We start from the raw sequence: 72,089 nt of genomic DNA on the forward strand, positions 1-72,089 counted from the left end.
CAGTGACTCAGTGTTGAAATCTATGATAGAAAAAGAGCAAAAACGGTCCATCTGTTTGTGTCCATGATGAGATCTCTACATATATTGTACAGCGAAAGCTACCCAATACAGCATTAAGGATGGCGATCTCCTATTGTCCAAGTTGGTCTTCAGACTGCTGATTTTTGCTTAGTGCAACTATGAAGTATTGTCAGGTTACTAATCACGACATATATTAACCAGAGTACACACTTATTAGTGAAGCAAAGTAGCATGGTAAGTTAAATTCTGCTCTTCATCCCTATGATTCACAGTAATGGAGTGATAATTACAGTTTTGTGCTTCTATCTTTTGACTTGTTCAAATCTCTCTTTTGTTGGTGTTGAAAAATTGCAGGTTTTGTTAATCATCTTGGGTATGTTGTGGCCAGTACTATGAAGATCACCATGTCCATGATTGTCTTATGCATAGTGTGGGGCTCATGAAAATCAATAATAACTTATCAACTCAAATGTTGGGAAAATTAAAAACCATCTACACTTCTCTGTGTCTCTCTGCACGAACATCACAAAATGTTATTTATAATTTTGTTGTGTGTTTTAGAAACTATAAATGGTGATAAATTTTAGCCCCTCATTAACGAAGCAAATTAATACCAAACAAAAGCATGTTTACCTACCTTGTTAAGAATTTTGACAGCTGTCTTTTAGCTCAAAATAATAATAATAATAATTTGACAGTAAACTCTTAAGAATAACTACTAAACTTTATCACCGCACACTCATGGTGTGATAGTTACTCTACAAGTATAAGTGCTTGTGAGGTGTGGGGGGTAAGGGCCGGGATTCAAGTCTCTAGGAGGGAGACTCACACACATATATATTTAGATTAGGTTAGAGTAGAAATTCTATATTGTATATAAATAAAATAAATAAAAAAAAAATAAATAAAAAATTACTAAAATTTGATGAGAATAAATTAGTAAAGAAAAAAGAAAAAAGTGGTTCATCAAAAAAACTACTAAAAAAAGTGGTTGACAAATTTTTTTTCATAGCCTTAACCAAACTGTCAAAGCAAAATCTGATATGAACAAACAATTAAAAACAAAAGCTGATAAGAACAAAGAATTAAAATAAAATTTGATGAGAATAAATTAGTTTTTTTTTTCTTTTTTTTTGAGAAACTAGACAGAGAGTCTAGGAATATATTAAAAAATAGAAACTAATGAACATCGAATTCGGCCAGAGGAGCAATGTATTCAGACAGTTCATCCAACCAGACCTGACATCCTACAATGTCCTTAGCTTTTTTAGCTAAAGCATCAACCACAAAATTACCAGTACACCTGGCAATCAAGTAGGATATCCAATTGGTATTACAGCTTCTAAAAGCTAACTTTTATTTATATAAATTAGTTATAGGCCCGTGCGTTGCACGGTTTTATGAAAAAACTTATAAAATAAATATATAAATAATTATATATTTTAATAGATTCAATAAAGATAAAAGAAAAAGTTATCTAGTTTAAATAATTATCTCACTAAAATAAGGGGTAAGATTTCTTCCTAAAACTAAATTAAATTGATAATTCCAAATTGAATTTTAAATTGATAATTATTAAAAAAAAAAAGGTACTAAACAATTGATAAATCTAAAATTAATATAATCTTGATAATATTATAAATTAAAATTAAAGTTGATAATTCAAGAATACACGTATAGAACATCTTGATAATTTGATGTAACATAAAAATCAAATAAGAAAATTGTTAAAATTAATCTATTAATTCTAACCATATTTAATCATTAATTCTAAAAATATAAAAGAAGGATGAAGGATTCAAATGCATTCCTACACATGCTATAAAATGGGAAAATCGAAGTTTAAACTCTCAGGAAAGTAATGAAAAATAAAATCAGAAGTTTAAGTCACATCTTTCCATTCATAAAGATCGAAGTAGACCTTATTTTCTTAGCCCATGTATTGTCTATTTATACCTTGGAAATTATACAAACAATATCTATGTTGCTACTCTAGTTGTTGCCAAAGCTATTGATCATTTGGCCAAACAATATTGTCATAAGGGGCATGCCTAACCCACTTGCAATGGCTCCAAGGTGCCAACAATCATCAATGCAACATCAGTGGAATCTGCAAATGAGAAAAGCTTGAGAAGTAGAACTGCTTGGGTTTTCTCCTCCCCATCAACGTTAGAGCTTTTCTTTGCTCCTGTGTTTTTTTTTTTTTTTTTTTTTTTTTAAAGAAAAAGAGAGAAAGAGAACGTGGTTGATAGCTATAAGGAATTTTGATATAAATATATATATATATATATATATTTAAATGTCATCAACATAGAAATTATCAAATTAATGGAGATATATACTGTTTTTTAGAATAGATAGAGATTATCAAATTATTGGAGATATATACTATTTCTTGGGATAAATTTTTATTAATCACCTCTTGAAGAATTTGGATTGTGCTTATCCCTTAATAATCAAGCTTTGTAGCTTGATATTATGATAAAATAATATTAATTTAATAATATTAAAATTTTGAAAATTTAGATGATATATTATCTAAATTAAATTTTTGTATGTTAAATATTATCCCCTAATTTAAGAAATATATCCTAACAAAAAAAGAAAAAGAAAATAATGTTAATTAGATGATAAATATTATCTAAATTAAATTTTTGTATGTTAAATATTATCCCTTAATTTAAGAAATATATCCTAACAAAAAAAAATGATGTTAATCTAATTTTATTTAATGATAAGAATGAATTAGAGTCCTGGTAGTATATTATTCATTTTCGGTTCTTTAAAAATCTAAAAATTTAATAAAATTTCTACAATTTGGTGAAGTTACGTGGCACAACCACGGCGTCTAAGCCCAACTTTTATTATATATATATAATATAATATGATATGATATGATTTATATAGACTTAGATAAGATATACATAGGAAAAAGATATACGTAGGAAAAAGATTAATTAATTGTCAATAATTTTTACAAAAGTAGATATTCTTTGTGCTAAATAAAGACCAAATTATAATAACAGGAACCGTATTTTTAAAAATTGGATTGGAGCTTTTACTAGTGAAACTGGTAACTGGGTACCAATTCGGTCCAGAAAAAACCCTCAAACCAATAAAAATAGAGAAAAAACTAGGAATGAGAACAAAAGCAAATTTTTTAGTGTACGATTTTTAAAACCATCATTGGAACAGGTCAATGGCATAGTTTTAGATGGAGACAAATAGACATTATAGTCATACCATATTCTCTTGTCTCAATGCTTGATCTCTTGGAGTCAAAAAAAGAAGAAGAGAAGTTGATATCTTTGTGTCTCTCATGGACATGGAGTCTCACACCTTATATGCTATATTTGGCCTGATAATTTCATATTGGCATTACTACCAAATCCTACCATCTCAACCAAATGCAGTTTTCCTGCTATATTCAACTTTGGTGCCTCAAATGTAGACACTGGTGGTTACTCAACTTTATTCGGACAAGTTCCACTACCCAATGGAGAAACATATTTTCACATCCCATTTGGACGGATTTGTGATGGGCACCTTGTAATTAATTTCATAGGTACTTCCATTTCTCTTTCTTAATGTTTTTTTTTTTTTTTTTTTTTTTTTTTTTTTTCATTTCATTTTATGGAAGCATGTATCCGTTAAAATTAGGACAAAATTTAACTAAAAAATTAATTGTAGCCTAAGACTACAACATTACTCAATAGAATAAACATTACTACATATTTTGAAAATCTAATCGTTGAATTGCATGTTCTTTATGTTCTTAATATATGTGTCAAATTTTGTGTTAATTGGATATTATTTGATCTATAAGCTTATATTTTATGTATAATTTTAAACTATAAAAACTTGTAATTTAAACAATTTATTAATGACATAGCTATTGAGCTTTAATTTTTTAGAAAATTTGCAAACATGGTGGATATAAAAAGAAGATATAATCCAATGGTGGATTTGTCAAAATTCACCTACAATAAAAAGATATTGACTAATGTTGTAGCCCTAAGTTACAACTAGATTACAACCAATTTTGTAGCTAAACTTTGTCTTTAATATTATATAGAAAATAGTCAAATACATTAGTGTTTGCATATCTATATGTGTAGAAAATACATGATATAAGATTATAATCTCATAATTTCTATCATTCAACTTCAAGAAATGAATTAAGAAACAAAATGTTCTATTGTCTATACTACTATTTAAGGGGTCTCTCATGTTTAGGATCCTCAATTTAGATGCCCAAAATTCCCTTAGATTCATCCATTTTAAGGCTTAAATAATAAGGTTAGACATGTAAAATTAGTAATTTAAAAACTCCTAATTTTTCGCTAAATTAAAAATAAATAAATAAACAGTTTTTTCTCCCATTTTTGAAAAAATATAAAAAATAAAACTTATTTTATTTTATTTTATTTTTATTTTTATTTTCACGAAAGTACCATTTTTTTTTAATCACTAAACTGTTTTTATTTTCTATCTCCATATTTCTCTCTCATATTAGTTTTAAAGTACTAATACAACTTCTTCTTAAAATAAAAAACAAAACAAAAGCCATAAGTAAAGCATGTAAATTCAAAAAAAATAAAAATAAAAAGTCTCATCACATGCACCAAGTGTGTGTGATGAGGCTAATTTGTTATTAATCTTTGAACTTTACTCCTCCCAACCAAAAAAAAAATATTGGTATTTCCATTTTCTTCTTTCTTTTTTGGTTAAGAAATTAAGATGGAAGTCAAAAGTATGCTTGATTTGGAGGACTACTAAGTGTAGCGTGCTAGTTCTAATTGTACAAGAAAAACTCTTTGTTAATTTTCAGCGGAAAACTTTGGGTTACCGTATCTTAGTGCTTTTCTGGACTCTGTGGGTTCAAACTTTAGCCACGGGGCCAATATTGCAACTGTTGCATCATCAATCGGACCTCAGGATGTACCAATTGCACTGGGTGGAAATAGTCCTATTTCATTAGACGTACAGTTTGCCCAATTCTCAGATTTTCATAGAAGATACCAAATATTGAGAAAACAAGGTGAGTCTCATGTTTCTTTTCTTTTTTGATACAAGATAAGAATTCTACTTTAACTTAATCTAAGTGTATATATGCGTGAAATTCTCTCCTGAATACTTGAACCCCAACCCTTACCCCTTTCATCCTACACCCCATAAACACTTATACTTATAAAGTGATTACCACACCAAGAATGCGCGGTGGTCATGTTTCTTTTCTTGAATGTATCATTTTTGTGCAAAAACTTTGATTATCATATTGGTGTTGAAAATGAAATGTGAATGTTGTTTCAATAAAAATTCTGGCACAGGAGGAGTCTTTGAGAAATTGTTACCCAAGGAGGATTATTTTTCTCAAGCTCTGTACACATTTGACATTGGCCAAAATGATATTACTGCTGGTTACAAAAATAAAAACTTGACCACTGAACAAATTAAGGCATATGTTCCTGATGTAATGGGTCAATTCTCAAATATCATTAAGGTACTACAAATTCACAACAATCACTTCAAATTTTTTTATTTATTTATTCAAGTGTGAGAATGGCTTACAAGTTACATGCAGAAAATATATGGTGAAGGTGGAAGAATATATTTTGGGTACACAATGCCGGGCCATTGGGCTGCCTTCCATATTTTTTGGACCGATTTCTTATTACAGCGGGCCAAATGGATAAATATGGCTGCTTCAGCCCATTCAATGAGGCGGCCCAATATTTGAATCTCAAATTAAAAGAAGCCCTAGCCCAAAACTTTTCCTCACTCAAAAAAAAAATGCATGCCCAAAGGCATATCTAAGTTAGGATTGAATCAATTTGCAAACTTTGAAGTACAAAAGTACACACAAATGCCCAAGATCTATATTACGAAACATGATTTCTTAAATGTTGAAACATAAAACCATCTTATGGGTGCAGCTATTTCTTTTAGATTTTAAGTTTCTTTGCTTCTATACAACTTTCTAAAGCCTCACTTTTTCTAAGTACAACTATACTACAACCAATTTTTAGCTAACAAGCAAATAAAATTTCAGAGCCAAAATGGGCAAATGCCCTTTTTGTGAAAACTGAGTAGCATTTTGCCCTCTTTCTCAAATTAATTAGGGAAATGCCCATCTTTTGTAACTCGACAATATGAGAGTCAAGTTTTGTGAAGAACTTGATCATACAATGATCAAGTTAGCTTCAGCATTGTGACACGCTAGATAGCCAGCGTGGCTTTTTCATTTTTCAATCCCTAAATAACTTGATTATTCTAAAATCAAGTTATGTAACCGACTATTCAGATATCAAGTTATGTTCTTGTTAAACCTATTTTCAGACTGTCTTAGTGTCAGGCACACGGGTTCATGTCTTTTAATATAACTCGATTACTTTAATGTCGAGTTATAAAGCATACTTGAACTCTGTAAAATCGAGTTATTCTCGTATAATAGCTCCACATCCCCTCCCATTCAGAGTGTCTTGCTTTCTATCTAAATTGAATTCAACTCTGCTCCACAGATCCACAGCTGCTTCTGAGCACAACTGAAATTTGTATCACCTTAGGTAAAAAATTCACACCAGAATTTTAGGGCAATGGTATTTTCATTTGATATTGTACTGAATTTTTATTTTTTTGGTTGAATGAGTGTGAAGTAAGTACATTGGTGTGATTTTGGTTATTTGTTGTAGTAAACATTGGTCAGAAGAGAATGAAATCTTTACTATAGCAACATTTTGTCATCATTGGTCAGATATTAACAACAACATTTTGTATTGCACACAATGTGTAGACATTAACAACAACGTCTAATGTTTATGGTAAAATGTTAGTGTTAGTATTTCATTTTTAACATGTAATAGTACACAAATTTATGAATGTCTTTGTCGTGTACCATCTTATGCAACATTACATTATTTACCAATAGTTGATGTACATTGTTAACTTGATCATTTGATGTTATTGTATTTAGCGTTAATGTTTGGTTTTGGTAACCCACAACTCTATAGGCCTCACGATGTGTTCACTGCTATTGGTCGTTGTTGGGTATTGGAAGATGAGTTCAGCTATCCAATCAATCTGAATCTACGAAATAGTGCTTACATTCACAATACCATGAGACAGGAGTGGGCTTGGTTATTTCATGAACAGCAAATGCTTTATGATGAGTTGGTTGGTTTTAAGTTACTAGTGCCTCAGTGACTTGCATGGCAGATGCCCAGAGACACGATCGACGAATTTCATAAAGCATTGAACCGTATAAGAGAAGAAAATAATCGAATGAAGATACATCTTAATTGATATCGAATCTAAGTCGAGATTCGAGAGTCAATGGAGGGAGGGTGGTATGAGCACACACAGTTCATGCAATCACTTCTTGTTGATCCCATTTATCAGTCAAACGTAGAGATGTCAGATGAAAAGTAATCGTGTCATGGTATAATTAGACTTTGTTGGAGAACTATTTTGCTTAACTATGTTTTATATGTATGTGTGTCACTATTGTTGCATTTGTACTATGTAAACCTTATTATTGATTGTGAGGAGCATGCACGTTATTCGTAATCTAGATTATTCTCACATAACGCATAAAAGTTAAATATTCTCAGACATGATGTTTTTCAATAAGCACCTACAACATAACATAGAAAACTTAAAATAACTTACACGATACCACCAATATGCATGCATTACATATTGAACACTAACACTACTAACATTATTAAATTAACCATAAACATAACACACACACACCACATAGGCATTCACTCAGATATGTAATCCTCGTAGTTGAGAACATTGTTACAATCCACCGGAGTGAGTTGCCTGTTGGCTGCAGCAGCTACACCTACAGCATAACACGGAAAACTTAAATATTCTTACATGATGCCACCAATATGCATGCATTGCATATTGAACGCTAATGCTACTAACATTAACTTAACCCGTAGACATAGGACACACACTACATAGCCATTCATTCTGACAGGTAGTCCTCGTAGTTGAGGATATTGTTACGTTCCGTTGGAGTGAGTTACCTATTTGTTGCGGTAGCTAGCTCCTCCGCCAGTTGTAGCATGTGATACCTAGACCTACGGAGTATCATAAGATTGTTCTCTTTTTTCATTCTAGTCACTGCAAGCTCATATTGGTGCATGTTTCGTCGTGGTAGTGTGAGCGAGCTATGGTCGACAAGAGGCGCTCTGAGTCGCATGAGATCATCGTGCAGAGGGTTGGACTCGTTCATTGTCACTATTCATTCTCCAAATGTAAAGTTGTAATTTACAACTATGTGTTTTGTTGGCTTTTATTCCGCGCCAAATTTGATTGTAATTTTATTCAATCTTTTATACCCTGTATTTATTGTGGGTTTTAACTGTAAGGGTTGTGTGATAGAGAGAGAGAGTGTAAAGACTCAAGCAATTGAAGATAGAAGAGTTTTCGTGGGTAGCTCGCGACTAAGCATCCCGTGAAATGATGCATGTGCCTTGCACATAACTGGAACGCGAAGAGTCAGAATAGATGGATAAAGCTGTGTTTTACGAGTAGCTCACGGGTAAGGCCTTCCTGCGAGACATTCGCGAAACATTTTATTTTGCCAGACTGTACTATCTGATACACACTTTTTGTACCCACACTATATATACCCATATTACCCACAAAAGTTGAGGAGTGCTTTAGAGAGAAAACCCTAGCCACAAACCTTGAGAGTTAGAGATTGTTATACCCACAATCCTCTACACAATTTCTTGTGAATTTTCCTCAACTCCTACCTCTCCATTTCCATATCATTAAGAGGTTGATAGCCCAAACACTTACCATACCCTTTCAGAGTGTTAAGTGAGGTTTTGGTGTTGTTGGAAAGTATTGGAAGACGCCAAGGATGGCAGATGCAAAATGGTGCTTGTTGCGGGATCCAGAGAGCTAGACAAGACACGGTTCCGAGAAGTTTTGTTGGAGTAGGAGCTTAGAAGGCTTAGATACATCGGGTAGAATAGGCTTGGAGGGTCTCTTGCTAACCCATGTATCTTAACTGATTGTCTAGTAGATCAATTACCACTTGGAGGGTGGCGGAGAGGTTTTTCGCCTAGTTCTTTGGTTTCCTCTTCGATAACACATTGACGTGTTATCTTGTGTTTGCATTCTTCTTCCCTACTTTTTTTACTTTTCATTTTATTGCTATGTTATAATGTTTATAGGTTAGAGTAGATTGTTTGTTTATCCGCTTGCATTTACTCAATTCCGCACTTAGTCTTAAGTTAGAGTAAAATCAATCGAGCCGTAACTTTAATTTGGGGGTCTAAATAGCTCTTATGTTTTCACACATTTTTGAGCATTCAATTGGTATCAAAGTAGGTACACTTGTTGTGGTTTAGATTCTTGAGTGTGATCTTTGACCGATTGTGATGGACCGGTCACAATCTCTTAATGCCCTAAAATTCTTTGATGGAGGCAACTATGCCTTTTGGAAGGTCCGAATGAGGGCTTTCTTGTGTGCTATAGATGAGTCCATATGGGATTCCATTAAGAATGGGTATGTTAAACCCACAACAGCCAAGTTCGAATGGGACAAGGCAGCTCTTGCATTAGCTAATGCGAATAGTAAAGCCATTAATGCTATATTCTGTGGTGTGTCCCCTGATGAGTTTCATAGGATATCGCATGTGGAGACAGCTAAGGAAGCTTGGAAAATCCTTAAGACTGCTTATGAGGGTACCAAGAAAGTCAAGGACACAAAGCTCCAAATGCTTACCACCAGATTTGAAGAGCTTAAGATGGGAGATGATGAGGCTTTCGATTCTTTCTATGGAAAGCTCAATGAAATTGTAATTGCTAAGCTCAATCTTGGAGAGAAGATTGAAGATTCTAAGATGGTGAGAAAGATTTTGAGGTCTTTACCGGAAAGTTTCCGAGCAAAAGTCCCAGCTATAGAAGAGAGTAAAGATTTGGATGAGATCAAAATCCAAGAGCTAATTGGATCTCTCCAAACATATGAGCTAGGACTGCCTTTTCATAAATCGAGCAAATCTCTTGCTCTTAAAACCATCATCGAGAGAATGGACGACTCCTTCGAAGAGGATGATATGGAGAAGGAAGTAGCATTCCTTGTAAAGAACTTTCGAAAATTTCTGAAGATGAACAACAGTGGGAAGCCTTTCAACAAGGAAAGTTTTCATCTCCCAAGGGTGATAGGAAGGAATTTAAGAAGAAAGATGTGAAGGAGTATCAATCTACTCAAGGAATCACTTGCTTCAAGTGCAATGGACATGGACATTTCAAGAAAGAATGTCCTAATTATTTGAGAAAGAAGGGCAAGGCATATGCCATAACTCTTAGTGATTCGGACTCTTCCAATTCAGATTCGGAAGAGAGCTGTGATGGAGAAGGGAATTAATCTGCTTTTATGACTATTGCTCATGTTGAGTCATTAGAGGACTTGAGTTTGCTCGTGAAAAAGCTTGGGGAGCATAATGAGGTGGAGTCAATGGGAGTTGTAGAAGAATCGGATACTGAAGAAGATGAAAGTTCAGCGGACCTTCAAGAGAACTACAATTCCCTTCTTGAGAAGTGTGGAGAATATGCAAGGGTGGCCAAGGCAGCCATTAAAAAGATGAAGAAGGCAGAGGAGGACTATAGGAGTCTTCTAGTGCGTTATAAGAAGGCCAAGTGTGAAATAGAGACGCTGAATGGTGAGCTGACTGAAGCTTACACAAAGGTCAAATTCCTTGAGCTTGAAGTGATTCAAGCAAATGCCAAAGTAGAACGAGTCTCTTCTAAGAAGCTTGATGAAGTCCTTTCTCATAAAAAAACCTTTCTCCAACAAAACCAGATTGGGATATACTAGAGAAAGCATTTCAGTTGTAAATGTATCCAAGGAAGTAAAGTTTGTGAAAGCCAAAGAACTGATTGTAGCTGCCACTACTACTGAGAAAGTAAAGGAAGAGAAGAATAAGAATGTGGTTAACCAACGGGTGTTGATAAAACCTCGTAATCAATCGGTGGTCAAATCTGAAGCTAAAGGGAAATCACTTCCAAAATCACATAGAGGTCCAAGAATAAGACATTTTTGCTATCATTGTGGACTTGAAGGACACCAGACCAAATTGTCATAAGCTAAGAGCATTGAAGAATGCACGAGATCAAAGGTCAAGAGGACCAAGAAATGACAAAAGGAATTGGGCTGTTGAACAATCAAGAAGCCAAGATGGTGATTCTGGAGAGATGGATGTGATGAAGATGACTGATGCATTCATCACCTATTTGGAAAACTTCAATAGAAGGCTTGAAGGTCACAACACTCGTACCCAATCCTATAGGGATATCACCCCAAACGCACGTAACGTGTGGGTGAAGAGGGGTACTCATGCATGATCACCTCCTATATCCATGCATTAATACTTCCAATGCTTAGGATCATAGGTTCATGCATCATATTATGCACTGCTTCCGGTTTTTAGCATGTTTCTTTTACAAGTTTTGTTTTATACTTGTCTTTGTTAATCTTACTTTTCTTGTTCTGTTTTTGAGTGTGTTCAAAACTTCAAAAACCCATAAAAATTGAAAAATCTTTAAAAAGTTTGATCGCTTGTGTTGTGTGTATCACATGTGAGTTTGGCCTAGTACCTTCATACTAATGGCGTAATGCATTTACGAGCTTAGCTTGTTATGTATGCACATATATTTGTGTGGGAAAAATCTTAAAAACTATGGGTGACTGTTGTAAATAGATCTTCAAGCTTGTCATGAATGATTGGTTAATTGTCTTGATGCTCTTGATACTTGCATCAACTTGTGCCTATATATCTTCCCACCTTTACTTTTATGTTTTTGCAAAAGAGCTCAGCAAATGTAAATCTCAAAATAAAAAGAGATTATGAGCTATAAAAGCCTGTCGCACATACTAGTATTTGATTAGGAAAAAGGGAAAACGACTTTTGTATTGAAATGTATGGTGCTCAAAAAGCCAAAGGCTATCTCTTAATGTTGAAATATCAAAAATTTCAAGCACCGATCTCAAAAAGAGATGTATTATCCAAAAAGGATCAAATGTTATGATTTATGTAGAAGCCAAATGAAAAGCTTCTGAGTTTTGTAATCATTCTCTTGTGGGAAGTCATTTATGCTCATTTCTATAATTGAGATAGTCCTCTTGACTGAGTACCAGTTGTGTATAACTTGATTGAATTGATCATTAAAACTTCACTCTGGTCTAAGGACTATTCCAAATTTGATACTCACCCACAGCACACAAGACTTTAATTCAATTAATGCTTCTCTCATTTGTGTGATTGTACATGTTCAAATGTGATGTGTATGCTCAATTACTTACTGATCAAACCCAAAAATATTTTTGAGTGTTTTATATTTTTTTGAAAGTGATTTTATACTTTCGTGCTTTTAGTTTTTGTTCAAAATGCATTTTGTGTTTTTCCTCAAAAACTGGTTCAGAGGCTGTTTCGCGAGAAGCTCGCGCCTCAGAGCTTCCCGCGAAATGTGCTTAAGGGAAGTTACATAGTCAACTTTTCATACAGTGAGTCTCGCTACTGACTCGTGAGTATTTTGTGACTAAACTCTTCTCATGAAATGTTTTTAGGCAAAAACTGGAAATTTTTCATTTCATACCAAGGCTATCGCGACTGTCTCGTGACTGTTTCGCAACTAAATGCTACTCGCGAAAGCCTCAGTGTGTCTCGCAACTAACACCGCGACTATCTAACCCGTGAAAAACGTGTGTTTTCAGTTTTTATATAGGAGATGTGACAGTTTTTCAAACACTTTGTTTTCCCTCACACTACCTCTCTCGAACCCCTCTCAACCTAAAATCAATTTTCTCTCAACCCCATCATTTTCAAGTAAAAATCTTTGCAAAATAACTTCAAGGTTTGTTTTCCTAAAAATTGTTTCCATTTTTGTCTTAGATTACATAGATTTTAGCTTAGGGTTTTGAAATTTGAGGATTTTCGAAAAAGGGGTTGGGGTTCTTATTTTTGTGCAAATTTTTTCAAAATTTTCATTGGGCTAAGTCCCATTTGTTGTGTTTGTATCTGTGTTGGCCCCATGAGGCATTCTAATCATGTTTTGAGGCAGATTCCATCATGTTCATGCATTGTTCATCGGTGTAAGTGCACTAGTGCATGTTAGGTGTTTGTCAAAATGTCCAAGTGACATTTTTGAATTGTTTGGACTCAAATGAGTTCCAACGTTTGGGTCTACCCTTGATTGACCATGCTAGACATGTTTTGATCATTGGGTGTGTGTTTTACACACTTTGCCCATTTGTGTGCCTCTATGCCATCCCATGCACACACTAGGCATCCTCTAGGCACACCCCATGCACCTCATGCTGCACTCACTTGCATTAGCACATGCAGAGCACATGCACAACACATGCACAGTCTCTTATTTTCATGCATTGTGTTTGTGTTTACATGTTTTAACACTTATAGCATGCTATTTAAGTTTGTTTGCTTTGTTTTGAGTTGGCTAAACTCTTTTTTAAGTTGCTTTACTTATGATTTGAACTAACTTGAATCTAATCATGTTTTTGTGTTCTATTTTGTGTTTGTGCACATGCTTCTTTTTTGTTCTGTGTTCCCTTATGTAGATGTCTCCTACCAAACATTCAGCTTCCAAGAAACCAACCTCAAAGCGTGCATGCACAGATTCTGACAACTTCAATTCTATGGAGGCAGACTTGAAGTATAATGACTGCTACAAAAGAGCAACCATTATCACGGAAAGGGTTGTTAAGTTGGACCCTTGAGGACACCTTCATTCCTGAAGTGTTCAAGGAAAGGACATGGACAAAACTGCTGAATCTAGTTGGAGTAGTGTATTCGGAGATTATTAGAGAGTTTTTCTTAAATGCTAGTGTGGAAGGGGATCGTATTGACTGCTGGGTGAGACATAAAGAGTTTGTCATCACTAGGGAAAGCATTCAGGAGTTCTTAGAAATTCGTCCTCCCTCACAGCCAATCATAGTCAAATATGAGGATTGCTTGGACTCTATTACGGAGATGGTGTTGACTCTTGATGGTACACTTAAGAAGAACTCCATGAACACAATTCCATTCAGTTCGGAGATGAGGACTCTTGCTTATATGATGATCCACAACTTGTATATGGTCACCAACCTAACAACATTGTCAGCTCCAAGGATAATCTTCTTGTATGATCTCTTTACTCACAAGGAGATTGATATATGTGGACACATTTTTCATCTATTAAAGAAGAGCATTGCAAAACAAAAATCCAGGACTATCATGCCTTTCCCCACTCTCATTATGGGCCTAATTGCAAAGGCAAGGCTCAAACTTCCAAGTGGCCTCACAGTGGTTACGAGGGACTATCCTATTGGTGCACACATAGTAACTAGGAGCACAGCTCACATCAAAGGTTCCAAAACAGGTGTGTATACTGTACCATGGGATCGTGTTGAGGAGGGGGGTGGTGACATAGAGGAGGAGATTGATAGATTTACCTCTGCACCAGAGACTTCAGCACAGCCATCCTCTTCAGCACCTACATGAGGACTCGACAGACTCGATTGTCTTCTAGCTAGAGTCGAGTAGATGTACACTATGCTAGACTTCCATGTGCAGCACATAGCAAACCAATTTGCTTATGTCCAGTGTTAAATCACTGCCTTATCCTCTTAGATCAATGATTTGTTCGTTGATCGGGGTTCAGATTCAGAGTTCGGCCAGTTCTAGCCCTTTGGCCATTCGGGTTAAAAAGAGGGAGAAAATTTTGAGGGGGAGCATAGCTTAGACCTAGAAACATTGGTTCATTACAGGCGGTTTAGCTTTATGTTTTGGTTTAAACTATTTCAGCATTTATAACTCTTGGATAGTTGTATTTACTGCTTTTGTTTAAAGCTTTAGTACATTGTTCTTAATTTCGATTTATATTCAGTAGTTGTGTTTATCTCAATGCTTTGTAGCATTTTTTTTTGTACTTTTAATATATTGTTAATATGTCTTAACTACATCACACTTGTACCCTAGTAGGATCTTGTATCCTAAATGCATATACTTCGTGTATTTTGCATTGGTTGTGTGTTGGACATGCAATTGATCCTTGTGAGTGATCTTCATTGCATTGCATGTCCAGATGAGCATTTACTTGTTAATGTTCATTGTAGTCATTCTTTAATAACTGTTCTTGTATGATCAAGATATGCTTACATGTTTATATTGTGTTTACAAACTTGATCGCATTTTACTTGCTCATATATGTACCATGTATTTAACTTGTCATAAGCTTAATTAGAATTTTGTTTGTGTGCAAGTGTTTTAGGTTATAGGTATATACGAGCAAGTACTTCACAGCTTCTAGATTAGGTGTGAGTGAGTTTTGCCACTGTTCCCAAACTCATGTTTAAGTCTAGAGTATGTTTTTAGGGGTTTTGTCACGGAATAGCCAAATGGGGAGATTGTAAAGTTGACTATGTGTTTTGTTGGCTTTTATTCCGTGCCAAATTTGATTGCAATTTTATTCAATCTTTTATACCCTGTATTTATTATGGGTTTTAACTGTAAAGGTTGTGTGATAGAGAGAGAGAAAGTGTGAAGACTTAAGCAATTGAAGACAAAAGAGTTTTTGCGGGTAGCTTGTGACTAAGCATCCTGCGAAATAATGCATGTGCTTGGCACATGATTGGAATGCGAAGAGTAGGGACAGATGGAGACAGCTATGTTTCGCGAGTAGCTCTTGGGTAAGGCCTTCCCACAAGACACTCACGAAACATTCTATTTTGCCAAAATGTGCTATCTAATACACACTTTCTGTACCCACACTATATATACTCACATTACCCACAAAAGTTGATGAGTGCTTTAGAGAGAACCCTAGCCCCAAACCTTGAGATTTAGAGATTGTTTTACCCACAATCCTCTACACAATTGCTTGTGAATTTTCCTCAACTCCTACCTCTCCAATTCCATATCATTGAAAGGTTGATAGTCCAAACACTTACCACACCCTTTCAAAGTGTCAAGTAAGGTTTTGGTGCTGTTGGGAAGCATTGGAAGAAGCCGAGAATGCCAGATGCAACATGGTGCTTGTTGCGGGATCCGGAGAGTTAGACAAGACACGGTTCCAAGAAGCTTTGTTGGAGTAGGAGCTTGGAGGGCTTAGGTACATCGGGTAGATTAGGCTTGGAGGGTCTCTTGTTAACCCATGTATCCCAACTGATTGTCTAGTAGATTGATTACCGCTTGGAGGGCGGCGAAGAGATTTTTCGCCGAGTTCTTTGGTTTCCTCTTCAATAACACATTGGCGTGTTATCTTGTGTTTGCATTCTTCTTCCCTACTCTTTTACCTTTCATTTTACTGTTGTGTTATAATGTTTACAGGTTAGAGTAGCTTGTTTGTTTGTCCGCTCGCATTTACTCTATTTCTCACTTAGTATTAAGTTAGAGTAAAATTAATCGAGCCATAACCTTAATTTGGGGGTCTAAATAGCTTTTGTGTTTTCACACATTTTCGAGCATTCACCAAACAATACAAAAATTTGGATAATCTGCGAAAGATGCTCTAATGGATAGCTGGATTTTTAAGTTTTGAACCATGGTTGAGTTACTTTTTCGCCTCCTCTTAGAATATAATGTTTCTGGAACCTTTGATTCTATTTTCCTTTTTTATTTTTTTTAATCTGTAGTTTTATTATTATTATTATTATTATTATTATTATTATTATTATTATTTTAAATTGTGAATTACATAGGTTTGCTTTTAATAAATTATTATTATTATTTTTATTTTTCATTTGATTCTATTTTCCCCCTCTTTTAAAATATTTTTTTAATCTATAGTTTTACTATTAGTATTATTATTATTTTTCATTTGGTTGCATGGAAAAGAAAGAAAGAAAAGAGAAAAAAGAAGGGAGGTGAAGGGAAAAAAAGGGAAAGAAATTACTTCATAGAGAAAATTTTTTTAAAAAATTTAATTTTAAAAACTTGAGAAATGTGGCGTGCACAATATTTTATAACACTTTTGCAATAAATTCTACATGCTAAGTTAATATTGATTGCTTCTCAAAAAAGAAGAAGAAGAAATTAATATTGATTATTATTGGGCAAAAATATCATTTTAGTGGTGGGTTTAAATTAGAACTGTGACACTTAGGATTTGTGGTAAAGTGTTGTGAATATAACACTTAAAAAAAATTTTATTTTATTATTTTATTTTTGTAAATTATAAATTAATAATTAATTATGAGGATATAAAAGTAAATTAAAAAAGTTAAAATCTCCGCATTTCTTTTATCTCCTTTTATTTTTTAAACCAAACAAAGGAAAATGGAACATGTCTTCCATTCTCTCTTCTTCCATCCAACAAAACAAATAAGTGTGATAGATCTAATTTGAATGGATCAATGGATTATTGAAATGTTGGAGACTTATAATTTTTAATTATTAAAATTCATTCTTCAAATACTCAAGGGTAAAATAACAATTTCACGTAGGTGGAAAATTCTAGAATTGACAACCAAAAAAAAAAAAAAAACCATATGAGGTCATTATTAAAATTAAGGGTAAAATAGTCTTGTTCTAGAGTTCAAGTAATACAAAATGATACTCTTCTAAAAAAAAAAAGACATTTTTTATTGCTCAAGAGTGTAGTTAGTAAAAATATGTTATGCTTTTGATATCTAATGGTAAGGAGCTAATTGTATATCTAATGGAATTGCAATATAATGAGTTTTATAAGTGGGTTGTAGTTTTTTTCAGCAATAATAATAAAAAGGAAATTAAAAGTACCTTTTACCTTTGAGGGATTGTGAATTTCTTGATGATATTACAATATCTTGAAACAAATATTTGGGGGAAAAGAAGTTTATATATGAAGAACAACTATTAGTTGTTAGGACTATAAATGATATATTGGTATTAATGATGTTTAATACTTTATTATTGAGCAATCATTTGCTTTATTTATATTTCTTAAAAATTATATTTCAATTTAATTAAACCATACCACAATCTCATTATACACATATATTTAAAAGGCTTATAATTATTAACTTAATCAAAACTTTCCTTCTCAAAAAAAAAAAAAGAAAAAAAGAAAAAGAAAAAAAAAAGACACCTTAACCAAAACTTAATGTGGTTTATCAAAATATTTGAATTTGGTAAGTGACCCAAAATAATAATAAAGCATATACTATTGTAGCTAATCACATCAAGTAAAATAATAATGCATGCATATATTGAAAGACAGTTTATGTATATGTAAGGTGTAAAAGAAAACTTGTGGGAAGCATAGTTGTTGGGTAAATTTAGAAGCATAATAGATTTAAGTGTTGGGTTGGGTTGGTTAAATTCTACTCATGTTTACTACTATCATGTAAAATATATACAACCAAGACTTCAATATTAGTGATCCCACACCAAATCATATTTTAGGGCCTATAAATTTGAAGTACATTTAAAACAAACCTTTTCATTTACCTGATGGTGATAACATGCTTGTGTGACCACACTTTTTAGGCATCCCAAAACTTCAAACGTGCTAGAATGAACCAACCACAAGAAGAAAATAAATAAAATCTAAAGCATTAGAATGATATAGCTTTTGACCAAATAATTAAACTTTTAATTTCACGTATGTAAGCAATACATACCTGTCCACCATTCTTACGATAGCAATGGAAGCCTCATCTTTGAGATAAATAATAGATGCAATGCTCATAAAAGCTACCTAAAAAAGTTGAAGGATCAATAAAGAGTAAGTGAGTAATCTAAATGCATGAGCATGATGCATTTTTGGTTGGAGGGAGGGGGTCGGGATGCGCTCTTTTGATCACAACAACGAAACTTTATAAATAATTATCTCAATAAAATAGGGGGTAAGAGTTCTACCTATAATCAATATTAGAATGATATCTGGTAGTTTCAAATTTGATAAAAGTCTAGATAATATTCATAAAGAATGATACAGATTAAAACCCTTCAAAAATACATATTGAAAATCATAGTGAATACCAATACCAAACCAGCCCTCAAAAAACACATAGCTACCATAAAATTTTTCAAAAACACGAATGCCCTAAAGTTGATACCATACAAAGAATAAGAAAATTAGTTATAACAAAAATGTTAATTCAAGAACTTGGGTTAAAATGAAGAATTAAGAAAAAATAAAAAGAAAAGAGAGAAAAAAAAAAACTTGTTTCAATACCAAGAATTAAGAAATAAATGTAATGGAAAATCAAGAACATGAGTTCAAATCCGATTGCCAAAAAAAAAAAAAAAAAAAAAACCAGACTACTTACCTACGAAGATCAAACCAACCCAAACAAAATAAAAAAAACAAATAAAAAGTAACATAAATGGGAAAAATTATAATTGTAGCATTGAAAAGAAAGAAATATGAAATAACATAACATTATTAAAATGAAAAGGAATAATTTTTTACCGTATAGTTTGGTGACTTTGATCTTGAAAGTTGAAAGCTAGAACGTGTTACGGAGAAGAAAACTGATAGGAGGAAGTCTAATATGTGTGGTGTGCAATGTTTTTTTTTTAGAAGAAGTGTGGGGTGCAATGTGGGCCAAGAGATAGTGTCTTGATTGAAAGAGATAAAATAGATTAGAGAAAATAATTTATCTTAAAAACATGTGTTATAGATAATCAAAAGCAAAAAAATTATTATACTTCAAACGTTACTGATTTTAGGATAGGGAAAAAGGTGTGGAAAAAATTTTGATAACAACAATTAAATATTTTTATTTATCTATAAAAAAGTTCCAATTAAATTTATATTGATAATCCTAAAAAAATATCTTACTAAGTAATATGATGAGTCCAAAATTATTTATCAAATTATGACTTTTTTTTTTTCATAAGAAAAATAAAAGTTGATACAAAGAAAACGTAAGTCACATGTTTTGTTAAAACATAGCTTTTAAGTCCAACTTTTATTATACAGTATATAATAGATAATATGATATGATATGATTGAACTAAGTGCTTTTCCCACCTACTTTTTCAGAGTAAGAAGAGAAAATGCCCCTAGGTTCTAGCCCATGTTAGATTTATATATTATACCCTTTTGGTTAGTCCATAAGAATTCGCACCTTAAATGTTCTTCAATATTAGAATTTGTACTTTAAATGTTCAATCATGAACATGACTTTTTAATGTATCTACAATATAAAAGAATTGTCACTTAATCTTGCCAATGAAGAACCCTTGTTTCTTTAAGCCTTGTTTCATTGAATCTTCAGAATACCTGATTCATTCTTTGAAAACCTCTTCAAATCTAAATCATTTGCTCATTCTATTGCAGTAAATATTGACTAAGATTGTTGGAGAACAATTAAGAAACAAGACAAATTTAAGAACAAACAAAAATTGTAATAGCGTCAAGGCACAATGAAATCGCTTCCTTCAACAATATTTGCCCCCCCACACCCACACTTAAGTTGTTAAAGGGTTATTATAAACTTGTTTTCAAGATACAATCAATCCTGTTGGGTTTTGCAAATAACAATTTGAAGAAGACCCACATGAGTTTAAATGTCTTTAAGAGAAAATTATGAAGTTATATATAAAATGGGGTAATCACAAATAAAGTGTTATTTAGAAAGAAAAAAAAAATCACAAATAAAGTGTTATAATTGAAAAAAAAAAAAAATAGTTTGAAATAGTTTTCTAACGTACCCAAACATTTATATATCAAATGGACAATGTTTGGCTATAAAATCTGGAAAAAAAAAAAAAAATACAATTTTGTATAATCTTGCCTGGAACTTGGTTGATCCAATTCATAAACAATAACTCATAGAGAGTTTCACCTCTCTCTCGATTGAAATATCGGTCAATCCAACTCTCAGTTGACACTTGGGTTGACCCAATTGCCAGCCTTACTTCATTGATCTTATTTTTTCCACTTGTCTACTATTGTCTCATTCACTCTACCTCTACTAAAAAGATAAGAACACTTTTCCACTTCCAAAATGGGGATTAAACAACATTTCTCTAATACCCAAGTGGGTTCTAACTTTTATTACAACCTATTTGGATATACAATAAATTTTCTCTAGTTTCTTTTTTATTTGCTTAACTTTTTAGTATGTGAAAAAAATAAACGGGCCATATAGGATTGATCCAACTAGGTAAAAACTCGATAAAGATCCTTAGGTTTTGCAATCTGTCTTAGTTCAACTGATTTCAAACACAAATCTATCTCAGATGAATGCACTTGAAATTGAGTTACATAAGATTAGCAAGTTAGTCATGCATTTAAATTCCTATTCTATGGATTTGGGTCATGACATGAAGTGTCTTTTGCAATAATTTTGTCAATAAATTCACATGTTGGTTGATTAGATTTGCATGATATTCTCTTTGGAATTCACATGTTTATTATGCTAATATATTTATCTATTCATTGCCAATTGCAATTTATTTGATATATTGTGTTCATGTCATTTCCCTCTTGGATGTGTGTATCTTCATGCCATCTCCATAGGTGGTATTGAAGGTTCTCCATCCCACAATAAAAGGCTTCATGTTTGCATCACTTTTAAAGAAAAAGAAATTTTTTTTTTCTAAAACCCTTAGAGGATATTTTCCAACTAAAAATCATGTGATGTTTCCTAAAAACCCTTGGAGGGTATTTTACATAAAAACTCAAAAGGATTTCAAAAGCCTTTTTCTAAAGAAATAAATCAATTTTCCAAATAAAAGGACAATTTTCACAAAATAATTTCAAATGGTGCTTGGCCCAAGGCTTTAAATCAATTAAGCCCATGACCCATCAAAATAAGCCTACAAATCCCCCATCCCCTAAGCACCAATCATTTCATTAGTGTTTTATTTTGTAGTGCTAAGTAATAAACTTCTAATTGAGTGACTAAGTGAGGTAGATTTCTTGCACTTAGAATAATTCATCTATGCATGCCTAATTGTATTTTCTCACATGCTAGTACATAGTATCTTGTATGCTAGTATCCAGTATCTCACATGCCAAGCATTCTCACATGCACATACATTTTCACAGGTAATTTCACATGCTCACATGTAAATACATCCTCACGTGTTTCCTTGAATCCAAATGCCCAATAAATGAGTCACACTTCAAATCAATTAAGCCCATGGCCCATCAATAAGCCAACAAATCCCCATCACTTAAGCACTAAACTTTTCATTAGTGTTTATTTTGCAATACTAAAATTTTTAATGGAGTGAGTTAGGTTTCTTGCACAGAATAATTCATCTATGCATGCCTCATGTGCACATGCATCTCACATGCCATGCATTCTCACATGCACAAACATTTTCACATGCTCACATGTACGTGCATCCTCACATGTTTCCTTGAATCCAAATGCCAAATAAATGAGTCACACTTCAAATGATAGAAATTAGGATTAAATCAAAATAATGTACTCTCTTAGAATAGACATTGTAGGGTGCCTAACAGCTTCTCTACATGTAATAGAACTTTCGAGTTCATGTCTTTTATTTAAGACATTTGCTTTACCCTTTAACTTAGGAACCTTTAGGAAAATCCTTAGTTAAATAAGTATAAAGGGATTAGACATATAGGTGACCAATGGCACCCAATGGTTAGTGGTGATTCTAAAAAGGAAAGATAAAGAATAGACTCACACCCACATCACCCTAGTGTAGGACACAAATCACACACTTGGATTGCACGTTGCCAAGAAGCTCCTCACATATAGGAGGTTGATACTGAGATATGCACATTGGGCATTTTTTCCAGTGTCAACAATGAAAAAATTAAATGGGCGGGCCATGTAGGGTTCACCCAATTAGTTAAAAACTCGAAAAAGATTGTAGGTTTTGCAATTTGTTTTAGTTCAACCCATTTCAAACGCAAACTTAGCTTAGATGAATGCACTTGAAACTAGATCAAGCTTTTTGGAATAAGATCTTGTTTTTCTATGATTTAGTTTTTGTGCGCATGAGATTTTAGATTTTTATTTTCTTGAAGAAATTTTTTATTTTTTTATTTATTTATTTTTTCATGTACAATTGAATTATTGTGGTTAGTTTTGGATATAATTTGATAATATTCGTTAGAGAATGTCAAGAACCTTATAATTCAATTGACAGCACCTCCTAGTGTTTTCAACAAAAACATTTAGAACAACTTTTATTTGAGGAATGGGGATAATTACAATATAAGAAGGTCTTATATCTGAATAAGGTGAAAATTTTACAAGTGTTTGGCTGTTATTGCATACCTAGCTCCTCCTTTGGAATGAAGACATGATAGAATTGTACACTCCAATGTCATTATCTAAAACAATATGAAACATGGTTAAATTATTGTCGAAGAGCCTTGATTTTAAGAATATATTGTGTCCCTTGTTATGTTAACTAGTCGAACACTCGCGCATTGCACGTGATAATTATTTTAGAGTTATCTCATAAATAAAATAATATAAATATATATATATATATATATATTATTGTTTTACTTTTGTCTATGTAACTTATGTAAAATTCTTATATGGTAAAATTATCCAAATTATGCTATGTATTAGAATAATATTATATTCTTTATAATGCAATAGGATAACATTAAACAATCAAAGAGAACAAAAAAGAAAAAACTTAAAACACAAAACTAAATTGCATCAAATCAAAGTAGAGTTCTTAAAAATACAAAAAATTAATAACCTAAGCAGAGATGCAAGAAAAATAAAAAATCCACCAAAAAATTGAGAGAGAGAAATAACCTTTTTTGTGAGCAAAAATTATGCATAGAAATATAGAATAGAAAAGATAATGAAAATTTTATAATAAGAGGATAAGAATAAGAAGAAGCAAAATAAATGAAGATAAAGGGAAAGATGAAAAGTGATATTAAGGTAGATGGTAGTGGGGAGATGAAAATGTGAAATGAATGAGAAATGTTGAAAAAAGTGTAAATGTTAAAAAAAAATGAGTACGATTTTATAAGGAAATTTTTATTTATTTGTATTTAATTAAAACATTATATGTTTAATTTTTTAAAAATTAAAAAAAAATGAGAAAATATTAATAATTTAATGATATGGAGGATATGACTGAATTTAAATGGTCAAAGGTAATAGTGCTATTGATATTAGCTTGAATATATATAAATATATGTATATATATATATATATATATATATTTTTTTTTTTGCAACTTGAAAAATGATAAACCCTATCCATATAACTAAATTAAAGTTACTTTATGATGTTGAGTTAACAAAACAAATTGGTGGTTACCAAAAAGCTAAGCATTTTTTTCTTTATTAGAATAAACCTGAAAGCTGAACATGAATTGTCCTGCTTTATTGCTTGTCATTTGGGTGAAATTAAAGCCTCGCATAAATTAATGAAGCCTCATTAGACCTATCAACCATTATAGCTCTAAAGAATACCAATAACAAAAACTTAGCATAAATAAGTACTTACCCTTTGCAAGTTAAGAAGCTACACATTCAATCTAATGTACATCATTACCCAACAATGTTTCAACTCACCACACAGCAAAGTAATCATGTAAGTGAACTTTGAAATATCCATTTGGTGTAACGATCGATGGTATGTAGCTTTTAGGAAAAAAATATGTAATAGTGGTATATTAAACAACAATACTATTCAACTACTCAGATTTCTCACGATATAAGGAGAACATGAATGCAATATGACCTCTTTGTTCCTTATGTTACAATTTATTTTTAATTCAAATGATTTAGACAGCCTAATTAGTAGGGTATATGCTCCACAAATTTTCAAAAGATTAGAAACATTAGTTACATAGACAGACAAAACATTAGTTTCTCTCACACTACTTTTACACTGTGTTTGGATGGGTGGATTTTAGGAGGGATGGAAAATGTAAGAAGGAAAATAGAGTGGAAAACTGAGTTTTCCTCTATTTGGGAATAAGAAGAAAATAGGTGGAGGCCCACAAATTTTTTCCTCCCAAATTGGGAGGAAAAGCAAGGGGGGGGGGGGGGGGGGAAACTGCACTGAGGCAGTTTTAAAGTAATGCCCCCCCATTTTTTTTTTCAACGTGACTTGAACCTTTTTTTTTTTTTTCACCTGACCTGAAACGTTCTCTTCTGGTTTTTTATTTTATTTTATTTTATTTATTTTATTTTTTTTATATGTGACCTGAACGTTCTCCTCTTTTTTTTTTTTTTTTTTTTTTTTTTTTTTTTTTTTTTTCATGTGACCTGAATGTTCTTTTTTTTTTCAACGTGACCTGATCTAATTTTTACATTATAATAATAAAAATAGTAATATAAATTTATATATATGATGTGATAAATTTAATATTATGTAATAAGTACAAATAAATCTATTTCTTACATATTATCTAACAAATGTATAATAGTCAATTTATATAAATTACATTTTTCATCCTTCCCTTTTTCTCTCCAACCAAACAAAAGAGTTTTTCACCCTCCCACTTTTCCACCCCTCCAACCAAACACACAAGAGGGAAAACTAAATATTTTCCATCCTCCTACTTTTCCACTCCTCCATCCAAATGGACCCTTAAGGAACAATGTATAACTTAGAGGAGTCGATCCCTATAAAGAAAATTATTGTAGAATTTATTTTACTTTTATTTTGTTTTTCATATTAATTGCTCAATAGAATCCATGGCCCATACAAAATTTAAACGGCTGGAATTTAGAAGAAATAGATTTCTAAATACATAAATAGAATAGTTTTTGTTAGAAGTCAATCACTGCACATGAGGAGAGAGAAAAAAAATCAAATAAAAAGATAATGTATCAAGTCTAAAGGAATTTCATAGAACAAATGTCATGTTGTACAGAAATAACATATATAGAACAACTAAATAGGTGAATTCAAAGCAACCCAAACTAAGAATTTAAAGAAAAAAAACATGTAATAAAATTAAAAATTAAAGAGAGAAAAAAACTTAAATTATAAAACTAAATCGCATCAACTCAATATAAAATTCTAAATAACACAACAATTATCAACCTAAAGCAGAGATGCAAGAAAAATAAAAAAATTCACCAAAAAATTGAGAGAGAGAGAGAGAGAGAGAGAGAGAGAGAAACTGTTTTTGTGAGGGAAAAGTATGTAAAGAATGGAAGAGAGAATGACAAATTTATAATAAGAGTGTGTGAGAAAGGACAAAAAAAAGGAAGATGAAGGGAAAGGTGAAGAGTGATATTAAGGTAGAGGGTAGTGGGGAGATGAAAAGGTAAGGGATAGAGAAAGGTTATAGAATGTGTAAATATTAAAAAAAAAAGAGAGTAAATGTTAAAAAAAATTATAGGAAGATTGGAAAAGAAAAATGATAATGATGTGGATGCGGATGTGGTTCAACTGGAACATAGTAACAATAAATGCTATATTTCAACTTTTAGATATATATATATATATATATATATAGATGATTGCAATTATTTACTCTTAATAAGATGAAAACTTTACATTTGTTCAGCTGTTATCGCATGCCTAGCTCATCCTTTGGAATGAAGACATGATAGAATTGTAAATTCCAATGTCATTATCTAAAACAAAATGAAACATGCTTAAATTATTGTCAAAGAACCTTGGTTTCAAGAATATATTGCCTCCCTTGTTATGTTAATGATTGCCAAAATATGTATATATATACACACACGGACAAGTGTGGGGCATAGGAAATGGGACTAGTAACATGCTTACGAAAGTTATTGATAAGTATAATTTGATTTTTGTGGTCGGTTTTTAGACTTCAGAATTAATGTTTAGCTTAAAATTCACTTACTCGTCTTCTTTGCTCACTCCACCACATTTCGGAAAAAAGATGATAAGAGTGGAATTTCGAAAGCATAGGTGGGATGTTAAAAGGAGTATAGCAGCGTAGGCTTATCTTATTAGGTGATGTCTTGCATGTAATATGTATATACACACACGGACAAGTGTGTTATGTTAATGATTGCCAAATATGTGTATATATATACACACACGGACAAGTGTGGGGCATGGAAAATGGGACTAGTAACATGCCCGCAAAAGTGATTGATAAGTATAATTTGATTTTTGAGGTAAGTTTTTAGACTCTAGAATTAACGTTTAGTTTAAAAAATTCACTTACTGGTCTTCTTTGCACACTCCATCACATTTAGGAAAAAAGATGATAAGAGTGGAATTTTGAAAGCATAGGTGGGATGTTAAAAGGAGTATAGTGGTGTGGGCTTATCTTATTGGGTGTCGTCTTGCATGCAATATGTATATACACACACAAACAAGTGTGTTATGTTAATGATTGCCAAATATGTATATATAAACACACACGGACAAGTGTGGGGCATGGAAAACGGGACTAGTAACATGCCTGCGAAAGTGATTGATAAGTATAATTTGATTTTTGAGGTCGGTTTTTAGACTCTAGAATTAACTTTTAGCTGAAAATTCACTTACTGGTCTTCTTTGCTCACTCCACCACATTCCAAAAAAAAGATGATAAGAGTGGAATTTTGAAAGCATAGGTGGGATGTTAAAAGAAGTATAGTGGTGTGAGCTTATCTTATCGGGTTTGCCAAACTTTCATAGGGATTAGAAACATACGTATATCATAGCGGTGCAATAAAGACGGATATTTGCCAAACTTTCATAGGCATTAGAAACATATGTATATTATAGTGGTGCAATAATGCCAAATATTTGCCAAACTTTCATAGGGATTAGGAACACATGTATGCAATTTTATCCAACAAGACAAAAACACTGACCAAATAATTTGAGAACTTAGTATATATCACATTCATTTTGTATGTATATCGGCTGTACATACCACTATATTTCTCCATTTTAATTGGAGATATCAAAAAAAAAAAAAAATGTAATCATATTACACTCATGCAAATGTGAACGTAGTACATACTAGCTAGAGTGTAAAAATTGAAAAAAATTGTGTACATCACGCATGCAAATGTGATGTAGTATACCAGAGTGTAAGAAATAGTGTGAAGCAATATTTTTCCTTTTTAAGTATATCATACCGCCTAATGGGGACAAAAAACTTACATACAGATTTTTTTTTGGTTCAATCTGGTATCTCGGGCTATTTATAGGTGAACAATTTTAGAGGATACTTACTAACTTGAAAAAAAAGATATAGCTTCAATGGCTCTTGATACCATACCTTTATGGCTTCCTCTTCCCCTTGTTCTCCCTCTTTTGTTGCTCATGAAAAAAAAGATGGATGAGCGTTGTTCAAAGAACCTTCCACCAAGCCCTCCTAAGCTGCCTATTATAGGTAACTTGCACCAACTTGGTGTATTGCCTCACCAATCTATGTGGCAACTCTCCAAGAAATATGGCTCTGTGATGCTCCTTCAACTTAGTGGCATAAGAACTGTCATAATATCTTCTGCTGAGGCAGCAAGAGAAGTCTTAAAAGTTAATGATCTTGCCTGTTGTAGTAGACCTCCCTTAGCTTGCTCTAAAGTTTTTTCCTACAATTATAGGGACATGGCTTTATCACCTTATGGTGATTACTGGAAAGAGATAAGGAAAATATGTGTTCTTGAGCTTTTTAGCGTGAAGAGGGTGCAATCCTATCAGTTCATTAGGGAAGAAGAAGTTGCTTTGCTTGTGGATTCTATATCTCACTATGCATCTTCTGCAACCCCTATTGATCTTTCTGAGAAGCTGTTTGCCCTCACTGCAAGTATAACTTTTAGGATTGGTTTTGGTAAGAGTTTTCGTGGGAGTGGTTTAGACAATGAAAGGTTTCAAGCAGTGGTTGATGAGGTAATGTCCATGATAGGAAGCTACAATGCATCTGAATTCTTTCCCTTCGTGGGATGGATTATAGACACTTTCTCTGGTAGATTTAAAAGGCTTGAAAGGATTTTTCATGAGTTGGATACTTTATTCCAACAGGTCATTGATCTCCATCTTGATCCTGAGAGGACAAAACCAGAGCATGAAGACATTATCGATGTGCTGCTGAGAATTGAAAGGGAGCAAGTTGAGTCTGGCGATGCTGCTTGGTTAACAAAACATAACATTAAGGCAGTCATCTTAGTAAGCTGCCAATCTTTTATTAATCCCATGTTTTTTTTTTTTTTTTTTTTTCATTTTAACTTTACTTACCTTATCAAATTAGCCCATGTTCATCTACTTACCTGTTACTATATTTGTTTATCAGGATATATTTTTAGGTGGAGTTGACACTGGTGCAATTACCATGATATGGGCGATGGCAGAGCTTGCTAAGAACCCCAGATTGATGAAAAAAGCACAAGATGAAGTTAGAAATTTCATTGGAAATAAAGGGAAAGTCACTGAAATTGACACTAACCACCTTCATTATCTAAAGATGATAGTTAAAGAAACTTTTAGATTGCATCCTCCAGCAACTCTACTTCTTCCAAGAGAAACCATGTCACAGTTTAAGATCAATGGTTATGACATTTACCCAAAAATGTTAGTACAAGTTAATGCCTGGGCAATAGGACGAGATCCTAAATATTGGGAGAACCCAGAAGAATTCATCCCAGAAAGGTTCATGGATAACTCCATTGATTATAAAGGTCAAAATTTTGAGTTATTGACATTTGGATCTGGTCGAAGAGGTTGTCCTGGGATATATATGGCAACAACAACAGTGGAGCTTGCACTTGCAAATCTTTTATATTGTTTCAATTGGAAATTACCTAACGGGATTAAAGAGGAAGATATGAACATGGAAGAGAAAGCTGGTCTTAGCATTACTACCAATAAGAAAATAGCTTTGAACCTTGTGCCAATCAAATTGTTTTAAAATATTAGTATATGTCAACACTCTTCCCCTCCCTTTCTGACTCCATTCCAAATATAATCTTCATAGGAATAGTTGCTTTTATGTAATATATATATATATATATATATATATATATATATATTTATAGGGTTGGACTTATGTCCAGTGACCAGTTTCATTGGATGGGCTAAGATGTGAACACGTGTCCAATTTTGGACATGTATCTGTATCCTAGCATGTCTAGTGGAACTAGTCACTAGACAAAAGCCTCTCCCATATATATATATATATATATATTGCTAAGCACTTTGAAATAAATGGTGGCCAATTAGCATGTATGTTTTTGGCTTTTGCGATCATGGATCATTTTCCTTTCTTATAAATAAATGGCAGGAATTGAAAGATAATTTTTGTTTGTCTTTATTACCTATGGTGGTGTTATGGAATACAAAACCACTATTTCTATTCCATTTTATGCTTCACTAATCATACTTTGTTATGATGTATTCATTTTATTTTACCTATAAAATAACTAAAATTTAAAGGCGAAAAACACATTTTGATCCCTACATTTTCAGCCGATTCCCGTTTTAGTCCCTAAGTTTTTTTTTTTACCGCTTTTAGTCCCTCTCCTGAAAAACGGTTCCATTTTGGTCCCTACTGTTACATCATAAACAAATATTGCTGATGTGGCAAACGACATTGATAATCAATAATAAAATAATGTCTATAGTAACTTGACTTGCCACTGTTAGTTACTCCCGCCCTTAGTAGTCACGTGCCACTCACGTGACGGTCCCTAACCCAAACAAAACCCCAAATCACCGAAATAGACCTAACGGCGAACTTGCTGAAAATCCCTAATCTCTTACCTTACCAGTTGCTCATCACAAGACCGATCAAAAAACCCACAAATCGGCAAGCACAAAAATCCCACAAATCGACAAGCACAAAAAACCCACAAATCGGCAAGCTTCAGTGTGTTTGTGCTGAGCAGATTGCGAATGTTGTATTTCTCTCCAACTCTCTCTCTCTCGTTATGTTATGAATGCCATTTTAAGTGCTGGGTAATCGTTCTGGGTTTGAATCTCAGTTGTTGGGTTTTGAGAATTTGGAAATTTTGAGATGTTGTGTTTTGTTATTGCTTTGGAATTTCAATCTATCTCTGTTTCTCTCTCGTTGTGTCTCACTCTCACTCTCTCTCTTCCTCTCTCCCTTTATAGCTTTTGTAGTGGACATAATACTGACCGTGATAGTGGAATATTGTTGAGATTTGCATTGTTTGGCTGTTGTGTGTTGCTTTTGTTATTTGCGGCTCTGTTTGTTTTACTTTTGTTTATCAGGGACCACAATATTGACTGTATTTTTGTTGGCAATTGCATTGTTTGTCTGTATTATGTGACTCTATTGTTTATCAGGGACCACTATATTGACCTTTGATAAACCATGGAATCTTTGTGTTGGTATTTGCATTGATTGTCTGTATTGTGTCTTGCTTTTCAAGAAGTGGCTGGGTCCATGTGATCCCTTTGTTGGTATTATATGCTTTTTTATTTGTTTATTAGCCTAACAAAGTATTATTAATATCTGTTTTCATTTTCATTCTGTTTTCTTCCCATGACTTGCATGCAGGATGAATGAGCTTTTTATTCTGCATGTCCACCATGGTGGGCATTTCATGTGGAACCCTCAAGTGTATGTGGGAGGGATAGTTGATATAGTGGATAATTGTGACTCAGATAGGTGGTCAAAAGTAGAGATTGAGAGTATATGTAGGGATTTTGGCTACTCTGAAGTAGATAAGCTATGGTATAAAATGCCTGGTGTGTTGATGATGATGTTGCTATGTTCATGACTGACTTGGTGAAGGGATATGGGGAGATTCATGTCTTTATGGAGCATCTAGTGCATGAACCAGTTGAGTTACCAATGGAGGATTTTGATCCCTTAGCTGCTGGAGTACCTGGTAGTGAAGTAGAAGGTGTAGGTGTAGAGGTTTTTGCTAGTGACAGTGTGCTTCAAAATGATCACTATTATGAGTATGATAATGAAGAGTACAAACATGATTTTTCACAATTTGGAGGCAATGATAATGCTGAATTTGTTAATGTTAACCATGATGAGCCACATGAGGTAGATGATGAGCAAGTTTGTGCTAGAAGGGCTGGCAAAGCACCAGTTGTTGATGACCAAATTGAGGAGGGTAGTGAGGGCAGTGAGGGCAGTGAGGGTAGTGAGGATGAGAGGAGTGACTTAGAAGAAGAGCCAGAAGTGCAACCAATGAATATTGGTGAAGATAGTCCTGATAGTTGGGACAATCAAGTTGAAGATGCTGAGGTTGAACCAGGACAAATGGGTGGTGGTTTCATGAATTCTGACTATGAGAGTGAGGAGTTGCTTAGCCTTGATGAATCATCATCAAGCAGTGAGGGTGGTGATGATTCAAGTGATGATGACATCCCTGTTGCTGAGGTTGACAATTCTATTAGGAGCAGCAAATATCCAATCTTTAGGCCAGTAGCCAAAGCTGAGAACCTTAGGTTTGAAAAGGATATGTTGTTCATATCAGCTAAACAATTTAAAGATGCTATAACTGATTATGCAGTCCATGGTGGGTGGGGTATAAAATTTGTGAAAATGACTTGGTGAGAGTGAGAGCCCAATGCCAGCCAGGGTGCAAGTTTGTTGCCTACCTTGCAAAGGTGCCAAGAGAGAAGAGTTTTAGATTGAAAACACTGAACATGGAACACACATGCAGCAGAAGCTATAGAAATCCAAGGTGCACAGCATCATACATTGGGAAGAAGTTAGTGAAGAGGGTTAAGAGACAGCCTGGCATAAAGCTTAAGGATATTCAGGATGTTGTGCATGAGAAGTATGTGGTTAACATAAGTGCAGGCAAGGCAAGTAGGGCTAGAGAGAAAGCTCAAGATGCTGTTGATGGGACCCACACTGCACAGTTCAACCAATTATGGGAGTACTATGATGAGTTGAGAATGTGCAGTCTTGGGAGCACAATATTGATGAAGGTGCATACTTATGATGATGGTGATTTGGCAGCTGAGTATGGATTGGCAACCGGGCTGCCATACTTTGAAAGAATCTACATCTACCTTGAAGGTTGCAAGAAGGGCTTCTTGGCAGGGTGCAGGCCAATCATTGGTTTAGATGCATGCCATCTGAAGACCAAGACAGGTGGTCAGTTGATGTGTGCTGTTGGCAGAGATCCCAATGATGAATACTTCCCATTCGCATATGCAGTAGTAGAGGCTGAAACAAAGGACATTTGGATCTAGTTTCTTAATTTATTGCTTGCTAACATAGGAGATGACAACAAATGGGTGTTCATATCTGACTAGCAGAAGGTATGATGGTAGCTTTATTGCTTGTTGAATTAATTGTAGTTAATGGTAGCTTAATTGCTTGCTGAATTAAATGATTGTGCTTTACAGGGGTTGGTGAACACCTTTGTTGACAATTGGCCACAGTACGAGCATATGATCTGCTGCAGACATTTATACCAAAATTTGAGGAAAAATCATCCTGGTGTTCTTATTAGAGACATTTTTTGGAAAGCAGCTAAGGCTACCTATCGGCAAGCATTTGAGAGGGCAATGAATGAGCTAAAGGAGGTGGATGAAGATACATTCAAATGGCTGCAATCTCGATCAACAACTATCTGGGCTAGGCACATGTTCAAAAGTGATGGCCAGAGTGATACAGTCTTGAACAACATGTGTGAAAGCTTCAACAGCACGATAGTTAAGTTCAGGAGCAAACCTATAATCACCATGGTATGCATAATTCTTCCTTTCATGTGCATTATGATCCATAGACCTATGTAATTCATGAATGATTAGTTCTCCCTTTCTCTCTATGTGCTTGCAGCTTGAGTGTATTAGGCTATATCTGATGACTAGATTTCAAGTAAACAGAGAAATGATTATGAAGGTGGAATCTGAGTTGTGTCCTAAGATAAGGAAGAGGCTGTACAAGGAGAAGTTGGCATGCAGCAAGTGGATAGCATGTTGGGCTGGTCGTATGAAGTTTGAAGTGAAGAATGGGCTTGAGAGTTTCATTGTGGACTTGGAAGAGAAGAAATGCAGCTGTAGGAAGTGGGACATAGTTGGCATACCATGTTGCCATGCCATTTCTTGTATATTTTTCAACAGAGAAGATGCTGAAAAGTATGTCAATGCTTGCTACAAAAGGACTACCTACATTGATTGCTATGAACCCATTATAGAGCACATCAATGGCCAGAATATGTGGGGACCTAGTGGACCGCCACCTGTGCAACCCCCTGTCAAGAGGAGTCCTCCTGGCAGGCCTAAGAAGAAGAGGGCACTGGAGCCTAATGAACCTAGAAGTCACAGAAAAAATAGAGGTCTAGGCATCTCAAAACAATGCAAGTTATGTGGGAAATTAGAACACAACAAGAGGAGCTGCAAGAGAGAAGTAGGAGGGAACTCCTCCTTGCCTGGGAGTGCATCCCAAGCCAGTAGGACCACTAGGAGTGTAAATATACACTTTGACTTAGATATCCTCATTGTTTTGTTTTTCAGTTGGCAAACTATTAATTGTTATTGTGCTTGTGCTTGCAGGCAGCCAAGGATGCTCAGCCAACAGTACATAGGGCACAACCAAGCTCTAATGATGATGTGACCACAAGTGCACATCCACCCCCCACTGATAACCAGTCCAATCCAAGACCAAAAAGATAGAGGAAGAGAAGTACAGTCACTACTGAGACCTTGAATGCAACTGGGAATGCAGCAAGATATATGGCAGCAATGAGATCTGCTAAAAGATAGCAAACTGAAGCAGGGCCTTTTTTTGTTGTTGTGCTATATGTTGAAGCACTCTTTATATGTTTATGTAACTGCTAGAACAATTGGCATATGTTTATGGGCTGACCAAGTCCTTTTTTGTATGAATGTGCTTGGTAGACTTTGTCCTATATTTTGTAATTATTGTGGTACACCAAAAACTATCATTGGTGTTAAATATTTTGTAATTATTCTCCCATTGTTATGATGATTTAGCTTCCATTATTCAGATTTGCTGGTTTTTAGCTTTAGTTTTTAAAAGGCTTAAACTCAAATTTGCTGGTTTTTAGCTTTGCTGGGCAGTTTGGTGATTATGCAGGTTTGGTGAGCATTGGAGTTTAATGTGCTGGGCAGTAGCCAGTTTAATGTGTAATGATGTATGAATTAATGTGTAATGATGTAATGATGTATGAATAAATGTATATTATGCAGGTTTGGTAAGTTATGCAGAAATTATGCAGGTTTGGTAAGTTATGCAGAAATTATGCAGGTTTGGTAAATTATGCAGGCTGCTAGTGTGCTAAATATGTTACAATCAGCTCCTTCATTTTGAGTGATGCTAAATATTTTGCAGCCAGCTCCTTTAATACATAAAGAGCTGCCTTTTTTATTTTACAACCAGTTGCTCTCTAAATTGCTGTCAAATTGCAGTATCATATTGCTGTGTCAAATTGTTGTGTCAAATTACTGTCTAAAACAGGATGCTTTCTCAAATTGCACAGTTAATATCAAAATTGACAGTTGATGCACAGTTAATATCACAAACTGCTTTGGCACAAACACTTAACAACAATGTAATAAATTGGTACACAAATCATAGATTAATTAAAAAGACCATATTCCATTGCTAAAGTCTTGGATTGCAAAGAGAATTACACCAAAAAATCAGGCCTTTTCCCACTACTACATACCAACACATTCCAACACAAATTATGGCATTTTTCCACTAATACATAGACCAAAATTTAGGCCTTTTGCCACTAATACATACAACAAAATTTAGGCCTTTTTCCACTAATACCTACCCACCTAATGACCCATTTCCCCTCCACCTATTTAGCCAACCAGAAGAAGCATCAAACAAAGTAGCATCCCACTTATCACCAGAAACAGCCCTAGGCAAATGAGCAACCTCTTCTCTCTCTTCCTCTAGCCTACAATGGCAACTTCAAGGGTCAAAATCTGTTGCCTCTGCTCCGGAATCAGCACCTTGCCACGCTCGCAGATTTCACCATCAAGCCACTGAAAAAATTTACACTTGCGTCCAACCTGACACCCAAGGGCCAAATAAATGATGTTAAATGAACAACCAAAATCATGAAAAAAAATAAAAAAATGTATTAGCAAATACTACCTTACCAGAAACTAAAATAGTATTAGCACAATGTTCTTGTATTAGCACAATTTATATTGTCAGCAACAAGCTGAGTTTTTTTTTTTTTTTTTTTTTTTCCTTAAATTTTTAAATTTTTTTATTTATTTAAGAAAAGAAATTCTGGGTTCCCATGACAAGAAAACCAACTTGGGTTTTCTCTACGAATTAGCAAAAAAAATTTGGTTGTCAAATATTATGAAGCTGTGTTGGTTTAAGATCAAAATGACGGTCTTAGCGAGACAGTAATGAAAACTAAGAGAAATAAAAGGTCTGTAACTGAAAGAGAGAGGGGTTAGACTTAGACTAAAGGGGATTGCAAGATTGAAACGAAAATGAAGAAGGAAAATAGAAAGGCTAAAGGGAACCTGAAGTGCTTCCAAAGTTAAAAACCCAGAAATTTAAAAACATTACAAAGAGAGATACTACCTTACCGAGTAATTTGGACAACCGTAGAACCTTATTCCAGGGTTGTCAGATGTCCATGAAATGACCACAACGGGTTTCTCCAAGCAGAAGCATCGGGCTGGGCCCCTTTTCCTCAAGCTTCCACTTGATGACATCGAGCTTGAATCCATGGAAAGCAGTTGATTTGAAGATGGTTTTCGGCTGTGTGGTGAGCGAGGAGCAATTGATTTGAAGGTGTTTTTGAGTTTGTGACTGGTGAGGGACTTCAATCCATGTGGTGACTGATGAGCGAGGAGCTGAGGAAATTTGGGGGTTAGGGATTTCTATTTGGGTGATTTGGGGTTTTGCTTGGGTTAGGGACCGTCACGTGAGTGGCATGTGACTACTAAGGGCGGGGAGTAACTAATAGTGGCAAGTTAGGTTACTGTAGACATTATTTTATTATTGATTATCAATGCTGTTTGTCACATCAGAAATATCCGTTTATGATGTAACGGTAGGACCAAAATGGAACCGTTTTTCAGGAGAGGGACTAAAAGCGGTAAAAAAAAAACTTAGGGACTAAAACGGGAATCAGCTGTAAATGTAGGGACCAAAATGTGTTTTTCGCCAAAACTTAGTATATATCACATTCATTTTGTATGTATATCGGCTGTACGTTCCATTATATTTCTCCATTTTAAGTGGAGATATCAAAAAAAAAAAAAAAATGTTATCATATTACACTCATGCAAATGTGAATGTAGTACATACTAGCTAGAGTGTAAAAATTGAAAAAATTGTGTACATCGCGCATGCAAATGTGATGTAGTATACCAGAGTGTAAGAAATTGTGTGAAGCAATATTTTTGCTTTTTAAGTATATCATACCGCCTAATGGGGACAAAAAACTTACATACAAAATTTTTTTTTTTTTTTTGGTTCAATCTGGTATCTCTGGCTATTTATAGGTGAACAATTTTAGAGGATACTTACTAACTTGACATAAAGATATAGCTTCAATGGCTCTTGATACCATACCTTTATGGCTTCCTCTTCATCTTGTTCTCCCTCTTTTGTTGCTCATAAAAAAAAGATGGATGGGCATTGTTCAAAGAACATTCCACCAAGCCTTCCTAAGCTCCCTATTATAGGTAACTTGCACCAACTTGGTGTGTTGCCTCACCAGTCTATGTGACATCTCTCCAAGAAATATGGCTCTGTGATGCTTCTTCAACTCAGTGGCATAAGAACTGTCATAATATCTTTTGTTGAGGCAGCAAGAGAAGCCTTAAAAGTTAATGATCTTGCCTGTTGTAGTAGACCTCCCTTAGCTTGCTCTAAAGTTTTTTCCTACAATTATAGGGACATGGCTTTTTCACCTTATGGTGATTACTGGAGAGAGATAAGGAAAATATGTGTTCTTGAGCTTTTTAGTGTGAAGAGCGTGCAATCCTATCTGTTCATTAGGGAAGAAGAAGTTGCTTTGCCTGTGGATTCTATATCTCACTATGCATCTTCTGCAACCATTATTGATCTTTCTGGGAAGCTGTTTGCCCTCACTGCAAGTATAAATTTTAGGATTGGTTTTGGTAAGAGTTTCTGCGGGAGAGGTTTAGACAATGAAAGGTTTCAAGCAGTGGTTGATGAGGTAGTTGTTGGAAAACCTGGTTTTGTATCTCATACAAAACATACAGCGGAAGCAGCAATCACGAATCTACTTCATTCATGACAGATAACATGTAACCTTGAATTCTAGAACAAAGAATAGAAAACGTACCTTGATGTAGTGAAATCCAAAACCAAGACTTGAGAATACCTTTAATCTTCATTTCAATTCGACATGGTGCCCAAGAAGTGTGGTTTCTCAATCAGTCTTTTTGTACATTGATTCTCAAAGAAAAAATCCTTCTTCTTCTCCTTGCCGAGAAAAACTGTTTTCTTTTCATCATACGTACATACTAACTACCATAGTAGTTACTTTATTTAATAACTCTTATTAAATAAAAATTGATTATCTAATTAGGTTAGCCTTTTGGGCCTACACAATTGGGCTTTAGTTAGTGACTTGAGATGGGACCAAAGGGAACAAATAAGACTCTATCTCTAATGAGCCTTGGGTTTTTCTGTCAACTCTTGACAAGTCAAAGTTACCATTAATTATATTTAATACCACTATATAAATATAATTGCACTCTAGGCCTTATTAATAAATTATATCCCAAGACTCTAATAATATCATATTACCCCTCCATGAAATATCCATAGTGAACAAAGTCATAAAGAACTGTTACTTTGTAAACAACTTTTTATTTATGAGTACACGGTTTAATCTTTTGGTTATTCACATTTATTGAAATCCAATTTCAATAAATATAAGCTTTAGTAATTCCTTACTAAAGTGGGTGCCTTGAATAACCAGTTCCCATTAAACTTATCTCAAGGGGATATTTCGTGTCTCTATAAAAAGAGATTATGGATACCATTTTGAGAATATGTGTTCCCTCAATACTTCGTGTGGTTACCTAACATACTGAGGTTTTGACCATGAATATTAGATCTCACTTCTGATATATCAAAGTAACCTACATTTCATGATCGAGTTCACTACCCTCTTAGGATTGAGAGTCTATGAAATTAGAAGTCATGAGATTAATTATTTAGGTGACAGTTGTTGATTGAATAATTAATCTCACAGCGGTTTAGGTCAATATGTCTTAACTCTTAAGAAACATCAACACATTAACTAAAAGTCTCCACTTTCATGATCAAGATAAATCATAATAGTTGTTGTGTTATAGTCTTCACAGATGAAATACCCAATTTCATCGCCGACTATGAACTACATTTTGTGTTTACAAGGAACTTGTGATTTATATCTTCTGTGACTAAATCATATAAATCACATACAATGCATCTCATGGACTATGATAATGTCACATTAGTTCATTTCCAAATAGTCTCATATAATTAAACAACTTAATTATTTATAACATGCCAATAAATTGGATTTTAGGGAATAAACCCCAACAGTAGTGTCCATGATAAGAAGCTACAATGCATCTAAATTCTTTCCCTTGGTGGAATGGATTATAGACACTTTCTCTAGTAGATTTAAAAGGCTTGAAAGGGTTTTTCATGAGTTGGATACTTTATTCCAACAGGTCATTGATCTCCATCTTGATCCTGAGAGGACAAAACTAAAGCATGAAGACATTATCGATGTGCTGCTGAGAATTGAAAGGGAGCAAGTTGAGTTTGGTGATGCTGCTCGGTTCATAAAACATAACATTAAGGCAGTCATCTTGGTAAGCTGCCAATCTTTTATTAATCCCATGTTTTTTTTTTCCTTTTTTTTTTCTTTTTAACTTTACTTACCTTATCAAATTAGCCCATGTTCATCTACTTACCTGTTACTATATTTGTTTATTGGTGCAATTACCATGATATAGGCGATGGCAGAGCTTGCTAAGAACCCAAGATTGATGAAAAAAGCACAAGATGAAGTTAGAAATTTCATTGGAAATAAAGGGAAAGTCACTGAAAGTGACACTAACCACCTTCATTATCTAAAGATGATAGTTAAAGAAACTTTTAGATTGCATCCTCTAGCAACTCTACTTCTTCCAAGAGAAACCATGTCACACTTTAAGATTAATGTGAAAGCTCGAAAATGTGTTAAAAAACACAAGAGCTGTTTAGACCCTCCCAATCAAAGTTACGACTCGATTGATTTTACATTAACTTAATTCTAAGTGCGGAATAGTGTAAATGCGAGCAAATAACCAAACAAGCTACTCCAACATATATTCATATAAACACAGCAGTAAAACGAAATGTAAAAAAGTAGGGAAGAAGAATGCAAACACAGATAACACGCCGATGTGTTATTGAAGAGAAAATCGAAGAACTCGACGAAAAACCTCTCCGCCGCCCTTCAAGCGGTAAACGATCCACTAGACAATCAGTTGGGATACATGGGTTAGCAAGAGAGGCTCCAAGCCTAATCTACCCGCAGTACCTAAGCCCTCTAAGCTCCTACTCCAACAAGGCTTCTCGAAACTGTGTCTTGTCTAACTCTCCAGATCCTGCAACAAGCTTCATGTTGCATCTGCCATCCTTGGCTTCTTACAATGGTTCCTAGCAGTATCAAAACCTCACTTGACACTCTGAAAAGGTGTGGTAAGTGTTTGGGCTATCAATCTCTCAATGGCATGGAAATGGAGAGGTAAGAGTTGAGGAAATCCACAAGCTTATGTGTAGAGATATATGGGTATAATAATCTTTAACTCTTAAGGTGTTTGGCTAGGGTTTTCTCTCAGAAGCACTCCTCAACATTTGTGGGTAATGTAGGTATATATAGTGTGGGTATAGAAAGTGTGTATCAGATAGTACAGTCTGGTAGAACAGAATGTTTCATGAGTGTCTCGCGGGAAGGCCTTACCCACGAGCTACTCGCGAAACATAGCTGTCTCCATCTGTACTGACTCTTTGCATTCCAGTCATGTGCAAGGCACATGCTTCACTTCGCGAGATACCTGCGAGAAATCTTCTGGCTTCAATTGCTTGAGTCTTCACACTCTCTTTCTCTAACACACAACCCTTACAATCAAATCCTATAATAAATACAGGGTACAAAAGATTGAATAAAATTACAATCAAATTTGGTACAGAATAAAAGCCAACAGAATACATATTTGTAAATCACAACTTTACACAATGGGTATGACATTTACCGAAAAATGTTAGTACAAGTTAATGCCTGGGCAATAGGACGAGATCCTAAATACTCGGAGAACCTAGAAGAATTCATCCCAGAAAGGTTCGTGGATAACTCCATCGATTATAAAGGTCAAAATTTTGAGTTATTGACATTTGGATCTGGTCGAAGAAGTTGTCCTGGGATGTATATGGCAACAACAACAGTTGAGCTTGCACTTGCAAATCTTTTATATTGTTTCAATTGGAAATTACCTTATGGGATTAAAGAGGAAGATATCAACATGGAAGAGGAAGCTGGTCTTAGCCTTACTACCAATAAGAAAACAACTTTGAACCTTGTGCCAATCAAATTGTTTTAAAATATTAGTTTATGTCAACACTCTTCCCCTCCCTTTCTTCTCTCCCACGTCTCACTCCATTCTAAATATAATCTCCATAGGAATAGTTGCTTTTATGTAATATATATAGGGTTGGACTTGTGTCCAGTGACCTGTTTCATTGGACGGGTTGAGATGTGAACACATGTCCAATTTTGGACATGTATCCGTACCCTAGCATGTCTAGTGGAACTAGTCACTTGACAGAAGCCTCTCCCATATATATATATATATATATATATATATATTGCTAAGCACTTTGAAATAAATGGTGGCCAATTAGCATGTATGTTTTTGGCTTTTGCGATCATGGATCATTTCCCTTTCTTATAAACAAATGGCAGGAATTGAAAGATAATTTGTGTTTGTCTTTATGACCTATGGTGGTGTTATGGAATACAAAACCACTATTTCTATTCCATTTTATGCTTCACTAATCATAATTTGTTATGATGTATTCATTTTATTTTACCTATAAAATAACTAAAATTTAAAATAGAAAAAAAATAAATAAAACACATGGCATATCACAATCAGTAGAGTATAAAGTATTTTTGAGACTGATGGTTTCTATTCAGTATTATGAACGATAGGCATAATTATGTCATTCAATCAATTGTTTTGAACAACAGAGTAGAGGCTGGGTGGGCAAATTTTCTTTAGACTCCAAACTGTATGGAGAAAAAAGGAAGAAGGCCTTACTTTGTTCGTATTACAAATTATATTATAAATTTAAATTAACTTTAATGTTCAAATGTTTGATCATGTATGGTGGCAATGAAAGGTGTGTAGAGGGAATCTTTCAATTCCAACATCAAAATCAATGACGCATCCCACCAAATCATATTACAAAGATCCTTTTTTTCTTATACACCTTTGTACCTCTTATTGAACTATGTGCTCCGTATAGGGTGTCATTTTTTTAATGTTTACATGTGAAGTATTCATTTTTTTTAATGAGGTGTGTAATAATAAACTTATAAACTAGTAATTTAAAAAAAAATAATAATAACATAATTGTTTTGGCATATGTACTGATTAACAATATCTATTAAATTTTTATTTCCTATAAATGAATGCTAATGAAATAAAAACATGTGGTTGAACATCAAATAGGGATTTTTTTTATTAATTAAAAGATTTTGAGTTCAAATCATGTCTATACCTAAAAGAGATTTAAATTTTATTATATCTATAAAAAAAATATAAGTGCTAAATTAGTTAATATGTATTGATGAGATATGACACCATTTAAAATTTGGACCCTAATGTTACATATCATTTTGATTTAAGTCATTTTGTCTATATGTTGTGATGTCGTGTTTGTCAATTGCTACCTTAACTCAAAATGGCATATTATGAATCCAAAATTTGAAACAAAAATGTGTAATTTTTAATGTGTAAATTGCGTACTAGTCTATATGTCATTACTCCTCAACTTAAACACTTCAGCTTCAAGACTATATAATTATATTTTTAGACAAGTTTATATATAGACATATAATGATAATACAACATAAATTTGAATTGACTTTAATGTTCAAGTGTTTGTTCACAAACGTATTATTAATTTTGGAAAATTATTGAATACTCTTGGACTATCATAAATACATACTCCCCCCTCTCACATAAATTGTCGGTCCCACTATAAATTTAATTAGTAAGACCAATAGTTATTTGATAGGAGGAAATACGCATTTATGGTAATCCAGGAGTACCTAATAATTACCCATTAATTTTAGGTCTAGTTCATTTAATTGTCTAGTTTAAACTTAGACTTAAATTTAATTTATTTTTTAAACAAACAAACAAACATAAACAAATCTTTTTTCTGACGCATTTATGGTAATCCAGGAGTACCTAATAATTACCCATTAATTTTAGGTCTAGTTCATTTAATTGTCTAGTTTAAACTTAGACTTAAATTTAATTTATTTTTTAAACAAACAAACAAACATAAACAAATCTTTTTTCTGACTGGAGTTCAAGCTCCTCATTAGCAACTCGATTCATTTACGGTCAATGCCCCCTCTTGATTGATTACACCAGAATAGCCCAACAAAAGATCCTCTTATCATAACAAATTCACAATCTATCATGGACCTAACCAAATAGACTTCCAAAATCTTACAAGGAAATCTTACAAGTATCGTTTACCTTTGCAACTTGCAATATCGTACAACACAATCAAACATTAAAATACGCACTAGTGTAGAAAGAGTGGTTGCGCTCACTTCACTTGAGGGGTGAATGAATCATGCATTGACTCATCAAGTGGGGACCACCATCCCATTCCAAAAACTAATGTTATTAAATCCATTTCGTTTCGGCTGGAATGGCTGGAAAATCTCATACTAGCATATAAACCGGAATGGTAATCTCACTTGTTCCACCTTGGATTAAATTTTGGTCTGTTTCGGAGAGTTTCGATCAATTTTAGCCGAAATTCAAGATTCGTTCGGTATGAGTTATGGGTCCGAATAGAATAGAGAGAGAAAGAGGGAGGTTTTGAGGTATGGGGGGTGATGTGAGAGAGTGCTTGTGTGTGAGACAAAGAGAAAATGAAAGAGAAAACCAGTTAAATACATACTTATCTGCTTTTGGAATCAAGAACGAGGCAACAAGCAGAAGAAATTGTTCTTCTTCTTCAAGAGGATTTTGAACTTGAAGGAGCTAAGAGAGAGAAGCAAAATTGCGTAGAATGAGTTGTAGGGGTAGGTAGGGTAATAAATGCGGGAGATATTTAAACAAATTTATTACTTTTTTATTCTACCATCTGATAGATGAAGAGATTTTATCTATTTGTTTAATTATTTTATTGGGATGTGTATAGCACTTTGCACATGTGGTAGATAGCTAGTGTTTCACACAAACTCAATAATTAATATAGTGGGTAGTTAAGGGGAAAAATAAGTAAATAAAAAAGGAAGAAAAAGGAAAGAATAAAAATTTATGGGTTTAAGCAAGTTAATATTTAGTTGTTTAAATTTATTTTGATATTAAAAAAAAAAAAAAAACTAAACTCAGTTAATTAAGCATTTTTAATATTTATTTCATTAACTTGTATTATTATTTAACTAAAAAAAAGTAATACATTTTTATGTTAAGATTTAAGACTAAAATAGTTTGTATTGTTTGATATTTAGTTATTTACTTCCTTAATTTGATAATTTTATGTTTTATAAGAATATATATATATATATATATATATTTTAGGAACCCCGAAACACCTTGAAATGGTACACCGAAATAAGCCGGTACTAAAATATTCCTTTCCGCTAGACAAACTGAAACGGGTTCCAAAACGGTATTCATAACATTGCCAAAAATTACATTGTCAATCTCTTGGCATTTAACACGTGGCAACTGTACCAATGCCAGCGTAGTACTTGGTCCTCATTTTTTTTTTTTTTTCCCTTTATAAGAGATTAGTGTTGTGCAACTTGCATGGTTGGATCCCACTTCTTAACACATGACATGCCCCTTGTCGAGGGGACCACATGCTTTACGCACACTCCTCGCCGATTTAAGGTCGCCCAATTACTCGTTGACTTCTTTGCAAATTAGACCGTAGTCAAAAAAAAAAAAAAAAAAAAAAAAAAAAAAAAGAATGCAAAACTGACTTTCTAAGTTTTTTCAAATTTAATTTCAATTCTCTAACTTTTAGGTTTATTCAATTAAGGTTTTTCAATAAGATATTTAGGGTTCAATTTTTTTTTCCTGACTATTAAATTATCAAAAAAGAAAAGAAAAAACGAAATAAGACTTCTGTTTAATGACTCTAATTATTTAGTTTACCTCCACTATTTATACAAATATCCACAATTAATATAAAAATATTCACATCTTAAAAAATAAAAATATATTTAAAATATGAAAGTGAATATAAAAATTAGGAGTAATTCTTAGGTACTCTTGGAGCATGGAGAATGGTGCTGTCTCCTCTCATATTCATAGTAGAACCCATTCATTAAATTAATGGTCGGGTCTATCATAAATGTGAGAGGAAAGGATATCATTTTTTCATACTCTAGAAGTACCTAAGAATTTTTCAAAGTGAAAGTGAGAGTATCATTAGATTCATTACCCCTGATTGATGAGCATATAACAGTAAAAAAAAAAAAAAAATGGTGGGCGAGGTAAGAAACAAGTATGGGAAAACATTATAAGAAGCGAGAGCGAGCCACGGAAGTGGAAGTCCAACTACTATTAACAACTAAAGATTGAGGCAAGAAGGATAGAAAACAAATACTGTTAGGACATATGTGATTCACTTGTTAAGAACATATGTCATTATTTTATGTAATTGGCTAGGATGTGTTTAATACTTCAAGAAACTTTGTTTCAAGATCAAGTGTTGAAGCCATGCAATTCTGTCCAAGATTCAAGCTGAAAAGTGATTGTCATTAAAGCTCGACAGCTAGCTCAATAGCTAGCCATCTATCGAGCTTAAGAAGCAATTCCAGCCCCGTGGCTCGACAGCTTCTTGACAACAGCTAGACAGATAGGCATTTGTCGAGGTTTATGAAAAATAGATTTTCAGTTCTATTTTGACTCTAATCCGTGATTATGTGTTTGGGCTTTCTTTTCCCACAGTCCTAGATATATAAAATGATTATTTTAAGGGCCATCAAAGAGGACATAAGTTGCACAAGTGTTTAGCAAAGTTTGTTCAAGCAATTTGTGACTGGAGACACAGTTTTGCCTTAGTTCGTCGTTCTTATGATAATGTTGCTGTATTTGTGCTCCATAGGGTTTTGTGACCAAGCATCTTCTTAATCTCCATCGTTGGGATGAATTGAAGAACTTTGCAGCCAACGATCTTCTCTAATTGGTGATTGAAGTCGCATATTGGGATTTGCACAATTGGTTAGTCAAGTACTGGGAGCCGTGCATCAAAAGGAGAAATTGCCACTACAAAACAAGTCCAATTGAGTATTGGGGTAAGGGTTCAACTGTAGGTTGGTATAAGGTATTGAGATTCCTTTACCTGTAATAGTTTTTTGTGATAATAGTGGAATTTCGGGAGTGGTGACCTTAAAATCACCCGTGGGGTTTTTGCCATGTTGGTTTTCCCCATTCATAAACAAATCACCCTGTCAATTTATTTTTCGTTGTATAATTAGTTTATTGGTGATTTGTTTGTGCTACCACGCGTTTGCATGTTAATTTGATTAATTAATAAACTTGGCTAATTAATCAATTAATCTATCATAAGGGGTCAATTTGTTTTTTGCCTATTAAGTGGTATCAGAGCAGGCACACTCTGATTAGGTTTTAATTTTTGTTGTGTTGATCCATTGACTCCTGTTTGTCATGGATAGAGGACAGTCTTTAATAATACCTCATTTATTTGATGGCACTAATTATGCATACTGGAAAATACACATGAGAGTTTTCTTGCAATCTTTAGATGAGAAGGTGTGGCAAGCTATTGAGATAGGTTGGATCAAGCCAAAAGAAGCGCCGGCGGATTGGGATGAAACCAAGATCATGGCGGCAAACTTCAACAGTAGAGCATTGAATGCTTTGTTCAGTGTAGTTACTAATGAGGAATTTAAGAAGATATCCTCCATTGAAACTGCAAAGGAAGTGTGGACCATCCTCCAGACAACCTATGAAGGAAGTACGACTGTCAAGGATTTGAGGCTTCAGAGGCTTACTATAAGGTTCAAAGAGATTAAGATGGAGGAGGATGAGTCGTTCGATGAGTTCTATGCCAAGCTCAAGGATATAGTGAACTTAGCTTTCAATCTTGGGGAAACCATTCCTGAACCCAAGATTGTGAGAAAAGTACTTAGATCTCTACCTAAGAGGTTCCATGCTAAGATTACAGAAATTAAAGGACATTGACAAGATTCCTTTGACAGAGCTAGTTGGTAATCTGCAGACTTACGAGCTAGGGTTAACAAGGATTGGTAAGTCGGGCAAGAGCAAGAGTATGGCCTTGAAAGCCAACAGCAGTGACACGGATGAGTCTTCAGACGATTAAGATTCTAAGATGAAGTCCTACATCACCAGGCAATTCAAGAAGTTCATGAAGAATGCCAATGGGAAGGGCTTTGATAAGGACTGTAGGCAATCCAGTTCTTCTTAGTTCAAGAGTCAAGACAAAGGGAAGAAAGATGCTAGGGATGGCGGTCAATACGCTATTCCCATAGTACCTAAGTGTTTTGGGTGTTAAGACTTCGGTCACATAAAACAGGAGTGTCCTACATATCTCAAGAGCATTGGGAATAGCAAGGCACTTGCTGCTACTTTAAGCGACATCGAGCTTGAGGATGATTTCGACAATAAGGATGACGGAATCCTAAATCCCTTCACTACCACTATCAATCCTACTGAGGGGATTGTTGAAGATGTGGATGAAGAAGAGGAATTGGTGGAGTCCAAGTTTGAGAAGATGGATGATCAAGATGATATCCATACAGCCTATGAGAAACTATACAAGCTTTCTGAGAAACTTTATAGACTGGCCACCAAGATGCTCAGTGATGTGGAACTTGATCTTGAAGAGCTTTCCACAAAGTTTAATGAAGCTAATCAGACTATTGGAGCATTGAGATTTGAAAATAATTTCTTGGCTGAGAAGACCAAGAAGCTTGAAGCGGAGCTATTTCAAGTCAGAGCTCAATTGGAGAGGACTTCAAGTGCAAAGCTTGATGAGATGCTCAGTCTTCAGAAATCTACTTCTGATCAAATAGGCTTAGGGTAAGGTTTCTCTTCTTCTAATACTGCTTTTACTAGTACTACTGTTTTTGTTCCTCCTAGTAATAATGTTGAAATTGAGAACAATGATGTTAAAACTGATTTAGCTAGTGAGAACTTAGACAAAGGTAAATCTACCTTAGGAGAACCCCCTAAGCAAGACAAGAAGGAAGCTAAAAATCCTAAAGCTAAGAAGGCTAACTCTCAAAGCCTAAACAAAATAAGCAGCATCTCTGTCATCATTGTGGAGTTGCCGGTCATACTCGACCGAATTTCTATAAGTGGTTAGCCACTCAATAGAGCAATGGTATGATAACATCTGAAAGCCAGAATCAGCTTCAATCCTCTCTTGCGCCCTTTGGAGATCTTCTCAAAGCTCTCATGCTCCTTTCGAACTTGAACGGTTTCAATTCTTCCCCCTCACCGCCGACTCAAGGGTTTAATCAAATGAAATGTTTTTCCAAGGTGTGGAAGGAAAAGGGTTCCAAGTGATTCTATCACTTTCTTCTCTCTCTTTGTGTTTTTATTTTTGCATAACTTATGTGTTTTGCTTTCATTTTGAGTCAGTCTAGTTTTTATGCTTTGCTTTGTTTAACATGTTTTTGTTTGTTTTCAATTTTTTTAAAATTTTTTTATATAAAAAAATAAAATAAGAATTGAAAAATCAGAAAAATACAAAAACAATGTGTGTTTTGTGTACATTGGTACTTGTATACCTTGGATGGCCATTGAAACAGAGTTTTCTAAACTTTTTATCTCTTGTAACTTAGATGAGCATCTCAATGCACAACTAAGCAAGTGAGCTTTGTGGCTCGTGTTTGTTATGAGTAACGTTAAGTGATCTCTTGTACTTAGCACTCGTATCACTCTTTTTGACGGGAAGGACTAGAAAATCCTAAGAGAAAGGCATAAATAACCATCTCACCACTGTTGCCCACCAATCATGAAATGACATTTGTGTGCTTCGGCATAGCAAAATAGGAATGTCAAATGCTTAACATCATTGGGTATTTTTTTTTCTCTCTCTTATATGCCCATGCATGATTTGCTTAAAAAAAAAAAATGTAAAGAAAAATAAAAAGCAAAAAGATCAAAATGTTTTAAATATGATTGCAAGCATGTATTCTAGGAGATGTGGAAGTTATAGGATGTACCTCGAAGGTGATAGTGTAACGACCTCACCCCAACTGTGTAGATATTGTCCGCTTTGGAGCCCATACTCCTCACGGTTTTGTTCTTCTCCAGGTTGCGCTGGGGAAAAGGCCTCTACACATTGAAGGGAGATCATTCCTTATAAACACATTCACATGTGCTTCCCTAGGCGATGTGGGATTCCATAGAATGCAAGACCCCCCTTTTTGGGTCACTATAATCCACCCCCCTTACGGGCACACGCGTCCTCGCGTGTGGGACCCACACTTCCGACTAGGGCATGGCTCTGATACCATCTGTAACGACCCCACCCCAACTGTGTAGATATTGTCCGCTTTGGAGACCATACCCCTCACGGTTTTGTTCTTCCCCAGGTTGCGCTGGGGAAAAGGCCTCTACACATTGAAGGGAGATCATTCCTTATAAACACATTCACATGTGCTTCCCTAGGCGATGTGGGATTCCATAGAATGCAAGACCCCCTTTTTTGGGTCACTACAGATAGTCCCCATTAAATTGTTATGATTGTATGTGACTTAAAGTGATTTTCTCATATTTCAAATCGTCATAACATGTACACACTTATGCAATCTTATGATGTTTTTCACACATAACACGCAATATTCTTTGCTACTCTTGATACATGTGCAAGTACAGTGTGATTTGGCCATCACAAGGTTTACATGTGTTAATGTATGCTTACTAAACTGTCTTAACTTGTTTTTGAAATATAAAATTGGTTAGACTTGTTTAGTGTATGTGTGTGTTTTTGGGATCTATGTGCTTAAAATTGTTGTTGAAAGATGATTTTGAGAACTTAAAATGTTGTTTGGATCCTTGGTTGAATTGCATACTTGATTGCATTCATATCTATGTTTTTCCCTCCTTGAAAAACTATTTTTGAGCAATCTCTTGACACCTAGCTATCTATCAAGCTTTTCATCTTCTTCTTATCGCAATCTCAATAGCTTCTCGACAACTAGGTGGATCGATCGAGATTTCTTCTGGATCCTCGATAGCTTATCAACAGTTGGTGGATCGATCGAGCTTCCTTTAGCCTTTTGTTGATTTGTCCCTCGACAGCTCTTCGACAGTTACTTCTGTCGATGTTGATTTTCTTGACACCTTCCTCCACAGATGGCTCGACACCTCTCGACACCTCTATCTGTCAAGCTTTACTGACCTTTTATATAAAGGTTCAGCACGATCCGTTTCTCACTTTTCTTGATCTCTCTCTCGACAGACTCGTCTTTTCACCTCCTAAACCTCTCTTACTCACTCCAAACTTCTTCCTTAAGGTTTCTTCAGGGTTTTTCCAAGTTTTTCTTCACTTGGTGAGTTTCTAATATGTCATTTTCATGCATTTCATGTTTTGAAACCTAAATTTTGGAGTTTTTCAAAATTTTTGGAATTTTTCAAAATTGATGAGTTTTTGTTGAAATTTTGGGATGGGTTGTTGCTTTAATGAGTTTAAAATCTTATGCATTGCATCAAATAAGCATTATAATAGTATTATCATGCATTTAGATGTGTGCAAATTGATTGTGTGCTGGTAGGATTGGATTGGGCTGAGCCCATGATGCCTTTTATATTGCATGTCACACGTTCATGCATTTCCTATGCATACATACTCTCTTTTCAATATATTTTGATATATTTGAACTGCTTGGGACTTTTTTGATTGTCTCTCTCTTTCTCCCTCTCTTTTTGTTTACGTTAGTCATGTCTATGGCACCTAAACGTAAGTTTACTCCGTCCCAGAACCCTCTTCATTCTGGGCATCCACTTCCTCTGATCCTACTCCTTCACATATTCGGTTCCATGATAAGGATGCTTGTAAGGCTTTCTCGAAGAACTTTTCTCAACAAGGCATTCATTCAGAATGCTGAGTCATTCTGGCGGACTTTGCCGACATTGACCTACCCGATGTCATTCACAGTCAAGGTTAGGAGTCACTGTGTGATGTCCCGGTCACATGTCCATCCATGCTGATCTAGGAGTTTTACTCCAACATGCATGGATTTAATTTTTCAATACCTCTCTTTCATACTCGCGTTCGAGGTATGCGCCTTGCTGTCACACCGCAGCTTGTTGCGAATGTGCTTCGTGTCCCTAGGGTAGAGTTCCCTGACTACCCAGGTTGTGAGTGTCTAAGGACTATGTCCAAAGATGGTCTCAAATCTAGGTTTTGTAAGCACCCTTCTGATTGAGGTGAGCGTCAGTTCACTTACTGTTTGGACTTTGCAAAAGGTCCTCAGTTTTTGAACATGCTTATGACATTCGTCTTCACCCTCTTTCTCACTATAACTCTATCACAGAGCCTCGTGCTTGATTTTTGTTGTCCCTTCTTGAGCATCTTACCATAGATTTTCCTTCTCACTTTATTTTCTATATTCTAGATGTCTATAGGGATTCGGCGTCCCGTGATAAGCTTATCTTTCCTTCGGCTATCACGAGGATCTTATGCCATTTTTCTGTTCCCTTTCCAGCGTCTGACCATTTCACTTTCATGTGTGCCATAGACTACACTACCGTTAAACGTATCGAGGCGCAGTTTAGGTCGAGGCAGTCTAGGTCAATAGCTTCTCCCTCCCATTCGACTCCATCTCCATCTACTCCATCCACATCCGCTTCCTCCTCTTCTATAAGTGATGTGTCACTTGGGGACAACATGGCATAGCTACAGTGCTTGGATGCTCGCCTTGATACACTCTTTACTGAGTTGTATCAGGTGAACGTTTGTGTCGGTTGTATAGCACGACGGCTGGCGACCATGGGTGGCTTTGCTCCTGAGGCTTCTCCTCCAACACCTCCAGTGGCTTTTGATTCTGAGGATGAGGATGATAATGATGGTGATAACAATGATGCTTCTAATGATGATGATGATGGAGGTGCTAACTCTACCGATGAGATGTCTACTTGACACTTTTACCCTTTGTCACTCATGACCAAAAGGGAGAGTAGTTTTGGATATAAGAGTAGTCATTCTTAAAGGGAGAGTTAGTAAAGGACATTTTTGTTAGGGGGAGTGTTGATTTTTTTGAGGGATGTAGTGAGGATTACTTGTATCTTTTTCTTTTCTTTCTATTTGAGATACATTTATTCTTGTACATGGGTCTTGTGACCATTATTGACATACATTGTACTTATTTTCTTTATATATGTTGATGTATCTACCCTTACATGTGTTGTTTCTTTTCTCTTTTTATTCACATGCTTCTTATTACTTGTATGCAATCTATTATTTCTATTTCTCACAAAGATTCCTTGATGAGTTTTGTTTAAAGTGTTTCAGAAATACAGGTTGTCAAAGTTTATTTGCCATATATTCTCTTCTTGCAAAGTTTTTCAAGTGTTTGTGTTAGATAGATTTTATTGTATTCAACAAGTGAATATGAGTTGAGTAATTTATGACTTCTCTCATATCTCATTTGTTAGTTGTGGTTTTGTCACGGATTGCCAAAAAGGGAGATTGTTAAAACATATGTGATTCACTTGTTAGGAACATATGTCACTATTTTATGTAATTGGTAGATCTAAGATATGTTTAATACTTTAAGAAACGTTGTTTCAAGATCAAGTGTTGAAGTCATGCAAGTTTGTCCAAAATTCAAGCTGAAAAGTGCCTATCATTAAAGCTCGACAGCTAGCCATCTATCAAGCTTAAGAAGCTGTTCCAGCCCCATGACTAGCCCTATGACTTGACAGCTTCTCGATAGCAGCTAGACAGATAGGCATCTGTTGAGGTGAAAAATAGATTTTCAGTTCTGTTTTGACTCTAATCCGTGATTATGTATTTGGGCTTTCTTTTCTCACAATCCTAGATATATAAAAGGATTATTTTAAGGGTCGTTAAAGAGGAAACAAGTTGCACAATTCTTGAGCAATATTTGTTCAAGCAATTTGTGACCGGAGACATAGTTTTGCCTTAGTTCATCATTCTTGTGAAAAAGTTGTTGTGTTTGTGCACCGTAGGATTTTGTGACCAAGCATCTTCTTAATCTTCATCATTGGGATGAACTGAAGAACTTTACAGCCAACAACCTTCTCTAGTTGGTGATTGAAGTCGCGTACTGGGATCTGCGCAATTGATTAATCACGTACTGGGAGCCATGCATCAAAAGGAGAAATTGTCACTACAGAACAAGTCCAATTGCGTATTGAGGTAAAGGTTTAACTGTAGGTTGGTATAAGGTACTGGGATTCCTTTGCTTGTAACCGCTTGTTGTGATAATAGTGGAATTTCAGGAGTGGTGACCTTAAAATCACCCGGTGGGGTTTTTTCCGTGTTGGTTTTCCCTATTCGTAAACAAATCACCCTGTCAATTTATTTTCCGCTACATACTTAGTTCATTGGTGATTTGTTTGTGCTACCACGCGTTTGCATGTTAATTTGATTAATTAATAAACTTGGCTAATTAATCAATTAATCTATCACAAGGGGTCAATTCATTTTTGGCCTATCAAAGACGTGTTAAAGATATCAACATGGTGGAGGCTAAAGACCAACCCCGCATGATGCATATACTTTTGTAGCTAATCACATCTAGTAAAATAATAATGCATGCATATATTGAAAGACAGTTTATGTATTTGTAAGGTGTAAAAGAAGACTTGTAGGAAGCATAGTGGTTGGGTAAATTTAGAAGCATAATAGATTTAAGTGTTAGGTTGGGTTGATTGAATTCTACTCATGTTTATTACTATCATATAAAATATATACAACCAAGACTTCAATATTAGTGATCCCACACCAAATCATATTTTAGAGCCTATAAATTTGAAGTACATTTAAAACAAACCTTTTCATTTGATTGATGGTAATAACATGTTTGTGCGACCACACTTTTTAGGCATCCCAAAACTTCAAACATTCTAGAATGAACCAACCACAAGAAGAAAATAAATAAAATCTAAAGCATTAGAATGATATAGCTTTTCACCAGATAATTAAAATTTTAATTTCACATATGCAAGCGATACATACTTGTCCACAATTCTTGCGATAGCAATGGAAGCCTCATCTTTGAGAAAAATAATAGATGCAATGCTCATAAAAGCTACGTAAAAAAGTTGAAGGATCAATAAAGAGTAAGTGAGTAATCTAAACCTTGCTTCGCATGATGCATGAGCATGATGTGTTTTTGCTTGGAGGGAGGGGGTGGGGCCCTTTTGATCAAAACAATGAAACTTTATAAATAATTATCTCAATAAAATAAGGGGTAAGTGTTCTACCTATAATCAATATTAGAATGACATCTTGTAGTTTCAAATTTAATAAAAATCTAGATAATATTCATAAAGAATGATACAAATTATAACCCTTCAAAAATTCATATTGAAAATCATAGTGAATACCAATACCAAACCAGCCCTCAAAAAACACATAGCTACCATAAACTATTTCAAAAACACAAATGCCCTAAAGTTAATACAATACAAAGAATTAGAAAATTAGTTATAACAAAAATGTTAATTCAAGAACATGGGTTAAAATGAAGAATTAAGAAAAAATAAAAAGAAAAGTGAAAAAAAAAAAAAAACTTGTTTCAATACCAAGAATTGAGAAATAAATGTAATGGAAAATCAAGAACATGAGTTCAAATCTTATTGCCCAAAAAAAAAAAAAAAAAAAAAAAAAAAAAAAAAAAAAAAAAAACCTAGACTACTTACCTAGGAAGATCAAACCAGCCCAAACAAAATAAAAAAACAAATAAACAGTAACATAAATGGGAAAAATTATAATTGTAGCATTGAAAAGAAAGAAATATAAAATAACATAACCTTATTAAAAAGAAAAGGAATAATTTTTTACTGTACAATTTGGTGATTTGAACTTGAAAGTTGAAAGCTACAATGTGTTACGAAGAAGAAAACTGATAGGAGGAAGTCTAATATTTGTGGTGTGCAATGTTTTTTTTTTAGAAGAAGCGTGGGTTGCAGTCTGAGCAAGCAAAGAGATAGTGTCTTGATTGAATGAGATAAAATTGATTAAAGAAAATGATTTATCTTAAAACATGTGTTATAGATAATTAAAAGCGAAAAAATTAAGATACTTCAAACGTTACTGATTTTAGGATAGGGAAAAAGAGGTGTGGGAAAAATTTTGATAAAAACAATTAAATATTTGCATTTATCTATAAAAAGTTCCAATTAAATTTATATTGAAAATCCGAAAAAATATCTTACTAAGTAATATGATGAGTCCAAAATTATTTATCAAATTATGACTTTTTTTTCATAAGAGAAAAAAAAAGTTGATACAAAGAAAACGCAAGTTACATGTTTTGTTAAAACATAGCTTTTAAGTCCAATTTTTATTATACAGTATAGAATATATAATATGATATGATATGATATGATTGCACTAAGTGTTTTGCCCACCTACTTTTTCGGAGTAAGAAGAGAAAATGCCTCTAGGCTCTAGCCCATTTTTAGATTTATATAATATACCCTTTTGGTTAGTCCATAAGAATTCGTACCTTAAATGTTTTTCAATATTAGAATTTGTACTTTAAATGTTCAATCATGAACATGACTTTTTAATGTATCTACAATATAAAAGAATCATCACTTAATCTTGCCAACGAAGAACCCTTGTTTCATTGAATCTTCATAATACTTGATTCATTCTTTGAAAACCCCTTCAAATCTAAATCGTTTTTCATTCTATTGCAATAAATATTGACTAAGATTGTTGGAGAACAATTAAGAAACAAAACAAATTTAAGAACAAACAGAAATTGTAAAAGCTTCAAGGCACAATGAAATCACTTCCTTCAACAATATTTGCTCCCCCCACACCCACACTTAAGTTGTTAAAGGGTTATTATAAACTTGTTTTCAAGATACAATCAATCCTATTGGATTTTGCAAATAACAATTTGAAGAAGACCCACATGAGTTTAAATGTCTTTAAGAGAAAATTATGAAGTTATATATAAAATGGGGTAATCACAAATAAAGTGTTATTTTTTTTAAAAAAAAAAATCACAAATAAAGTGTTATAACTGTTATAAAAAAAAAAGTTTGAAATAGTTTTCTAATGTTCCCAAACATTTATATATCAAATGGACAATGTTTGGCTATAAAATCTGCAAAAAATACAATTTTGTATAATCTTGCCTGGAACTTGGTTGATCAATTCATAAACAATAACTCATAGAAAGGTTCGCCTCTCTCTCGATTGAAATATCGGTTGATCCAACTCTTAGTTGACACTTGGGTTGACCCAATTGCCAGCCTTACTTCACTGATCTTATTTTTTCCACTTGTTTACTATTGTCTCCTTCAATCTACCTCTACTAAAAAGATAAGAACACTTTTCCACTTCCAAAATGGGGATTAAACAACATTTCTCCAATACCCAAGTGAGTTCTAACTTGTATTACAACCTATTGGGACATACAATAAATATTCTCTAGTTTCTTTTTTATTTGCTTAAATTTTTCGTATGTTAAAAAAAATAAACGAGTCACATAGGGTTGATCCAACTAGGTAAAAACTCAATAAAGATCCTTAGGTTTTGCAATCTGTCTTAGTTCAACCCATTTCAAACGTAAATCTATCTTAGATGAATGCACTTGAAATCGAGATCATGCTCTTTGGAATAAGATTTGGTTTTTCTTTTTATTTAGTTTTTTTTGTGCATGAGATTTTAAAATTTTATTTTCTTGGATATTGTTTTTCACAATTGAATTATTGAAGTTAGTTTTGGATTTAATTTGATAATATTAATTTGAAAATCTCAAGAGTCTAATAATTTAACTTATAGTACCTCATAGTCGAAAACGTTTAGGATAATTTTCATTTGGGATAATAACTATGTAAGAAGTTCTTATATCTTAATAAGGTGAAAACTTTACTAGTGTTTGGTTGTTATGGCATGCCTAGCTCACCTGTTGGAATGAAGACATGATAGAATTGTATACTCTAATGCCATTATCTAAAACAATATGAAACATGCTTAAATTATTGTCTAAGGACCCCAATTTCAAGAATATATATTGCATCCCGCTTATGGTGATTTCTGTATGTAAAGTTGTAGTTTACAACTATGTGTTTTGTTGGCTTTTATTCCATGCCAAATTTGATTGTAATTATGTTCAATCTTTTGTACCCTATATTTCATGTGGGATTTATTTGTAAGGGTTGTGTGAGAGAAAGAGAGTGTGTGAAGACTCAAGGCATTGAAGACTGAAGTGTTTTCGTGGGTAGCTCACGAGTAAGCATCCCACGAAGTGATGCATGTGCCCTACACATGACTGGAATGCAAAGAGTCAGGACAGGATGGAGATAGCTAGTTTTCGTGAGTATCTTGTGCATAAGGCCTTCCCGCAAGACACCCGCGAAACATTCTGTTTTGCCAGACTGTCATTTCTAATACACACTTTTTGCACCTACACTATTTATACCCACATTACCTACATATGTTGAGGTGTGCTTCTGAGAGAAAACCTTAGCCACAAACCCTAGTCCACCAAAAGCTGACCATGAGCCGCTTGAACGGTCATGACATGTCCAACATACGACGAATGCTTGAATCATCCGAAGTAGAAGGTGGAGGATCAGCAGCAGCAGTCAGATCAACATATACATCTACAGTCGAATCACCTGAAGAAGGAGGAGAAGGAGGAGGTGCAACACCCGAAGATGACTCTACTCTAAGGCATTTAGAGCTAGCTCTCATCTAAGCAGCTCTCTACCTAAGAAAGGTGGCACCTATAGGAGCTATAATATGAACTGGCTCAGACGTAGGAAACTCCTCTAAACCTAAATGCAATACAATCCGATGAATAAAAACCGGAAAGAAAAGAGCATGAGCAGAAGAACTACTCCTATGAACCTCAACCAAAGAACAAATAAAAAGATGAGGAAAACTCATAGGAGCATCTATGACAAGGTATACAAAAGTGCACATCTATCTATAGGAATGATGTGCAAGTGAAAGATGGGCCATATAGAATGGCAAGAAATCCGGAAAAAGAGATAAAGAATCTCGATCAACTCGTGAGAAGTGATTTGAGGATTAGTACCCCACTAGATAGAAGACCCAGTAAGATATGACATAATGTTATCGAGGGGAGGAGACTCATCATAAGGATAGATAGGCTGATGTACCAAAGGTACACCAAAAGCAGAGGCCACTACTGAAGGAGTAATGGTGTACTCTTCACGCCGTATCCAACTCCTCGCAAACTAAATGTTGGAATTAGTGGAGTGGACAAAGAGGTTCAAGTAGAACTCTCTAAGGGTCAATATCCATCAATGGCAACCAGCCCCTATGCTCAAAGTTTCTCCTAATCTCTAGGTTAAGCTCATTTAAAACTACTTTTCTCTAAGCCTACACAGATCTAAGAATGTTCAATTTCTCATAAGTCTCCTGGTTTTTCTCACCCAGAAACCTCTCACTATCAAAAGAAGGAGCAAAAGAGGAGGTGGATGTCCTATGGGCTCTAGTCTTCCTAACCATGATGCTAAGGTTAGAATAGGACAGATAGAAAAGAGACAGAGAAGAAAAAACAAAGAAAACCCAAGAGTAGACTGCATCAGACATAGTTAAAGCAAAAACAATATAGAAAAGAACAATCTATATGATGCATGAATAGTATTAACACATGATGCATGCTCTAATGCAGTGAGAATAGTTCAATTACACTTTAAAAATCACAGAATTGGCTTGAACATAGAGTTTATATCAAAAACACCAAATTTTGAAAACCCACTTTCAAAAATCCCAACAAATTGACCAAATTATCATTACACAAGTTAAATAACAGTATATAATGATAAAATTAATCAAAAACACAAGCTAATTTCATCAATTTTTGCTTAATTAAACAAAATCCCCAAATTGGATAGTTTCAAGACCTAGAAATTTCAATTTTTCCCAATTCATCAAATTGATCAAATCAAACCACCAAGATCATGTTAATATCATCCAACAATAAAAACCCATTGATCAATTTTGACAGAAATCATTGAAAACACCAAAAATCCCAAAATCCCATAGGTTCGAAATTTTCCTTTAAATGCATGAAAAATGAGATTAAACCAAAAAAGAGAGGGTAAAAGATTCTTACCGGTGCTAGACGACAAATACCTTGAGAAAGATTTGAGGGTAAATGACAAAAAAATTGGCTTTGAATCTGGACCGGTCAAAGAGAGAGAGAATAGAGCCTTTTGAAAAGTTGAATAGTGAAGAACACATGAAAAACTCATGTTTTTAAAAAACTCTCTGAACGATTTTTGATTGATCGAAAAATAGGTTTGATCGAACGAAAATTACATTCAATCAATCCAACATCAATTGAGCATTGATCGAGCTAGGCAGATTCAAACCAAATTTTTAATCGCAATTTCAATTAGTCAAGAAACAAGTTCAATTGATCGAAATTCTGGAAAAATCAAAATTTTGAAAAACAGAGCATTTTAATGCAGAAACTCCTCAAAGCACAAAGTTTTATGAATAAAATGCATGAGTATGAGATGAAAAGTTTTTCAAAAACCCTTGAATTTAACCAAGATCTTCCAAAAACAAGATTTTCAATCAATTTGTTCCCAATTCTCAAACATTAAACATATTTTGCATTAGAATCAAGAGACTTTTAATCTTGGATGGCCATAACAAGATCACATACAATATAATGTACCAAGTTTAACAAAGAGTCAATTGTGTAGTGTGTGCAATTAGCAAAAGCTTGAGATACATGTGAGGTGATAAGTAAATAGTGATCAATCACAATTTCTACAAAATTCATCACATAAGTTTTGTCAGACTGTGTGCCTTACCGATCCATCCAACAACCAATTGGTGAAGGATGAGGGGCAATCGCAGACCAAGCCCTTTGATATTGGAGTGAATTGTGAAAATCCCTCACAATGCGGCTCCAATGACTCAAACCTATAACTGGGCTTTGATACCACCTGTCGGACCATGTGCCTTACCGATCCATCCAACGTCCAATTGGTGAAGGATGAGGGGACACAAATCTTTTATAGCATTCGATCGCAGACCAAGCCCATTGATATTGGAGCAAATTGTGAAAATCCCTCACAAGTTTGAAAGTGACTACCACCTAAAGAGTTAAATTATGCCAAATGTCTCTTTTTTCTTTTTGGATGAGTCTGCATTGCAAGGTTTCATCAATAAATTTTGTAATGAAAATATGATGCATGAGGTACAGTCTAGACGGGGACCAAATTTAGAATAATATAACTACTGATTTAAGAGCAACAACAATATCCAATCGGTGGATAATACATGATTGAAAAGCAAAACCTCCAATAAAAATAGTTGTCTGAAGTCAAGATATAGCTTGAGCCATTACTCCAAGAAAAATCTCCTACGTGGTTCATCGGCAATATCAAACCCTGTAAACCAATTGTGCTTTCACAAACCTTCAATTTGTATCAATAATTACTATAATCTAATAACACGTGAGCGCCGTACAGAATTATGAAATAAATCTTGTTTACATTTTTGGATCTACTTTATATTATATAGAATCACATAATAACATAAAAATTTCTTACAGTTAGAACCATTTCAATAATACTAATAATAGTAATGATGGGCATGAAACTAACCATCATATTAATATATCAAATTACTTTCCACAGATACCATGTTCTTCAAACTGCCACTAAAATAACAAAATATACAACTAGCTGAAAGCTACTTCATAGAACTATAATACAATTCTCCAAATATGCTACAGAAACAACAAAAAATTCACCCCCCCCCCCTTGGGTACAATGGCCAATGGCAATCATTAAGAGTCAGATGGTGGAGAATGTGGAACAAGGTGTCTATAGTCAGCTAAGTCCGCTCGTAGAGCTGCAACCTCGACAAGAAGACCATCTAGAAGCTGCCCATGGGCTGCCTGAGTCGTCATAATGGTCTCCATCATAGCACGAAGAAAGGGAGAAGGAGGGCATGTATGCGCTGTAGCAGCAATGTCAACATCTACCTCATCATCACCATCCTCGACAACAGTAACTGTGGGTTCCCCATGCATGTCCTCATCTGGAACATCTCCAGTAGTAGACCATACTCGTGGTTTCTTGGATGAACCAACATTGGGGTTGACAAACTTCTTTTGGGCATTTTGCTATTTTATAAATTTGGCTCTTATGGGGGCTTGGATGTGAACCAACTCTTGGGAAGGAAAGTTCTTTAATCCTAAATATTTGAGGACCCTATGGATGAGAACTGGAAAAAACAAACCATGCCTCTTATACTTGCTCCTACGCACCTCCACAACGGTTTCAATGAAAAGGGAAGGAAAACAAATGAAACTATTGGTGATGAGGGCGTAAAGAAAGAAACACCTGTCTACAGGGATTGTATGGATATGAGAGATAGGGAAAATGTTGTGACAAGCTATACTAAAGAGGATATAATTAAGCTCAGTCAACTCACTTAAGCTATACTTTGGTCAGAACCCCGAGTGACTGATCGTCCACAAAGGACATCCATAGCATCATCAATATGAGGAGACCTAGAGTATGGATAAGTAGGTGTGCGAATTATAGGTACATCAAGAGCTTTAGATACGTGCTCCCTAGTTGTTGTAAATGGTATACCATGTATGGATGATGCCATACTATGACCACCGAGATCCTCATGTACTAAGAGATTCGAATAGAATTCTCTAATCAAGTCAGCTAGAGGGGGTTGTATGTTTGTACACAGGGATAGCCAATGCCTAGACTGTAGATTCTCACGGACAAAAGGATGCAGGTCATGTAGATTGATTTGCCTTTCTCCCCAAATACGCCTACGCTTAATCAAGGTTTCAAAGTTTGCTCATTTTCGTGTGTGAGGAACCTTAATTGATCAAACACCACTTCAGGTTTGGATGCAGCTTTGGATTTCCCCTCTTAGCCCTCTTTGAAGCCATAACTAATTGATGGTTAGCAGTGGAAACACGATCAGGGATAAAAAAGAACCAAAATCCGCATTACGAAGAGATAAACACAACATTCATACTACCTAACCCATTAATATTTTCATAGCCAAACAGATCATTTCATCACAATCTACATAGATAATGAAGTTTGAAGCAGAGAACAAAAATTGGAGAATAATGCACTACCATGTGTAGAAAATCATTCATATAATGTACTGTCTAGAGCAGTTTACAACAATACAATGAAAAAAAAAATATTCTTATTCGCAGGTTGTTTAGTTGGTGAAATATTTGTAATGCATTTTGGTCCGAGTCAATAATTTGAAGATAGAGACCTAGAGTATATAAACTTTAGTTGAACTCAAAGAGCCAACATGCAATTTGTTAACATATTGAATTTTGTCAAAATGATTAATAATGTCATGCATCGATAGCATGGATTCTAATAGCAGTAATATTATACAGGAAACATACAAGTGGATGTAGGACCTGACACATTTTCAAAATTCCTAGGTACATGTAGTAAGTTTCACCAACTTGTACAAAAACCATTAAATTGCATAATGTACAGTTCAGACATACAAACAGCATAAGGACTACCACACACATATGGAGCCATTGGCAAGTTCATTTTGTGGAAGGAGACTAGTCGAAGACAACCTACGAGATAAGCAAGTAACCTTACTAACAACAAAGCATTTGACTAGCCAAGCACCCAATTTCATCACAATCTACATAGACAATGAAGTTTGATGCATCAATCAAAAATTGGAGGATAATGCACCACCAATGTGTAATTTTAAAGACAATAACGATTAAAAAAGTCTTACTATGTAAAAATTTCGAAGAATTTGCATGGGAAATTGTCGATTCTAGCCAGATGCAGTTGAGAGCAATCGAAGATGTAATTTCGGACTACTGCAAATTCTACAGAACTGGGGGAGAGTTTATAATTGTGGGTAATCACATATCTCGATTTCTTAATAATCGAGTTATAAAGATACTCGATAATACGCAAATCGAGTTATGTGTAGTGTGGTCCTAGACCCAGCCTAGATATTTGGATTGATCCAGATGCAGTCCAAGAGGAATCCAAGTGTCCAAAAGGGTCTTCCACATAACTCGATTATTCTTGAATCGAGTTATGTGCAGTGTAACACAAACAAATCCAAGTTGTCGCCTGAACAGCGTTGCACATATGGGTAAATATGATAATCTAGTTATTTGCAGTGTAACTCAATATCACAATGGTACTACACCATGACATCATTCCTGAGAAATCACCTAGGAATATCAGATAGTATCATATTGGAGTTCCAGAAAGAAATCGAGTGGAGAAATTGTAACATCACTCCCAGGGAACTGTGACATCGCTCCTGACGAACTGCCAGTGACGGACCTACGTGTGGGTTAGGGGGGCCATCACTGATAGGACTAGACTTTGGTCTATTTAGTCCCTTCAAACCACTTCGGTTCAATTTAGTTCATTTGGTCCAATTAGATCCACTTTGATCCAATTTTGACCACTTCAGTCGATTCAATCAACTTTGGTCCATTTTGGTCCACGAAGGTCCATTCATTCCACTTTGGTCATTTGCTCTTTTTGGTCCATTTCGGTCCACTTCAGTCCCTTAGGTCTACTTTAGTCCATTCGGTCCATTCAGTCCACTTTGGTCATTCACTCTTTCTGGTTCATTTTGGTCCACTTTCGTCCCTTAGGTACACTTTAATCCATTTGGTCCTTTTGCTCCATTAAGTCCACTTTGGTCTCTTAGGTCCAGTCCATTCGGTCCTTTTAGTCCACTTCGGTCTATTAGGTCCACTTTGGTGAATTCGGTCCACTTCAGTCCAATTCAGACCATTTGGTTCAACTCAGTCCTTTTGGTCTAGTTTAGTCCATTTTGTCCACTTCAGTCTATTGTTCCCAAACAGACACTTAGTTTTTTTAAGCGGGCCTGAGTTGAGTCTAGAACAATTTGATTGAATTAGTAAATGATATGAATTTTGTGTTGTTTCATCCTTATTAATAATAGTAAAAAAAGGTGCATAACATATCCAATTTCATCTGTAAATTTTGAAGCAAGGTGCTAGTAAAAGTCATGTTAAAACTATTACTAAAATCTCAAAAATTAAGTTAATATAGATCATAACTCAACTAAATTAAAATAAAATAGTCATTTAACATAAACATGTAATGCGGGACTCATGTTATTGATAATTTGGAGAATATATTATTTTTTCTCTAAAGTTTATATGAAATTCATATAACATGCATGTTAGATTCTTTATTAATTGTTAAAAATAAGTTTGACACTTCAGATAAAAATTATCTACAAATAAATAGAAAGTTAGAATGTGTAATGTTTTGAATAAATTTCATAAAAATTAAGGATGACAAAGTAAATTAGTGTAAATTTTAGGAACTATGAAGTAAGAACGTTTCACAAATGGTTGGGCCCAAGTAAAATACAATTGAAAAGATCAACCATATATGGTGGTTTGGGATATTGCAAGATCCTAGGAGCTGATGTAGCACTTCTCTGTAGTTGAGTTCAGTAGTTGTTACCAAGTCCTTAGGCCTAGGAAATTCTAACGTCTCAGCTCATGAATAGAAACTAAGTTTAGGACAAGTATATGTTGTTGTTAAAAGTGCCTATAAATTGAGTTACAAGCTCTTGACAATCATCTTTAGGCTTGTGTTTCTATGCATCCTTGACCATCCTCTCAATCTCTTGATTGGGTAGTGATCTTCTTTTTCATACCACAGGTCTTCTCTTCAGTGGAATCATTAAGTATTCCATTACATCAATGGCAGCCTTAATGTCTCTACTAAGGAGAAGATCACTGGTGTATATGAATGAATTACTATTAGACTCTCTTTTTGAGAGAAAAAGGAAATTAATCTTTGTTTGGTTTTAGAGGAAATGGATGGCTTCCTTTTGTCCATGAAAGATTTTTACTATTACTAGTGACTTGGGGTAGAGTATGAGAAGTGGGTGCTGTTTCATCCTTATTCTTGAACCAATATTGATTCCTATTATGTTATGCTAATTTCATTTCAATTATTGATCAATTTGGATGATTATTCCTTGAACCAAGTGGACACTCCCAAAAAAAATTAAAAAGCATCGAATGGCCATGTAAGTATAGCATCTCTAGCAATCCCAATAAAAGAGAACAGTTTAATCCCAACCAGATTGGTTTTGAGAAACTTTTTGTGATGACTTTGCAATCAAGATTACATTTCAAAAGAGAAATTAAACTTCACTAATTGCATATTTGCATGTATTAACCCGATTGGTTTTGATTATTTAAAAAATCGTAATCTAGAACAACCGAAATCATATGGAAAAATAACAAGGAAAGCAAGTCATCATAATGACTGCCAATGCCTCTATATACTTTGTGCAATTGCTTTACTTCAGCATTGGAAAACCTTTTTGTGGTTTCTAGAGCTGAAAGCTGCATGATTATTTGCAATTGGGGTTTCTATCCATGCATCCCCTGATAGTGATTCCTCCACCACCAAAGGCTTCATGCAATCTAGCTTCAAGCACAAATTACAATATAGTACAATGCACCCACATGCACAAATGCACCAATGCAACATGCAAAGATGGTTTCCATAATTATAGATGGAGGCAAATTTCATGTCTTTGTACCAGTGCCTCACATGGTTTTATTAGAGATCTGGACACAGTTTTTTCAGGGTCAGGAAACCACAACCACAAGGAGAAATAAAAGTAATGTTAATGCCACATACTAAAATCTCAAAAATTATGTCAATATAGATCATAACTCAAAAATACCAACAGACAAATCACAGATCCAGTCTAAACATAGAAAAATAAATACTAACAACTCAACAAATCTCAAATCTTGACAAAACAAATCTTTGAAGATCGAACAAAGTAGTTGCAAAATAATAAGCTCCCAGAACGGTACATATCCAAGATTTTATTTACAATGCAAAGTTTGTGACCACTTAATCGAGGCATCTGAAAATGTGGACTTTGAACACAACATTGTCCCTCATAATTAGCTCAAATATGCAAGTATCTCCTACTCACAAAGTATTTTCCCTCGCAAATGCAGACCAACCAGCAGATACGACACATGATGAGTATTTTTCTTCATAAATGTATAACTTCACAGGCCATAATCAGTCCACAACCTGGACCTTCATAGTGAGTATACTTCCTTTGGTGTAGTCCTTGGTAAAGCCTTTTCTCGGTAAGTAGTTGATAATGCCATGAGGTAAACTCTGTACAAAAAATAATAAGAGATATTTCAAAAATAGTTGAACCCATTTGAATGAAAAGCAGTTTTGAGGCAATACTATTATTTGTTATGCTGATGTTGAAGGGAAGTTATGTGGATGCCAGGTTGATTTGATCATGTTGTTCATAATCACTTTACATTCTTATGTGATTTCCTTCTACCACCTAAGATGATACTATTTGAACTAACAACACAAAGAAGCAAATCATTACCAAGTTATGTCCAGCAACAACTCTCTGCTACATGCTTTCTAATTGATCTATGGAAAATCAAAGTTAAATGGAGTTGCATTTCTAAAACCTTGTACATAGTTACAGCTAAAAGCTTATCACACAATCCTTGCCATTAATGTATGATGGATGAATGATAACCGTGAAAAGGGGGTTTTCTGATTTAAAAGCATTAGCTCTCACAAGATTTTTAGCTACACCACCATCTTTCTTAGGACATTGGTCATGTGAGAAAGACATATCATCCAGATTGCAATCGAATTCAAGTTTAACTAACAGGCTGCTTTTGCATCCTACTTGATTTCCTCCAACCCCATGAGCTGATCCTGAAATGACATGAAAATATGAAGTCATGCATATGAAATTAATAGTAAATAGGCTTACAAAATCAATCAGTTCCTTACAAAAGTGTAAGATTCAAACCTAAACCCTCTCCCTTAGTAAAAGATACCCCTGCATTCATTTTTGATTTCTTTAACATTGACCCTTTAGATGTAGTGAGTTCAGGTTTGAAATGTGTATCCCCTGCTTGCAAATTAGAACTTCTTGGTTTGGTTTTTGCCCTCTTATGAGGTAGAGGGCATGGTAATGGTGGGTTCTCCCTTGTTTTTCGGCTTGGCATAAAGCCATCCATGATTTCAAGAGAGTTATCATCACTCTCATTGTCTTCCATCCTATGAACTTGGAGTTGGTCATCTAAAGGATAGTCTATTTATGTTGTAGTGGCATCAAGTATGAGTACAGAAAAGTGAATTTCCTTCATATATGAAAATTAGCAAGTGCCCCAAGGTTAGAGCATGACAGCTTGCAAATTCGCACCAACTATTTTGAAACCAAACCTCCCCATCACGTTTTGTCAACTTCACTTTCCATTTTGTACCATTTGGAATCGTAAGAAAGGCCATATCTGACAGATAAACTCCATATTTGCTTATAAACTTCTTTAGAATCCGCTGTAAAAAGACGAACTTGAACATAAATGCAAGCTTTGTAAATAAACACATGCAATCAATCAAGCTCTATTCTCGTTGTGTAGTTAGTACCATTACAGGGAAAATGGATTTAGTCTTTCTTTTATAATAATACTTTAATAATTGTTCACATATTGAATTTTCTTGTTGGATGAAAAAAAAAAAAAAAGCAAACAAAAACCATATAGACAGTGCCAGAAAGATGTAATTAAGAAAAATGTCCTAATCGCATTACAAAAGGGTAGATTTACATGACTACATGTCACATAAGGACAATGTCCTCCTATTTGCTCGCATTGTTTTCTTCTTCTATTCTTGTTGTTCCAATATACTCCTTAGATACAGCCCCCCAACTCCACACGAAAAGAAAAGAAAAGAAAAGAAAAAAAGTCAAAGCAGTAACCTATGCATTACAAAATAAAAGTTTTTATGACTACATGTAACATGGAACCAAGTTCACAGATTTTCGAGAAATTGGTCATCAACAAATGTAAATTTTTTCAAGAATCAAAAATAAAAAAGATCAAGTGGACAACGTTAATTAGCTTATGATTTTTAGAGAGAAAAAGATCATGAAATTAAGTATACTTACAAGCTTTCCTTCTTGAAGAGTTTGAGGCATAATAATCTTGAAAAAGCGTGGGGCCTTTGTGGTAAGATCAGCAAGACCAACCTCATTGTCTCTCCGCCATTGAGAAGTCATAGTTCTAGTTCTCCAAAGTGTTTTTTGCTGAGAATTGTAACTGTTGATGGGATTATGGTTAAGTACTAAATAGAGTGTCCAGAATGGTTGTTGGTCTTCCACATAACCAGATTATTACTGAATCGAGTTATGTGCAGTGTAACTCTAACGAATCCATGTTGTGTGCACTGTAACTAAAAGGAATCCATGTTGTTTTGGTCGGCGTGCACGTAACTCGACTCTACATCAATCGAGTTATGCGTAAAGTTACTCGATAATATATTGATCAAGTTATGTGCACTGTTGTTCCACACCTAGCCCAGATATATGGACTGATCTGGATGCAGTCCAAGAGGAATCCAAGTGTCCAGAATGGTCTTCCACATAACCCGATTATTCAAAAATCGAGTTATGTGTAGTGTAACTCAAAAGGATCCAATTTGTGTCTAGAAGGGCTTGCACATAACTCGATACTACACAGATCGAGTTATTTGGAGCTTAACTCGATAATACAAAACTCGAGTTATGTGCACTGGGCTTCCCCACCCAGCCTATACATTTTGACTGGTTCAAATGCAGTCCAAGAGGAATCCAAGTGTCCAGAATGGTCTTCCACATAACCCGATTATTCCCGAATTGAGTTATGTGCAGTGTAACTCACAAGGATCCAATTTGTGTCCAGAAGTGCTTGCACATAACTCGATACTACACAAATCGTGTTATTTGGAGCTTAACTCGATAATACAAAACTCGAGTTATGTGCACTGGGCTTCCCCACCCAGCCTATACATTTGGACTGATCCAAATGCAGTCCAAGACGAATCCAAGTGTCTAGAAGGGTCTTCACACATAACCTGATTGTTACTAAATCGAGTTATGTGTAGTGTAACTTGACCGAGTCAAATCTGTTGCCAGCTCGTCTTGCACATAACTCGATAAATGGAAGATCGAGTTATTTGGGAATACATTTCCTGCATAGAGTAAGAAGTCATGTAGCATTGTTCACACCCATACTAATTTGGCTTGTTTATTCATCATAAAAGTGGACCTATTCACAACCATTTCCATCAACAACTCATCCATATAGTTCCAACTACTTCCATAATCAAATTTACTCGACAATTCCAACCACATCCATAACCAAATCACTTCATTAAACAACCACGTGAATAAGAAAATCATCCATACAATCTACAATGGAAATAAGGGGCCATTATATGTTTAAAACCATTGAACCAAGTTGTTCACAATATAAGTACAACCATTTACATATAAATGATGTTTTCTCATAGTTTACAAGAAGAGATTAGAGTTCAACTAGCGCCATAGCAATTGCCTCTTTGCCACGAATCCCATATCTGCACAAGTACAACGAAAAATACATCAATACTGCATCTTTTACTCATCTTTTAAAACCATGTTTTACTATCATGGTTACAATCTACACATTACTACAAGACTTGTAAGAATAACTTATGACTTGTAAGAATAATTGACAACACTAAATAAGAATAACTTATGATATATCCCCCCCTCGTTACTAGGACTTGTAATTGTTACCTGCGATGTACCACCATGGCTTGTTGATTCCACATTTCGAGTCGGACATCTATGACGGTTATAACCCTCTTGGCAACACAACCCACTTCGACTTTGGTCCGTTCTCAATCCACAATGAGGTTGGCAACTCCCTATCCTCGTAATCTATCTCATTGTGGATTCTTGTGGACTTAGGCCGACCTTTCTCTCAGATCAACCATGGGTTTGGCATCACTATTCTCCTTTCTTTCAACTCCGTCCATTCTAACCTATCTTTCAGTGGTTGTAATATTGACTCGTAGCTGTGACACCGTTCTTCCACGCAGTAGAAACGATCCATAAACTCCGTGGCATCATGGTTGTACTTGGCACAAACTGCTATCAAGTGTGAACAAGGGATCTTGTTTGCTTCCCATTTCCCACACGTGCATGTCTTGTCCACAAGGGAAACCCTATAGGTGTGAGCTCCCTCGCCAGTGTTCAACAATGAAGATTATGTCTCCATTTTATATAAGCACTGTTGCATGCTCATCCTTCTAACCATATGGAGCTTCACCTTCTCTTGATTTGCCTCGAACTTGTCATAGGCATGTTTGCACCACTCTTGCCCCTCTTCCAACTGCTCTAGGGTTTTGTTTCGACAATCGTCAAAGTACAAGTTCACCTTGTAAAATTTGAACTGAACCATTGCAGTTATGGGTAAGCTACATGCGCCCTTAAGTACCCCATTGAAGCACTTTGATAGGTTGGTTGTCATTGCCCCATATCGATGCCCATGGTCATGTACAAGTGTCCACTTTTCTTGAGCTACCTCCTTAAGATAGTCATACGCATCTGGGTTGACATTCTTGATGCAATCCATGGTGTTTTCAAACTTCCTAACTTGATTCACAGTTGCTACCTTCCATACCAAGTTCTTCAATGCCACACTATTGAAGTTAGTGTTAACATTGCTTACTAAATGGTAGAGGCAATACCAGTGATGGGTTAAGGGCAGTTGCAAGTAGCCCCTAGTGGTGTCATCGAAGCATGATTGTATCCCACAATGCCTATCAAAGATTATACACAAATTGGTCCGGTCCATAACATAGGTTAGCAGGCATGCCAAAAACCATCCCCATGTCTCCTTGCTCTCGCTTTCAACAACGGCAAACATGAGTGGATAAACCTCGTTGTTACCATTTGTTTCCATAGAGGTGCGTTGCATCTATGCTTATCACCAACTTGCAATGCTTGAACCCTCTAATACACGGATCGAAAGTCCAAAACGCGGAGTTGAATATACAAGTCCCCAGGACAAGGGGGTAGCATGTTAATATGGTTACAATGTCCGGATCTGCATTGAACAATGCCGCTAGAAACTGTGGCAATTCTGCGTACGACTCATCAAAATCCCTGTAAATACACGCAACTGCCTTCTGTTTAGCTTCCTAAACCTTGTACATAGTTACATCATGCCCGTGCTTCACATGCAGAATACTACGCAAGTCCTTTATGGATCGGGTTAGGTCCTCCCATACATACTTCTCAAGTGCAATGGAGATGAACTTTGAATCCATCATCCGCCCATTGGTCGCTACCTGAAGGGATGTGTAACTGTGGGGACCATTGCATTTACTAATCACCTACATCTTGTGCTTCTTACTACAAGTAGCCCGAATTGACCACGGACATGCCTCATGTATGCACCGTACTACCAGCCCATTGGTGTCAGATTTGATGACCTTGTATTGTCTATTATGCTCCACAGAGTAGAGGGTCAACACATAATGAATGGAGGCTTTATTCTGGAATAGCATCCCTTTCACTGGCTGGTCACCTTTATGCCAATTTGTAATATGTCCTGTACCTAATGCAGGTGATAGGTCATTAATATTGTCCCATGTATTTGATGTGAACCATTCTGGGATAGGAAATGTAGTAGGGCAATCCTCCTCGTTGTTTTCAATTTGTGTTCCATCTAAGACCTCCACTTCATCCACCAGTCCATCAGTATCAATGAAATCTTCGTACACATCTCGGCTGGCACCAGTAACGATTCCCCCATCCATATAGGCTTGGACATGTTCATATGCGTGACTAGACCCTCCTACATCATGTGTAGGGCAAAGGCGTGGCATTGGCAAAGGAAGGATGCACGTCAAGCGGCGATGAGTGTGGCTT

General features: G+C 34.8%; 1 protein-coding gene and 2 pseudogenes across 1 annotated transcript; all 3 read left to right on the forward strand.

Moving 5' to 3' along the window:
- Positions 1 to 3,346: 3,346 nt before the first annotated feature.
- LOC115981135 lies at positions 3,347 to 5,838 on the forward strand (annotated as a pseudogene).
- A 22,290-nt stretch (positions 5,839 to 28,128) lies between these two features.
- On the forward strand, positions 28,129 to 29,821 carry LOC115982427 (cytochrome P450 71B34-like). Its single transcript, XM_031105024.1, has 2 exons — positions 28,129 to 29,044; positions 29,169 to 29,821. Exons 1-2 carry the CDS (start codon positions 28,139 to 28,141, stop codon positions 29,781 to 29,783), a joined length of 1,521 nt encoding a protein of 506 aa, XP_030960884.1. The 5' UTR covers positions 28,129 to 28,138; the 3' UTR covers positions 29,784 to 29,821.
- Positions 29,822 to 37,372: 7,551 nt separating this feature from the next.
- On the forward strand, positions 37,373 to 41,431 carry LOC115982884 (annotated as a pseudogene).
- Positions 41,432 to 72,089: the final 30,658 nt, after the last annotated feature.

Source organism: Quercus lobata, chromosome 3, assembly GCF_001633185.2.
Source record: "Quercus lobata isolate SW786 chromosome 3, ValleyOak3.0 Primary Assembly, whole genome shotgun sequence".
Lineage (NCBI taxonomy): Eukaryota > Viridiplantae > Streptophyta > Magnoliopsida > Fagales > Fagaceae > Quercus > Quercus lobata.

Excerpts from the sequence above, each read along its gene's own strand:
- LOC115982427 (XM_031105024.1), top strand. The coding sequence starts at position 28,139 with ATGGCTCTTGATACCATACCTTTATGGCTTCCTCTTCCCCTTGTTCTC. Across the intron at positions 29,045-29,168 it reads ACATTAAGGCAGTCATCTTA|GATATATTTTTAGGTGGAGT; the intron begins GTAAGCTGCCAA and ends TTTGTTTATCAG.